Source organism: Saccoglossus kowalevskii, chromosome 11 (assembly GCF_978046115.1).
Source record: "Saccoglossus kowalevskii chromosome 11, keSacKowa6.1, whole genome shotgun sequence".
Taxonomy (NCBI): domain Eukaryota; kingdom Metazoa; phylum Hemichordata; class Enteropneusta; family Harrimaniidae; genus Saccoglossus; species Saccoglossus kowalevskii.
Genome location: NC_140651.1, coordinates 25,521,572 through 25,580,631, shown reverse-complemented (window position 1 = coordinate 25,580,631; position 59,060 = coordinate 25,521,572). Strand labels below are relative to the sequence as shown.

Genomic DNA, 59,060 nt, shown 5'->3' with positions numbered 1-59,060 from the left:
CAACTTGGATCCCACCATTAACAAAAAGCAATATTATAGTTATATAACTTTTCAGATGTTTTTAATTCAGTATTTTTTTCAATATTCTTCCAAACTTCAATCACTATATTTCCCTAAAAATCAAATAATACAGATTTTATGTATTTCCGTATTAAACCTGTAGTCAATTCATGTTCCAGGGTCACTTGGTTTAGCCGTGCATTATCAGCCAATATATCATGGATTGCATATGCAAATTTTGTGTTTGGACCAATCAAATCAATGGATTAACACCATCAATATACTGGTATAATATAATGTATAATTCACCTTGCTCCAACATCCGGGCAACGATAATTTAGTAAATCTCGGAATCCTAGAAACTTGGTTGAATTTCTTTTACACTCTTTTGTGATGAATTTGGGAAAGCCATCACGGAACACCATTTGATATGAACTGTCTGCTACCACTAGAGGGCGATCTAACTACAACTTGTACATGCATTCCGCCCACAATTACAGTAACAGACTTCATGTGTGTTGAGCTGGGATCCTCTACTTTAGTGGCAATCATTGGCAATTTGCTCCCAGCTCGGTGCTTTCCACTGGGTCAACACTATGCATGTACACCAAATTTCCAAAATTATTTCAACACTTATTTCATCAAGCATTCAAATGTTCACACATTTTGGGCCTTAAAGTCACGCACACATGCACATACAGACGGAAAGACGGACGCACGCACGCACGCACACACACAAACAGAGGTCAATCCATTTTCTTACTAAGTACTACAACAATTAGAAATTGGGTGCTCGTTCAGAAATTACAGGATTAGACATTTCTTTAGAACCGATATTGAACATTTCACAGAGAGTGGGTAACTTTCATAAACTGACATTCTCTCAAGTTTCCAGGTGAAAATCATTTCTACATGTGAGAAGGGGTGAGACAATGTTTCTGATATATTGTGGTTTAGTTTTTATAAGTCTGATTGAATCAGCAAATTCTGTAAAAGTGAGAGTTGCCATGGTTCCTATGCCTCAACAGCAAGGTGGTAATTTTAAAAATGAACTGTGTAATTTTTGCTTCTAGGAATTCTCACAATTTGACGATCTCATTGCATTTGTGAACACTAAATCTCCTGAAAGTCACAAATTCTGTCATAATTTCACTGCTAGGAAATGTCATGATTTTCACCAATTGATGAAATTCATGAATATTTCATGAAAATTCGTGAAATTAAAACGATTTACACTATTTTTACATTGAGTCAACTGACTTGTAGATGAATGACCAACGGAGGGTAAATAAAACAATGTAACAACGGAGGGTAAATAAAACAATGTAACAACAGAGGGTAAATAAAACAATGTAACAACGGAGGGTAAATAAAACAATGTAACAACGGAGGGTAAATAAAACAATGTAACAACGGAGGGTAAATAAAACAATGTAACAACGGAGGGTAAATAAAACAATGTAACAACAGAGGGTAAATAAAACAATGTAACAACAGAGGCTAATTAAAACAATGTAACAAAGGAGAACAATTGATGATTGGTTATATTGGTAATAATAACAAGACACTATTATACAGATGTAATTATTAATATAAGTAAATATACAACGTTGGAGTCAAATGGAAGACTTTGAGCAAGTATAACCACCTCCTCCTCTTTTAAGAATACTGAAGTCCAAAATGTGACGTTTGGTTGATACCATTTGGAATTATAGGGGTGGCCCCAAATTAGAACAAAGCTCATTTCCTGTTAAATCACAGTGCATTATTATATCTATAGCAAGTATTCTTCATTTTGATCTTGATCTTTTGATCAATTTTTGAAAAAAATGATTTTCACATAAAAAATATGTCTATGCAGTATTGACAAGCGCAATAGTTCCAATTTTTGTTCAGAGTGGCAGGAATTTTGCTATCAAAATGTGATTTTCATGCAGTATTTCATTACATTGGTATCAGTAACTGCTGTTACAAAGGCTCATGGGTAATTTGTTTGAAAGCAAAATGGCTGCCAAAGAATGAAGGGGCAGCCTGAAGTACTGTCATCTGCCGGCCCTAAAAAATTAAAGGGCAGTGGTCGCCGCGCCACACATACAGAGATTTTTGTTGATGAACAGATTGATTTTATCACAAATTACCGGCCTCAACTAATGATCCAATATAGTGGCAAGTAGATGTCAGATGCGGTCTTGGCAAGAGGAATGGCAGAAAGATCCAAATCCTTCAAATGACCTAGACTAACCTTTGTACTTGCTTCTGTGTATGTTTGTACATTGTATTATTTGCAAATGCTATCAACAATTGTTTGTATGGTACATGTGTGGCACGACAACCACTGCCCCTTTAGCATGACACTCGTATGGCATTAAGCACACACATGCCCAATATAAAAGCTAACAGGACTAGATAGAGGAAGTTTTAACTCCTCAGACACCATATTTGTTCCTGCTAAAAATTGGTAATGCATTTTCTGCACATTTTTATGTAAATTTTCTATAAATTTGTTATTAATTTTGGCCCAAATTTACCATTGACCAATATGGTTGAAAATTTAAAAAGGATTATGTCAATATATTTTGTTTAAGTCAACTTTGGTGTTCAAAGGGGTAAAAACAATTAAATTTGGCGGCAAAAGGTGTTAAGGAAAATCTAATTTACAGATTAAATAAAAAATATACATGTCCTGCTGCAAAGCTGTGTCTACCAATGTAGCATTTCAACTAACCATGATGCATTGCGGTTTTCACCAATAAACCTATTTATTTTCTAAAAGCTAATTTCATAATATTGGACCGAACCGAGAGCAACTGGCATTGTGTCGCTGTTCTTTATCAAAATGTATGAAGCATGGGATACAGTAACAAAAAAGCTAGGTTTGTCCCCAAAATGCACCATGGTGAGCAAAAAATCTGATTGCTTACAACACCTTCAAAATCTTCTAGTACAAAAATTCAAAAAATATTTCAAAAAACTTCACCAAACTAGTGATACTGGCATTTTGCACATTGCTATCTTCTCTAATGCGATACATACAGTACAGTAATAAATACTAGCCCTAATCGACCCCCTTTTTGCCACCCTGCTAATATGACCTTTCACCCCATCCCATAATGCAAAATTGCTTGTAATGATATACAGCAAAATATTTGCATTCAGTAAAACACAATGCACAGAAAATATCAGAATGTAGGTAAATATCACTCTTTTGCATATTATGGGATAGGAGATTATCATTGTATATCAACCTCTATAATATATAATATACACCCGATTATCTATATAAATTATTTCTGTCTTTGCTACCTATTTCAATATTTGACATATTTTGAAACAAGTGTCCCTTAATATACACCACCAGCCAATCAGAAATTTAAAAAAATTCTGGAAGCAGAAATATATCTTTATTTTTTTGGTCGTTCAGGTTTTATACATTTGTTGAGCTAAGTTTTTTTATTTTTCGTCGTTGAGCCAAGGTGGATGCAGTGACTGGTTCAAGAGCACGCTGCGGTGGTGATTGGTGAAGTGCTGTGTAGGTTGCCCTCATTGCTTCCTGTAGAAATTAAAACAAATGAGAAAACCTTTAATATAATTTCATGCATATTTGGATATTCATCCATGTTTGTCATTTGTGCTTATTTGGTATTCCCTTATTTCTATTGGTTACCAGAGGTGCTGAACATGTATACACTAAGCGTTATAGGTTCAGATTCAAAACAATGGCAGTTCATGTGGTCTATTGTCTAAGAGGCCCTGAACATGTATACACTAACCGTTAAAAATTCACGGATTCAAAACAATGGCAGTTCATGTGGTCTATTGCCTGCAAGAGGCCCTGAACATGTATACACTAAGCGTTATAGGTTCATGGATTCAAAACAATGGCAGTTCATGTGGTCTATTGTCTGCAAGAGGCCCTGAACATGTATACACTAAGCGTTATAGGTTCACAGATTCAAAACAATGGCAGTTCATGTGGTCTATTGTCTGCAAGAGGCCCTGAACATGTATATACTAAGCGTTATAGGTTCATGGATTCAAAACAATGGCAGTTCATGTGGTCTATTGTCTGCAAGAGGCACTGAACATGTATACACTAAGCGTTATAGGTTCATGGATTCAAAACAATGGCAGTTCATGTGGTCTATTGTCTGCAAGAGGCCCTGAACATGTATACACTAAGCGTTATAGGTTCACAGATTCAAAACAATGGCAGTTCATGTGGTCTATTGTCTACAAGAGGCCCTGAACATGTATACACTAAGCGTTATAGGTTCATGGATTCAAAACAATGGCAGTTCATGTGGTCTATTGTCTACAAGAGGCCCTGAACATGTATACACTAAACGTTATAGGTTCACAGATTCAAAACAATTTTTACTGTAAGATTATTTTATTTTCCAATCCTATAAGTACAAGTATATTTAGAAAATTGAATGGGCCTTTAATCCAGTTCGCATCAAATTCATATTTTGCACTACTGAGCATGTTCCTGCATATATATGCAATGCATTATGGGAGAGAACTTCCAATGTACAAGATGATCTTACTGAATTAATTGTATTTTTTTTAATATTAGGATTCACATTAAAGTGACAATAGCTGTCGATCTTTTTTTCTTTTCTTTTTCTTTTTAACAATACATTTCCTGTGGTTAATAGTACAAATTGCAAAAATGCAAGTTTATGCCATTTTACATGACATTTCAGAATTGTTTCTTGTACGATTGTGACCCAAAACACTATTTTCATTTTCTGTATCAGCATTCCCTTATAATAATGAAAGTATGGAGGGGACGTTATCAAATTTTTAATTTGGCTTGAACATCCTTGACACAAGAACATCCACAGAGTTAAGTATATTTAAAGCAGGAGGAGTTGTCACCTGCGCAAGATAACAACACATGCTAAGGCTCATGGGTAGACGCTCGTTTGTAAACAATGACACGCTATGGCCATCTGACGCATGCGCAGGTGACGACTCCCTCACTTTAAATGCATTGATGGTTAAATAAACAAAACTAACATGCCAGCGTGAGGAATGAACGTAATAAAACACTGTGATATAAAATACTGACACACACAGTGGAAATATACATACAATAATATGATTTACCTTAATTGCTTTTGCATCACTATTAATTGTTAATCTATTCAGGGGCAAATGGTCTTTATTAGCAAACCACGGATGAGTCATTAGTTGCGCTGCTGTAGGCCGCTGATGAGGATCCACGTGCAACATTCTACGCACCAGATCCTACAGAGATGAAGAAACAATGATGAAGTCAATACAGAACACCGATCACAGTGAGACAGATTTAGCTTGAATTGTAAGTTTTCTTTTATTTGCTTAACTGGGATTTTATCATTGGCAAGCAAAAATTATTCAAGCAACAACTTCTCTCATTGGTCAGGAGTGATCATGTGACAGAAGGGAAGAGGCAGCTTGCAATGGATTTTCTCATTGGTCAAAAGTCGTCATATGACAGAAGTAAAGAGGCAGCTTGCAATTTTCTCATTGACAAGCAAAAATTATTCAAGCAACAGCTTCTCTCATTGGTCAGGAGTGATCATGTGACAGAAGGGAAGAGGCAGCTTGCAATGGATTTTCTCATTGGTCAAAAGTCGTCATGTGACAGAAGTGAAGAGACTGCTTGCAATGGTACACAGTGCAGTGACATGTCATAATGTAACAATACTACAGACTCACCTTGGCCATCGGTGATATGGTATCCCAATTACCGCCAGTCAATGTGAATCTACCTTCTCCGATTCTGCCAAGGATATCTTTAGGAGTGTCTTCCGTTCCATGTGCAAAGGGAGTATACCTATCAAAAGACAAAACGCATATTTGGTGAGACAACATGTCACAAGTATTCATCATGCGCTAACACATTTTCTAAGTGAGACCTTTTCATAGATAATTTTTTTTTGTGAATACCTGATTTTTTTTTATTTCAAGTCAGTGTGTTAACTGTGTTAACAATTGTCACAGAAGTCATATCCATATTTTTAACCGATCACTGGTATCATAGTGGTCGTTGCATCAAAGTTAGGATTGGTAGACTTAAAGTTCAAATCTTTCCAAGGTTGAGAACGAGAAAAGCCCCCCCCCCCCCCAATTCCCTGGGTGGGTTGACAAATCATTTACAGTTTACAGAATTTTAGATACTTGTCAGATACGAAATGTTACAAAGTGCGGCCAATTCAAGGGTTGATGAGTGAAGGGCAATGACTCACCCTGCTAACATTGTATAAAGTAATACTCCCAAACTCCAGATGTCACATGCTGCATTGTAACCTTGCTTCTTCAGTACCTGAAAAATTTAAATTAAATAAATTCTTGAACACCAAAAATTGCATCTATTGTATGCTGGATTATAAAAGTACTTTATAGATATCATTTTGAACACCATCATTCACGTGACCACAGGAGCTACCAAAAGAGTGAATACTGTACCTACAAACAATCAACTGAACTGAAATAGTTTATGTTTTGCAACTCACCTCTGGAGCAACGAAATTAGCAGTATAACACGGTGTCATAAGCAAACCGTTATCTGCTCGTAGCTGCTTAGCGAATCCAAAGTCAGCTATCCTAAGCGATTCAGGTTTGCCAGATTGATCAGCATACAGAATATTGCTTGGTTTCAAATCTCTATGTACAACCTAGATTGGAAATAAAACACTCTTAAATTAACTCCTTGAATGCCATGATTTTCCCACCAGAATCTAGGTTAAGAATTTTCAGATTCTGATTTTTCTACAATTTCTTTACTTTTCTATCCCAAACTGAAATAATTTCCCCATTGTCTACATGTGTTACATGGAACTAGTGACAAGATGATTGGAAGGGCCCCGCTGCCCTATGAGAATCAGAGCAATAGGCTCAAAACAACAATATTTGCTAAAAATGAAGAATCAAATATACAACAGGAACAAATTTGAATCAAAGCAATCAGACTGTTAGTTTTAAAGAAGTCGAAAATATGATTAATTTTTTACCAAACATGAACTGACAAAATAAAATAAGTTCCTTTTTAGTGTGGGTGGCAGGATTCAAACTAATGCAAATAATAATGAAACCTTCATTTAGGCAGTATATCCTTACATAAACACTTTGTAGACATATAACCAAAATTGGGGTTAGGATGGATAATAAAAATAAAATGATACACACCCCTGATTGGTGAAGGTAATCGACTGTTTTTGTTATCGTTTGCATAACTGCACATGCTTCCCTTTCGGATAAAGATTTCTCTCGAAGTATTTTATCCAGTAGTTCGCCGCCTTTCATGAGATCTGTAACAAGATACACATTGCTTCCATCATCGTATACCTGAGAAGAAAGAAATAATTAATGACTTCACATGAATAGGTAATTGTATGGAATAAACCTTGATGCCAAGATGATCACAACTTCATTAGTTTACGTACACATGTGGTGAGAATGACAAAAAAAAGTATAAAAAAACATTTTCATAAACAATTTTTATTATATAAATACACTTTGAAAAGAAACATGATTCATAAACATAAATCTATTTGAATACATTCTCACTACAAATTACACAATTCTTATTTTTCAATGGCGTTTCTTCACAGTGCAAACTCTTGGAATCATGCACACGTGTGAGTACTTCGGTGACACATTTTATAGCTACGTCCAAAATAGTCCATTATTTATTGCGCAACTGTGACCACACGACATCATTCTGTTAACATCCACACATTTTCATAAAATCTCCATGCACTTTTTGACCAATCATGAGCAAAATACACTACAATTCACTCCAGAAAAACAATTTTCTTGGTACATTCCTGCATATTAAATGAGGGGTTCAGACACATTCCAAGCGGAACACTTTTCTTGGCCTAATAACAAAGCTGGTCAATCATTTCCCAGCAACAATGACACAAGGTTAAACTGATTAATATTGAAACATGTGCAGTTTTTTTTTTATGAGAAATAGAAATCAATCTGAACAATCTGAGTGTGTGTTTGACACGCTTACTACACAACAGCGATACAATCACAAGCATGAACAATAATGCATCGCAAAAACCTCAATGATTTAAACTTACATCTCGTAGTGATATGACGTTAGGATGATTCTGATATCGTAATAATATTTCGACTTCCTCCTGGACATCTCGTTTATTTTTATCTATCACTTTAACGGCAAATTCCTGACCAGTCGCTTTGTGTATACACCGTTTGCATACTGAGTACGAACCCTGACCGATCTCCTAGAGAAAGAAGATAAAGAAAAACATTGTGGTTATGCTTCAGAAGTCACAGAAAGCAACACTGTGGTCATCGTACACTACTCACAATTTACATTGACATTAAAGTAACTGTCTTTATATTTCTCAAAGGTCTGACTTTCAATTCCTGGGAGTGCACATGGTAAGAATTAGAACATCACATCGAATCATCAACAATCTTTTTTACAATGAGATTTAACATTGAAAAAAAATGATAAATTGAAATTTTGACTGAAAGCCAACAAAAAAATCTATAAAACAAAGTTCAGTTTCATTATTTAAAAGCACTCCTGAGGACTGTAACTTTGTTTGAAAGACCCAATTGCAGTTAGTATTTTTCAACTGTCGAAAATATGTCTTTTGCAAAATTTACAAATTAGCGACTGCAATGACACAGTGTTATAGGGTTATATTACAAGATCTGACTAACAATAGTACTGACATAATAAAACATAGGGTACATTGCATGAAACAGATCAAATAAGGATGCGTACAGGGAGAAACAACATTTTCAACCCAACCGTCATGACTTTTTTGTGATTTGACGGGAATCCCAAGAAAGATTATTGCCTGAACAAAATAAATTATTTCAACACCCCAACAACTTCTGTCGCTATTTTTAATAGTTCATTAGTTCGTCCACATTTCGTTTTGCACTAGCCCCACTTACAACAAATTTATCTCACTCATTTGTTCAAGAAATAATGTCAAATAAACCAGTTAGCAAGTTATGTTTATTTTGCCATGAAAAGCAGAACTTGAATGATTTTTATTGTTACCATTGTTAAGTTAAACTGTTTTTGCTCTTTGGCCCAATGGCCTTTTGCTTTGCAATAAATAAACAATAGAACATGGAATGACATCATGAATAATTAATGACATGACATTCTGTTTAGTGATGTCATTTTAAATAAATGATATTTACCTCCTTTATGTCATACTCATCAATAACTGATGTGGCTCTTTTTCCGGGAACAAACTTTGCCTGTCAAAAGGAGGTAAAAGAAAGTCATTGAGAAAAGTCAGCATATTGGATTTTTAAAAATATATTAATTGGTGTTAGAAAAAAAAAAAACTTGAAAAATTCACATAATTTTGATTTCAAAACAAAGTGAAAGAGTCACTGAAGGTATTTAGGTAAAGTTGAACACAAATTGATAAAATTTACTAGGATAAGAGGCTTCATTACTTTTGGAGCTTTCGGAGGACTTGTGTCCATTTTCTTCAGCCTTTCTTTTTCTTCTTGGAGCAAAGTTGTGTCTACAAAACTAAAACCTTTAAAGAGTTGATGAGCACCTGCACTAGCCGGAATACCAGGAGAATCTGTGAACAGGAAAACAATATGTTAATTTCCCGCCTAAATTTTGATGCAAAAATTTGCACATTTTTCTATTTTTTTTTTCTATTCTTTCTTAGTTTTGGACCAAAAAGACACAATTTGCCATCAAATATAAGATTTGAACAAAATTTTTGGAGAAAAGTGGAGAAAATATTCACATATTGGAGATGCACCTCTAATAAAGCAACCAGAATATATTACAAATTTTACGACATGTTTCTACTTACCCCTGGGGGTTTTTGAAGTAAATTCTGTGTCGAAATAAAAAGCATCGTCTTTTACACAGGCTGGTTTGAAAGGTGGTGGGATATCTCGCTTTAACAGTTTCTGAAATAAAAAGAGTACATTTTGAATTTCAATAAAATAGTAATACCGTGATTTTCATGAAGGCGTAAATGGTTTTTAATATAAAATATTTATAAACACTAATTTCAAAACAAATTGACCAATCACAATACATTATCTAAACACATAGCAGTAAACCAGCCAATAATTGAAAGAAATCTACAAGGACTTATGGGTAATGAAAGCATATTCTTTGCATTAGATTTATAAATTTATAAAATTCCATAAAATAATGCCTTCATAACATTTACTGTTTACCAGCACACACATCATTATTATATTATTTTATTACTTTTTGATTTTTTTTTTCTACTTTAATTTTTGTATCAGGTGATGTACATGACATACAAAGTATTCTAAATATTTGTGTATTAAAAGTTAAGAAACATTGACACAATTATCATCCTACTTTTTTATTTCATTTCTGAAAAGTAAATTTCATTTTACCAAATTACAAATTTTGCAACAATTAAAGATATTTTTTAAAATTACTATATAAATGCATACTAGACAATCTGTGTGTCATTAACGAGACATCATATCTTAGAAAGTACACTGGTGATGATTTCTTCTGTCTTACCTCCCAGTCTATTGTTGCAAAGAATGAATGTCTTTTGATCTCCTCAATGCCGTTAGAACCAGCTCCCAGTCGATTGGTTGGATTTCTCTTGAATAATTGCCGTAATAAACTCTGTGCTTCTGGACTTAGAAACTGAGGCATCCCTAACTTGGCTCTAAAAAAAAACAAATCGATAGTTAATAAGACATCCTTAACATAAATAAGAATGAATGCTGAATTTGTTCCAGAATTTTTTTCACGATTGGAAAAAGAACTTGTTTGTAAATCGCCAATTTATTGTTGTACTAAATTGTTGCTAAATTACCCATCAATATCTATCATATTTATTACAATACTTAAAGGTGATGAAAGTATTTTATTTATCTTGGTAAAAATATTCAAATGCTATACCCTTGTGAATCAACTTGTGGCATGGCACACAACATGCAACACTGACAAAATACCATCCAAGATGGCGGATGTATCCAGGCAACAGCATTAAATGTTCAAGTGAAAGTGGTACAACGGTTTCAGAGAATAAAAACTTACTTCAGAATCATAGTCATTGTTTCTTTTCTGTGTTGACCTTGGAATGGTAGTGTACCTGTTAACATTTCAAACTGAAAAAGAGAAAAAAATATAGATACATTTCACCAGTATGTAAATTTGTAAGAAGCACTGAATCAGTTACTGAACTACTAATGTTCATTGGATAACTTAATAGGTAACTTTTTGTAACACTGATGTTGATTGGATAACAAATACAGCGAGTCAAACAGTGTTGTTGATTGGTTATCTTACCATGAGGACGCCAAACGACCACCAATCAGCGGCCGTTGTGTGACCTCTTCTATTAACTACTTCTGGTGCCATATATTCTACTGTACCACAAAAAGAATATGCTTTTTTATCTTCTAATATGGCTTCTTTACTAAGACCAAAATCTGTGAGATTAATATGGCCATGGCTATCTAAAAGTATACTGTAGGAAAGACAAAGAAATAATATCCATATCAATAAGAATCTTGCACATCTTAGTTAGATGAAAATATATAAACTTAGGGAGACTATGATGTAAACAGACTCCCTAGTAAAATCCTCAAAACAGGTTAGTACATGTGAGCAGTACTGCACAGAACTGTACTCAAGAAACATGTCAGACACTCCTAAGTACTACAAGAGAGTTGTTCGACGTGCATTTCAATTCTCTGAAGCCTCCTGGCCACACCCTTTCTCCTGACATAAAATGTTACACAATTGTGTAGGCTCCTTGAGAAACATGAAGATGTACACTAGTTTATTTGTATTCCAAACTGATTCTTGATGAAATACATTCAATGTATTTTGTTTTCAATCTATTTGAGTCATTTCCATCATACTACATACAACACACACAATATACAACATATGCTGGAAAGAAAAACACACTGCTGCAGTGAGGTTGGGGAGCAGAATCAACATTGTTTACAAGTGGATGCAGTGAGCATTTTGGAATATGTTGCAAAGTGGGATGCAGTAAGAATTATGGGTAATGTTGCATTGTGGGATACAGTAAGCATTATGGGTAATGTTGCATTTTGGGATGCAGTAAGACGCATGGGTGATGTTGCATTGTGGGAAATAGTGCATTTGGATCATGAATAAATTTGCAGTGAGAGTAATACTAGTAATCTATAATATAACAGAGTAAAGAATACAAATGTTGGTAATGAATAAACTTACTTTTCTGGTTTAAGATCTCTATATATAATACCTAGGCTATGAAGGTGGTCTAATGCCAACGCCAACTCTGCAAGATAGAACTTCACATCTTCCTCTGTGAACATCACCTGCCATACAAACAAATTAAACAAATGAGAATACCAGGACGCAATGCATGATGGTATTAATATAATTAGTTTAATTTCCGAAAAGTTTAACATTTTATGTTAGACATGGTAAAGAATCCTTTGATGATACAAAGTCCCAGGTATGATATTCTTAAACAGATCAAAGAACTTCATAAAGAACGGTTTCAGTAACACTACTATGGTATATCAACTCAACTGTCAGAATTATCAAAACAAGTCAGGGCGCCCTCAACAGGTGAACAATTACTTACCTCTTTTGACAGTCTAGTAAATAAATCTCCGGCTCTCAGAAAATCTAGTATAAGGTATAATTTACCTTCCGTTTGAAATGCTGCCAACAAAATAAATAAATAAATAAATAAATAAATGCTATTATTGGCGTTATCTGTATCTTCACAGAGTGACATAATCCATCTTGAGTTCCACATGCGTCATTCGAAAAGCATTCTGACCATTAGCAAGGCAGCAACTATCGCAAAACTCTGACAAGATACATGCTGTTGTTGCCAGCTGTTCGTAAATATTCAGACCAAAATTACGCTTTCAATACTTTAATATGCAACCTTGAGTGAAATTATACAAGGATAGTTCGTCATCTTTTTATAATATTTGGCAATCCAAAAACATTGTGCAAAAAGTATTTGGAACCGAAAACAAAAGTGGAGGCCAGCGCACTCTGTCTGACTAGCATGTGTAATTGAAATGAGTAAGTGCTCGCTGTGCAAAGGTAAATACAGGGCAGATAAAAAGTCCCTATTACCACAGCATGATAGCACACATTACAAAATATTTTTACTGTAAGTGACAACACAGGATTGTTTAGCGATTCAGCTTTCAATTCAGTCTGATAACTACAAAGCATAGACAAATTATGTGTTCAATTTTTCCGAATAATTATTCATTCGCTTATAAAAAATGAGCTGACAATCTCGTCATGAATAACAGGAAATTTCAGCAAAATCAGCAAACATGGGAATCCAATTGGTTGTACCGCTCACATTGGAACTAATTCATGTAAACTAAAGTTGCATGCAAGGTGCTCGTGGTGATTTAATTTTATAGTTTTACATTCCAGTGCTTCATTTTTTTTAAACTTTAGAATAAGCACATAATAAAAATATAATCCCCTATTTTCTTTTTGTTGAAGTCAAACAGACACACCAGAATAGTGGAACTAATTTCAGACTACGGTTGTAATAGCTTATAAAGATTGCACAAATTCAAATATAGAGGAACTATTTGGCGGAAGGTTACAAACAATAATGGCAGTGAAAGAGTTTATCATGTGTTAAATTTGATACCATGGTTACTGTCCAGACACATCAAGAAGATGGTAAAAAAATGCTGTCAGCTAAGTGGTAACAATATTTCCAATTTGGTATGATATGACCAGTTACCATGGATACGGTAATTAACACCATTTGGATGGCATATGCAATCACTCACCATAATGAAGTTTAACTATAAACGGGTGATTCACTTCAACTAGAATGTCTCTTTCCATCTTGGTACGCACTCTGTCTCGTACTGTGAAATGGATACACAAGGTATTAAAATTGACAACACTGACAGCTTACAAACACAAGACAAATGGTAAAATATTATTGTGTCAGTTTTTACTTTGTGTAGATATTTTTATTATGACAGACAGTATTTAGTGACAAATACAGAAGTCATCTGGCTGAACCATTGCGACTGAAGCTACCTACTGAGAACGGCCTTATTTCTTAAGAATTTAGTTTCGCTGAAACAGTAAGTTGAGTTGACAGAAGTGAATTATTTTCCTCATTAGTCACAAATTTATGAAAATTAGTACATTCATTGATACTCCTTTTCATTAAAAATAACATGCATTACATTGCATAGGCCATTATGACGATAAGCCACCGAGGGCGCTCTTCAATTACCTTTTAACGTTGCTTTCCTTAATACTTTCATGGCATATAGAGTACCACTGTCTTTACCACAGATTTTACGAACCAGGAATACCTGCAAGTATTGACAAAAGAATTTCAGTTATTAGCGAACATAATTAGTAATATCACAACTATGTCATACTATCAGTAGGAATTCATAATACTACATACATTATAACAAAACTATGTAACAAGAGAAAAATTAAATCTCTCTACACAGGTGTCAGTTTCACAATAATAGTAATATATTGCCATTCATGGATATGAACACAATTGGTGAAGCACTGAGTAGAATTTTTGTGAATGTGAATTTGTTAAAAAAATAGAAAGAGTAAAAACAGTATGATCTAATATACGTATATGAAATGTGGGTCAGTCCATAGACCCTCTAAAAGACTGCCTTATGACTGCCCAATCGAATTTCGATTTTCTAGAGATGGAGGAAAGGGGGTGGCAAGTTGTAACTTTTTGCATAAGGTGTATATTGTCTTGCAGGAAGCATTGTACACATTGATTCAAACCTTTGAAATGAATGCTGTAAATTTTTCTGACCAAAGTTTCACTTTGCACATTGTTGTGTATTTTTTCTATAATTTCTTTTGTTAACTTTGGACTGAATGGACATGTTTTCTAAATGGCTCTAGATGTTTGTAATAAAATTTGCAAAACAGTCAGGAAAAATTGATGTAGCTTTATTTTGCTTTACTTTTATTTTCTGACACTGAGACATTCAGCAAGTTTAATTTTGTTTGACAGGGAACTCAGATTTGATGATTTGGGAAAGTTAATATAAAGCAAATACGACTATGGAATTTTGATGACTGTTTGAAGAAACTTCAATCGACATAAAATCAGATCCAGTTGTAATCAAATGAAAGAGACAAACCATTTGACAATGAGATATCGGTGACACAGACGGAAAAAAGATCTTGGCAGAAGATTAAAGACAATCAACTCATTTCATTGAGTGACATAAATGGGAGAAACAATAAATATGAATAATATTAACTTGCTAGCTTGCAAAGTGGACACTCACTCAATGCAAACCACTTGTGTATTATTTCGAATATTTCTGTTCAGCAGTTCAATAATGCCTGATAATGTCCACTTTTATAGCTGAATTTGTCTGTGCATTTTTTTTATAATTTCCTTATTATTTTTGAAGCAAATGGATGTAGTTTCCCATTACCCACTGATCAACATTTCTTAAAAAACAAAATGGAGCGAATAATTCTAATTTCCAACCTGGCTGATGGTACAGTGGTTGGCTCATTTGCCTTACATCAGAGAGGTTCTGGGTTTGGTCCACCAAGTCAACTGTTTACTCAACAGTATACATTGCCGGAAATAGACAATAGAATCTGGTCAAGTAGAGATTTCCTGTCTATCCCATTGCAGTGACTATAATTACATGCAAAATTATTCAAGACAACAGATGATGTCATAGACTTTTAAGGTCTATTGTTTAGCCTAATTGAGAGTATATTGTTATGTTAAGTAGTTCACAGCTTGGGGTTGGAAACAATAGTAAGTGAGGTAATCTTTTGTTTCCTTTGTTCTGTGTCCACTTGTATTTGTTAGCTGATCATATGAAGCCATGTAATAAATGGTGTTAGTTGCCAGAGGACAATATACCCTTAGGTACACTCTTAAGATGGCATTGAAGACAGCCACTCGTTATATACTTAAGGATGCGGTAGAGTTATTTTCGTGAATTTTGCTTTTTTTGTTATTACTTTTGTAAAGTTATTGGGCTCATAATTTTATCAAAATTAAAACTGAAACACATCTAGAATACCCTTTTTTTTTAAAAAAAAATAAGAAAAACTACTTGTATAACGGGATACTGTACAATTTGTTTTTGAGATAAAAGTCTGGACGCAAACAATAACATTGACTTATTGCGTAATTTGCATAATCCCTTCACGACAGAAACAGTGCACACTGAAGACGACGCGGTCATATCAACTCCGGCTCCTGATTATTGATCAATCACAAAAAAAGAGGCCCCAAGGAAAAACTCAAAACGCAGTTCAGAGGAAGCGAAACTTTACCTATAACAGAAATGCATTGCCGACAGTACAATGAGGTTCACACTTTGAGTATTCAAACCAAGAGGGTAAAATTTCGTCAGCAAACATGATCAATTTCCATCTTTTAAAAAGTCAGACAGAGAAGTTATGCAGGGCCGCCGTGTACTGTAACAACTTCGCTTCTTTTTGGAGGACGAATACGGACCCAACACTTTATAGTTTTGGATTTTATTACTGCAAGGTTACTAAGTGACTCCATGTTATGTGTTTTGTTGTAAAAATCAGTCCATCTGATGCTTTAAATGTCCAAAATTAGCGCAGCGCAACGTGACAAATGTTTTGTTTTTTGGCGTTTCCAGGCAGAAGAAATCTGACGCCATGGAGGTCATTCAAGTGAGTTGTGCGTCGTCAGAAATTGACCTACTTTCATGAAATTCACACACATTGATAACGTATTGGCGCAGAATAAAACCCTTGAAGCATTTTTTGAGAACTTCTCGCAATAAAAAATAAAAGGCTTTTAAATTCCTTGTCTATGGGTGAAATAACAGGAAAAATGTAAATTGGTCTCATTGTAAACAAATATGCAATCTATGTTCTAACACTCTCGAGGCATTGACGGGGCTGATGCTGTCTTGATTTTTCAGCTTTCTTTTTTTACAGAACCCCTACGGTTTTCATACAAAACTAATTTTTATTCAAAATAACACCTCTATGTTTACTTAGTAATCACGTGACTAATTCGTGGTACATGTCACAGATCATTTTTTTCAAAAAGCCAGGAACAAGGGCTTCAAGAAAATATATAATTTGCTACGCTTCAAAACACTTTTCCTCATGAAAACAGTTTTTACTTTTTAGAGCATGATAACTCTACCGCATCCTTAATACAAAAATATGTGGACAGACTAATCTTGTAAATATCATTGTGGCAGTCAACGGCGATTGGTATGCAAATTACGTTTGTCTGACGCATTACAAAACAAAAGTCTATACTGTCGTAGAATAATACACAACTCGCGGACAGACAGTGTGATGAAACCCCTTTTTTTACAAAGAGGAAAAACGCCGATACAATATATTGATCTTGTGGTCTGACCTTCAGCATCAAAAGCAGTATGGCGATAGTGCTTCGCGTTCGAAAAGTGGGATAATTTTTAACATGGAATAACGGACATAAACTAAATCTTGATTCAGGTTACTTCCTGTTGTTAATTGGATTAAAACAGTTATATTTGCTAACAACTGGATCGTACATCTGTGTAAAAAATGCATGAATTTTAGCTCTAATTTGGGCAGCGAATACTGCGTCTACAACTGCGTTGGCTGCGTCGCCGTGTTCATTGAACCAGAGAGTATCCAGAACGAAGCGAACAAACTTGAACAGTCACCTGCGTTACTGCATTTACCTATTTTTAAAAATAGAGTTTGGCACACAATTACATATCGTCCATTGGTAATGCACTGGGCCAGTGTAGGATATATCATCAAGTTTTACGGCAAGTTGGGCATTTAATGGTGGAGTTTTGATGGAAACATCTATAACATATCGAAAGCTTGGAACGTCACCTGTCTATTACGAAGCACACAAAAGTGAAAAAATGAAAAATATAAACTCAAAATTAAATTTTGTTTTAATAGATGTTTATGCAATGCATTCTCTATGGCACATCCTGTGATGCTTATTTGACTGGGGAACACTGGCCAGGGCGGAAGTCGGCCATCTTGTCCACTCATTTCTGGCAATGAATAGAAGTAGACTCCACCCTTTCTTAGTGCTACGTTTGTTGCCAATAAAACATTTATATTTTACAATAAATCATACACAAAACTGTGTATGAATAATTCAACCATACTACCATAAAAACTCGGCCCCTCTATAAAATTCGACCACCTGATTATTTGCTCGGTTTCGGTATTTAAATACTAAAATACTCAACAAGGTCATCCAGTAGCGGCACATGTTGTTGCAACATGGCTTCCGACTCCACAACAAAATAAATAGATTGGAAATCAAATTAAGCAGACATCCGCTACGTCAATACTGAACTATTACATTCCGCCTTTTCCAATCTTATATTGATTCCCAATCAAATCACAATAGTGAAAGACGACGTATGTCACTTCTCAGCGTTTGAACCTCGTGTGTAAGAACGTTCACAATGCTAATAACAGAGTAGTGGCAGATTTAAGATCTGTAATTTGGATAGCGAAAGGAAAAAAAAATCACTGAATTAATAGCCTTTTCTAACAAAGTACATTGCATATACAAATTATGGATTGGATTTGTACACATTTGATTCCCAGCTTTTAGCTCTGAATCATAGTAGAGCTTATTTCATTACAGTCGGTAATGACAACTTATAATGCTTTCAATGTGACAGACCCAAGCAGCCAAAAATCAGGATTTCCTATGAACAATATAGATGAATAGCCGGTAATATTAACACATGCTTGCAATGTGGACAAGATCTCTTACTCAATGCAAACCACTTATGTGTTATTTCAAATATTTTGATTATAAATGGTTCAAGCATTGATAATGTTGCTGAATTGTCAGGGCATATTTTTATAATTTCTTCAAGTTGGCCAAGACAAGTAAAAAAAAAACGGCAGGGCGCCGCAATCGACAAAGGGTCTGCATCGAAAGAGAGGCGGCGAATATGGTGTAGATAAATTTGGAATCAAAGAAATGCAACCAAACTCAAATTTTCAGTAATATCTACAACTAAAATGGTGTGTTTTCCTTATTTGTGAAATATAGAAATAATTGTCATTCATATATTTAAGGCATTTTACTGTATTGTCAGTGAAACTGTTAATGAAACGAGCGAGTAAACAGCAGCATTAGTTTTGATTGTCAGAAATGCACAATTGCAGCTATCTCTATGCCATTTTTCCCATCAACTCCCATGTCTATTTTCTTGTATAATTTCATCTAATTACTGATATTTTAATTAATGTTGTAAACCCACCATTCACAAAATTGAAAAAAAAATTCTATCTGACAAGATAATAAGGACATTTTTTTGTCACAGGCATGACATACTAATACCGGTAATAATAAAATAATGAATAACTCATCTCGTGTACGTTCAAATATTTGATGCGAAACATAAATCTCCTTTGTTTTCTAAAAGCTTTCATAAATTGACAGAACACAAAAATGGTGTGAAACAGAAATTAAAACAAGAAAAAACAGGTTTCAATTACCACTATGAATGCCAGAAATTTTCCCATCAACATTTTATAGCAAAATTCTGTACATTTCTCTACAATTTTCAATAATTTCTTTGTTAAGACTGAACCTCATAGACATAATTTTCCATAGTCAACAGATCGGGCAAAGTTGCGCAGGTTATTTTGTGAAATGTGGTAAACGTTGAAAAACAGCTATAAATATAATTTTACTCATCATTACATACTAATCATATTTCTTATACTGCAGGCATTTCCATCCAGATGTCAACATAACTTTATATCTTGATAAAGCTATACAAATCTGAATTGTTTTATTTGATCCAAACAAAAGTGGACGAGCAGTACAAATAGAGAGAACACATCACTAATGATATTAAGTTGAAGAAATCAATTGTTATCAACTCATCCAATTCCCCCCTTCCGAATTCTTTATTCTACAGTCTCGCCAATACTGTTCGTTGTGTGGTCAAAGAAATTTGCCAAGAGTTAGAAAGTTCCACTGAGTGAAGGTGGGTAAAGCTAGAATTAAGTGTTGTTTTTTTTATCTTATTTTGAAACAAACTCACTGATACAAAGATACATACATGTAGACAAATCAAAGAAAACCTTACTGGATGACAAAACCCGGCTTATAACTCTACACAGAATAACGGGACAGTAGTATGGTCTACACACTACATATCAACAATTTTCATAATAGAATAAATAAATTCAAAGAAGTTTAATAATAAGAATATCAAATAATTTTGAAGAGTTTCTGTCTTACTATATTTAACTTTTAAGAATAACTGATACATGTATTTATAACATTTGCATATCCTGAAAGGACAATGGTAGCTTGACTGATACCAAGGCAGCGTTTTAATTTGCTGCATCAGCAGGTTGTTTGATGAATAATAAACAAGAGGCAATACTAGTTTTCCTTTGATGTTTTATGAATAATAAACAAGATGCATTATTAGTTTTCATGAATGGGTACACCAAATATGTCTACGATTCCAGCCAATCCTACACTTCCCTACCCTAAGGCTTTACAATCAACAGCCACACAGCTAATAAAGCCCACAAATACAGGAAGCTTAAATGAGTCAGCAATATTGAAATAATTGCAAAACCTTTGACATTTAATTTAATACATGTTACCATGACAACAAGGGTGTGGTCACATTAGAGGGGGTGGTATCAGGTACTTACAGAAATGCCGGATACACAGTAATTGTGAGCAAACAGTTGTGATGACGACTGAAGAAAAGACAACATTCAGATTTTACAAAATGTGACACTGGATTGACACTTGACACATAATTTTTTTTCATTGATTTGTTATAAATCATGTACAAAGATTGCGAAAAATAGTACCCTTTGGTAAAAACGATGAAAATAAAGTATCTAACAGTATTTTCAAAAGTGATGATTCAGCAAAATACAATGAAAAACTTTTGTCTTCTTTTTATGAAAAAATAAACGCAGGAAAAGTGAACTCCATTTGTGTCAAACAATTGTATTTCTAACCACAGAATGCAGTGCCTGTTTGGAAATGTTCAGGCGCGCAAACAGAAATGAGCGCAAGTTTCGTCACAATTGAAAACACGAAATGTACACATTTTCTGATTAGAAATAAGCAAAGGCACTACCATAAACGGTCAGAGAAATAAACACCAATTATTTCATAGACTCACAAATTTACATTTCAAGAAATGTTAGTTTCTGTGATTGTGTAACCACTTCACAATTCACACGACTTCTTTAGATCACACACATCCTTACAAACCCTCATAAATTCCTGTTGAAAGCAATTTATCGACTAACTGTAGTGTTCCACTGAACCTTATCTCAATAGGGTGATGGTTTGTTTAAAATGTAGCGTAATGACAACCTGTTTTACATCGTCTGGTAACCGTGGGAACATTCTGACACGCTAACAATTCATGCATAAAAGCAGAATGGCATTACCACTGACAGAGCTCAGTGACGCCTATAAGAGCAGTCAGGAGATGTAGACGATGATAGAACGGATCTATTAGCAGACAGCTCTGAGTTAAGAGCCAATGGATTTGTGCAATACTACTAGTGAGGAAAGCAACCAATGAAAAGCAGTGGATCTGGGCAAGGGGCACAACAAACATATTAACATATCTTAAAGATGAGATGAAACTGAAGATTTAACCTAATTTTAATCAAAATTATTCAGGATGCATGTTGCTATGGTGAGCTTACATGTTGCTATAATGACTTGTATTGCTATAATGACCTGTATTGCTATAATGACCTGTATTGCTATAATGACCTGTATTGCTATAATGACCTTACAACTATTAATATAATAACCTCAGGCCTCATAAATGTTTTGGTATAATAACCTCATGGGTTACTCTGGCACCCTATTGATATTGTTGCTATAGAGACCACATGTGTTGCTATAGTGATCTCATGTTTTATTATAGTGACTTTTTATGTTGCTATAGTGACCTTATGTATTGCTTGAGTGACCTCACATGTTGCTATAGCGACCCCATGTGTCATTATAGTCAGAATCGTATAGTAAGCTCCATATTTGTTTCCGGGAAAATTACTGGTAGTGTAATACATACATACAGTAGAAACAGAGAATGATACTGTCAACTTTAAACTTAGTCCAAAACTGAAGAAGAAATATAAAGTAAAGTTGGAAACCTTAAAACTAAGTCGACTAACAAAGGGTTTAGCAGGATCAATTGGCCGAAATGGCGTTGGTGTTGAAAGCATGAGAGAATACAAGACAAGTCATTGAAAATGACACAGTCCCCGTTAAGTTCTCTTTGTGCTCGTCATATTAAAGCGGAAGGGTTGTCGCGAGCGTGTCCTTGAAACTTGAGTTCCAAGTGGCGTATACAACAGATTGTTTATTTACATCAAAACACTTGTTTCGTGTCATAGTAATATAGCCAAAATAAAAACAGCCGTTATTCAGCCATCTTTGATCTGATTATGAAACACACTGATATGTATGATGTATGTGCCAAATACGAATGAAAATGGTACATAAATTGTGGAAATATAGTAGTAAGGCCAAAAAGTCAGATGGCTGTCAATCGGCCATCCTTGACCAGATTTTGAAACAAATTGTCATGGACATGCATCCTAACATGTATAAAGTACATGTATGTGCCAAATTTGAATGAAAACTGACAGAGCATGTCCAAGATACCGCATAAAAAAACAAAAACAAGATGCCTGCCAGTCGACCATCTTTGATCCAATTGCGAAATAAATCGTCATGGACATGTATCCTAACATGTATAATCATGTACCAAGTTTGAATGACAACTGACAAAGCATGTCCAAAATACAACATTTTCAAAAAACAAGATGGCTGCCAGTCGGCCATTTTGAATGGAATCGCTAAACCACTGCATGTGCATATGTCCCACATAAGGTACTAGGCACATGCAAAGAATGAACGGAATCGGTCCACAGGATTCTGAAATATGACGTTGGATAGACTGACGCACAGACAGACGCACACACGGACGGACAGTCGGACGGACAGACTCAGGAACTCACAGACGGTCGGGGACATGTATCCTAACATGTATGATCTATGTACCAAATTTGAATGAAAACTGACAAAGCATGTCCAAAATACGACATTTTCAAAAAACAAGATGGCTGCCAGTCGGCCATTTTAAATCAAATCGCTAAACCACTGCATGTGCATATGTCCCACATAAAGTACTAGGCACATGCAAAGAATGAACGGAATCGGTCCAAGGGATTCTGAGATATGACTCCGGACGGACGCACGGACGGAGACCGAATTATAAGTCCCTGTTTTCGGACTTCGTCCGAACGGGGACTAATAAAGTACAGTTACTATTTTGTCTTCACAAACATTGAACCACTTGCCCTTTTTTAATAGAAACAAAACAGAATCCTCACTCATACTAACTGTAATAGGAGATGAGATATTACAAAAGTATTTTAAATCCCACTAGACGGTTCTCCCATGCCCCGAGGAGAGTTCCTTACATAGACGTCATATAAAGTAAAGTAATCCGAGCACGTGTGCATACAATACGATATAATATTATTTAACATTAATGACATGAACATGTACACGTAGCACAGAAACAGAGACAAGGCATAATTTTAGCCTCAAAAAATAAATAGAATTCATACAGAATTTTTTAAAAATATTAGTTTATCAACTACGACGAATGAAATTGGCACGCTGGCCAATAAATTAGAATCCTGATCAGAGTTTCTCAAAATTATATACAACTGAAAACTCCTGAAACAGATGTTTTGTTACTTATTTGGTGCAACTTCTGAGTTCAATCTGTAGTTATGTTAAACACATTTAATTTTTGATAAACTGGGATGACTTTTCAGAATGCCTTCAAATTACGAAATCACAGATAGCAGCGAAAATAAAACTGTTTACATTACACCATCAGTAATCAGTTATCAGATTACATCAAGGACACCTCAGATTGAGGCAATCTGCAAAATACAAGAACCCCTGAAAAGTGACATTTGTAGTTTGCAGAAGATCATGTAAATCTGTATTCGTAGCCATGGCTTCTAATAAAATGGTACAATGCAATAGAATGGATGTGGCTTCTATTAGTGCCTCTAAACATATGAGAAATTGTTAAATTTTGATTCTCAAATGATCAGAAAAAAAATATAGGTACAACTTCTATTAGGGATGCAACTTCTAATACAGATTATACAGTACATGCTGTACTTGTTATGTAACATTCCCACTTTTTACCATCTGTAGGATTCCTCTCACTGACCCCTGTAAGCATCATAGGGGCTTTGGATTTTGTACAGTTCATGAGAAATCTTATCCAGCAGAGTGAATTCTGAAATTAAATTTAGAAGTGTCACCTAAATTGAAGTAACATCATCAGGATTCGTTGCCATACCAACTGATTTTATCATTTTTCACACTGATCACAATAAAAAATAGGAGGTATTTGGCATACAAGACAAAGTAGAGAATGCAACTTGAAAAGTGACAGGTCTGTAGGTGATCACATTCAGATGTAGAACATCACGTGGATATCTACACATCTACTCATGTACTAAGATAAGACAGCACACTTGAATAATAGTGGGCGTCTGCACACACCGAATCCAGTTTAAACCAGAAAAAAACTTTCCCAGCTTCTTTTCCATTGACATGTTTGCAATAAATCCATTTATAAACGGAGCTCTATAGATCTGAATTATTTCTTTCAATTGGAACTCAGTTTTAACAACTTCTATTGTATTCGTACTAAAAGAATGAAGAGAAAACAAGTTTTCTCCTTAGTCAGTCAAAGCAATTCTGTCATAGAATATTTCTATTTTTTTGGATGTACGTATAATCAAATGCAGCTCACTCAAAACTGACTCAGTGTAGCTATACATATAGTCTGGCTTATACTGCACCATGCACACATGAATGCAACATATAAATTCTATCGTACAGAAGCAGACTGCACTATGTTGGACAGTACAACCTGGGCCATCAGTCAATTGATCAGAGCAAGGATTCTCACCAGAAGCAAACACCAGATACAAATACAGTTCCAGTTTGGTTTATGCATATGGCAGAGCACCAGTCGATATAAAGTACAGGCAGGTACATTGTACCAGACAAAAATCCAGAACAGTACAGTAACAGTCTGGTTTATCTATATATATATTGGAGCATCAATTCTATATAAAGTATAGGCAGGTAACAGACTACAGCACAGTACAGTAACAGTCTGGTTTAGTGCATGGATTCTGTACAATAGAGTCAAGTACCAGATCCCAATTCATCAACAGTAGAATTTAAACATAAAGAGCCAGACACAGATACAGACACAGGGGCAGGTTATTTGATGATTACTCAAGTACCAGCTTAGTTGTCACTAGCAACAAGAGCTAATTATCACTCTTCCAATTCATCTTGGATTGGAAGATACTATAAAAGCATAGTACTTGCACTACTGGGTTCAAGAGAGCTATTTTTAAGTAACACAGCCTGAGGGGCACCTTCCATTAACATCACATGCACAGCATTTCTTGATATTACCGTATTACCCCTGGGCAAGCGCCCACCCCCTGTTTTCACAAAAGTTACATGTTGGGGACATCCTCGATTAAACGCCCAGGGTGATTTTTTAGCCAAGAACGGGGTCAACAATAAAGTTTTATTTGTCAAAAACGAACGCGTTCGATTTATTTAAATAGTGTGTTTGTTACGGTAGTTCTCTTTTTGGAGTGTGTGGTGGCCCTGAAAAGGGCCACTTTGTTTGTGTTTTTACGTAAAAACTCATTGGAACTTAACGACGTAAGATGAACCACGCAGCATGTGGCGCACACGTTCTGCTTTCTCTTCATTCACGATGAATCCAATATTGCAACGATCCATACCTTGGTGAGTGGTTTGAAGCACTTAGCCTTGGTTTCAAAACGTAGTATTTCGCTGACTGTGAATCCATAACGGGAGCTAGCACTTTTGAGACATCACGTCGTAAACTTGCTACTTTCTTTCCATCCTTCATCACAGCTATGGCATTACAGTCATGTGGATTATTTTTCTGTCGTTGAAGAAAAAACATTTTGCGATAACCATAATGAGGCATGCCGACGATGGGAACTTGTTGCATCATCGTTATTTTTGTAATTTTGTCACGTGTGTGGGTGCGTGAATAAATCATGTTAATGAGGTCGACCAGAGTTTATTTTCAGTCTGTTTTTTATGTATCGCCATTTGGATATGTTTATGTATTCACAATAGTTTGTAAACATTTCACATCAGTAATAAAAGGTTTATTTGTTTCATAACCCTGTCTGCTATTCTTCAGTAATTACGATGCGATGTATCAATACGTGCGTGAACAAAATTATGCTAATGAGGTCATCGCCATCTTGGATTACAAACGGTAGTTTTTCCCGGCCGTTTCGACTTGCATGCACTGATCACGGTTACTAAAAAAGTAACCGTGCATTGATTACAATACTTACCATACTTTATAGCCAATTTCAGTGAGTAATACAACTTCATTCGCTGACATAAAACAAGTTTTATTCTTGAAATTCGACCCCGTGTCTTAGTGTTCCCACAGTTCTTGACCGAGCGCTCACGTTTATTGAAACCTCGCATAAATCAAGAAATAAGTACGTGTACAAAGTGTACGAAAGCATTCCTTTATTTGACCTTATCATACGATCACAAAAACAACTTTTTAAAATCTTTTTTGGGGTGGTCCTCGGGTAAGCGCCCACCCCCATTTTTTCCCGATTTTGTATGTTCAGGCCGCTGGGCGTGTGCCCGGGGTAATATGGTACACTGGAAAAACTGACAGTGGGAAGGTCAGCGTGTAACTTAGACCCCAGCTGTTCAATCATACAGCCCCATCATCAGGACAATCAACATAAATTTGGGTGATCTTTATGTTCATTACAAAATCATTGAGTACGGAATGCTGACCAGTATATCACTCCACGAGTATCATCACAGTAAAATCATCCTGACAAATATTAAATGACAGTCTCAAACATCTTCTTCTAGTTAGCTGACAACAATATAAAAGAACACTGCTATACTTTATTCTAGCTGAGAGTTTAAAAATAAATTTATATTACCCCGGTAGGAATTTCAAAAACAAGCTGAGGAGATGATCTCTCAGTGAGTTTACTTTTGATATTTCGAGATCTATATACTGATTTATAATTCCTCAGGGACTGGCATCACTGAGTAGTTCGTGAAAACACGATCAAGAGCAGTAATAAAACAGATTCCTTTAAATCCTTTGGGGGGAGGAGGTTTCTGTGCTTTTATGCGAGAAGTATCACTACTTACACAAACCATGAGAGTGTAAGAAAACCATTGTCAACATTGCACAGAGTAAACCTATTCTCATTAGATAAACACACAGAAATATAATTGCTTTTACTTTCTCCGTTGAAGCATTTGATTGTGGCTACAATCGGTCAATTGGGCACCTTACCTCCCCTGAGGCAAAAAAGTCTTCCGAAGTAATAAAAAGTCGCGATGTAAACCTGAATGGGAAAGTTCAACATACAACAATGATGGCTTTGATAATGACAGCTCTACACTGTGGATGTGTTTCTGTTTTACATTCACACGTGCATGCCTGGATTTGTGTGAAATCTACATGTATCAGTATCATTCTAGTAATCCAATCAATCAATGAGAAGGGGGACAGGTACAATGTAGACATTGAGCAAAATTTTGCCAAATCAGAAATTTTTGCTGTAAATGAGCAAAATCCCCTTTATTATCTACAATTATGACATGATAATTTATTCCTAATATTCTTATTTTACGAAGCAGAACATTTTTTTTTAATTACCCATATTTAGGATATGAGATAGTGGTTATCATAGCTATTTTCATCCCCCACCCCCGAATTATAAAATGGTATTATCCCTTAGCATCATAGATTTCTTATCTCAAAAACAGAGTTATTTCCGGTCTAATCAGGTCAGCTTAACTACCATGCAATGAACTTATTTATACACCTGGCAGTTAACACCAGTAAGCAATAACATACTTCACACTGTGTGATAACTAGTACATTCATTAATCAATTAAGAATGAAAAGCAACAGATAAGTTCATGTCTTGCAGTCCCATAAAAATTTCATTGTCATTCCAAGGATATCAAAGAAAGCAATGAAGATTTACTAAGTGATTACTTGGATTAATAAAAACTACTTGTTTATCAGTTTTGCCGGCCAATGAGAATGAAATAATTGAAATTTGTGAGCAAAAATCCCGAGATTTGTGATTCTGTCTGACTAGTCCAAAATTAACAATGGTAATTTGAAAAAAAATTGTGATGTAAATCACTACAGTAAATTACCATAAACACTGACTGCTTCAGGAAATAGCTGCGATTAAAGTGAAACAGATTTACAAGACCCCCCTGCCACCCCTCAATGCATCCACAAAATAGACTGACCCAATCTAATATGACTTGAGTAAGAAACCGTTCAATCCATAACAGGGGTGTTGGCTTTGATGAAAAGAGTAAATAACATTGCTTTACCTTTCCAAATGATCCCTGTCCGAGAACTTTTAATAGTTCAAAATGTGATGGGTCAGCTTTTTCTAATCCTTCTCGTGTGACATCTTTAACTTCAATTTCAGACATATTGTGGTCCCCTTCCTCCTAGAAGACAAAACAAAACTTGTTCAATTGATTAATAATATGTACCAGAACCTGATTCCACAATTGAAACCTTCATCTGGTAAAAACTTGTTTTTCGTGTGTTTTCATGGGAAGACACATACACATAGCCACAGCAACAATTAAGAAAACTGTTACTTGTTAAAAATAATGCTGGTTGATGTTTTCTGAGAAAGTGCTCGAGTTTTTTTAACCTTTTAACCACCAGCTCCCTCTTTTCATCACAAATTCACAAAAATAGTCCTGTTTATAGTCTGCAAGTTTGGCATTATAAAAGAAACTGGTCATTGTATTATTACCAGTTGGAGATGATAGAATATATCAGGACAAGATTTTTAAAACTCAATAAAGAATTGAGATTAAAAGAGAGCTACGCAATTTGCAAATGTAATCAATCTATAATCTGATAAGCTGTGATCAGTAATGGCCCAGGTACATGTAGTTCAGAACCCAACACAATGTGTACTGAAAAATAATTGTGATGAATTGAGTCTGATCATTTACCAGCGTAAGGAGTTGACAAGTAAAAACCCCATTTTATTTTCTGCAAAAATTTTTTTCAACTTATAAGATCAGTTTTCCTCTAATGTTTCCTGAGCCTCAGTCCCACCCTCCTTAATGATGGTCAAACTCTTTCAAATTGGAAGTTACGCAATTTTCTTGTTATACACGTGTTTGTCCATCACTGACTGCTCTTGACAGAAAATAACTTGATTCTATAAACTGCGGAAATATTTGACATTAAGTCAGGTCATGCATCTCTTATTTCACTCTATTCTAGTCTAACCTATTATTGATTACTTGAATAACATGATCAGCAGAGGGTCTGAAAACCTGTAACGTAACCAGTCATACATATATAAAATACAAAATCATGTTACCTAGAAACCTCATTTATTTGCACGTGTCAGTTTTCACAGAAATATACCAACATCAAAGACATGACGAAATGCTGTTATAAAATTTGTGTGTATTGTACCATTACACGTATTTGTACATTTTTTATTTTTGCTGAATCAGATTTATGCTTGAGGTTGCGTAAAGAAAATCTGAAAAGTGATAGAAAAGTGATATTAGCGCAACATTTCAGTCAAAACAAAATGCAGAAACAATTCTCCAGAATTTTACTCGAGTTACAACCAAAAGACATAACAGAATGAGAATCCAGGTAAAAATAACTCCCTCATGTTTTAACTACCATCTGCAGATGTAAATAGAAAAAACATTGTACAATAAGACGCCAGCAGCACACTTAAAGTAGGAATGGTAGACAAATCACTATAAATCTGCCAGCAGTGACGAACACCTTCTATAAATAGTATCACTTGAAAACCAATGTGTGTACATGAGTTATTCGTGTACAGTAGGGTATACTTAATATCCACTGTTGATAGTGTCCAGCAGGAACAGAACAGTCAGAATATGTATATAATAAACATCTTACAGATCAGGCCTGTGTAAATTGACTTTGAACCTGCATTAAAGGGGGGGTTGTTAGTAGTAAACATGTGTTGGCAATCTGTTGTTTCCCAACGGGTAAACTATAAAGGGACATGCACATGGTATTGTCATTTGCCTCAAATTATTTCGAGTAATCAAATGTCTGGTCAGTTGCGGGTGGCCTAATAATTTGGCTGTGGGGGCACTGCCCGCCCCCGTATTCATGAAGTATCAATGTACCAGTATGACCAGTACCGATATGGGTGGGAATATAAAGCTACGTCCGCATGCAGTATTGGAATTCAAATGGCTGCAATGTGTTTGTGTACATGTGATAATAAATCGGTCTCGAAAGAAGTTTTCACATACATGTACATGTTGTATTTCGTAAATCTCACTAAACACGATAGATCAATGTAGAACTTGAATAATTAAACTGAAAAATTAAAAACAAACAAAATAGCACAAAATTCAAATAATTTTAATCATGCATGTTTCATTTCTCAGTATGACGTAATAATAATAATAGGAGTGGCAAACCAAAAGAACCCGTTGGTCACAGTACCTGACCATGAGGTACAACCAACAAGACCTCACACCGATATCCTAGAATCCTTGTTCTACCATGTCACACACTTGAAACCACAACAAGGACATTAGAAACAAAGACGTTTATTGCCATGTTTTTCCAAATCAAAGTAACCTCTCTGAAGGCAAAACTTTTCATGACATAAGCCAAGGGTACGTAACCACTCAATCACTCACTGACCTCAAGTCACACCTGACCTCAATTTAGAAGACCCCAATTAATCAGAATCTTCCAAGGTTCAAGACTACAATTAGAGATAATTTTATGTAGCCTATCTATTTCAAAAAGGATGTGTTTTTTTTCTTTGTGATAAGTTTTTAAAGTTTATGAGGCGATGAAGCCTTGTAGCTGATACCTATTAAATCAAAAGAAGCAGCCTTGTAAAGCAGTCAGGCATGAAGACAATTGAATCAGTTCAGTAAGTTTTCGTTCAATTAAAGCTTCCATTTAAGAAGTTATTATCCAAGGATAAGATATATGGATAAGGTTGAGCAGCCTAGTGATTACAAAAGTGTGTCCACCTTGTTGTCTAAATTGCATGAACCGTATTTTCTTTATTAGGAGTGCATAAGCAGATACAATACATAAATAAACTGTTATTATACACAAGTACAAATAACACAGTGGAAGTCAGGGGAATTTAAAACTCAAAAACGTACATTTAGTACAGTACTGTTTGGTTCACTTAGTGGAAAAGTTGGATCACATGTACCTGCAGATGAGACAATATTTCACTTCTAAATTGTAATAAATGTTATTAACTTCATTCATTATGTTTTTAAACCACATCATAAACATAGTCATATAGTATCACATTCTGTTTTATGGAACTTTAAAATACCAATATGACAAGTCATTACACTTACACCTACTAAGTTAACTATAGAATGGCTGGACTCCATAATAAAACTAGGATACACTCAAAATGCAAAAAGTGTTTAATTGGGAGATTTTTTCTCCAGCGAAAAATCTAAAAGTCAGTCTGTCCGAACCACAGAAAAAAATACCAGAAATAACAGCGAACAGAGAAAAATTTCTAATAGCAAACCACTGAACAGAGCTGGGGAATACATGTTGGTTTGAGAAGACCATACTTACAAAACCCAGTCTGATCATTAGATCCATAATCCGCTGACCCTTCTTTTTACCACCGCGGTCGCTGCCAGAGCTGGAATTTTCTTTCCGAACCATTGCAATTGCGAACATATACGCTAGTTATTAAGTACGGTTTATCCACAAAACACAGAAAAACCCTGGGTCACCTGAGAGGCAATATAGACATGTGTGTGCTGGCAGCGATGTATACAACACTGTGCTCAGCCAAGTAATGCAGTTAGTGGTGACGGCACTGCCGATATATGAATGGAATGTCAAAGGTCGACCTCATCAGTACATCCCTTTTAAGGAACTTAGAGATCTTATAACAGTTTGAGTGGGCGGGGCAGCAAAGCTAGGATAATTACACAGATGAATTATCGACCTTCAAACAGTGACAGCACACACTAGTGGTAAACAAGCTGTTAGCAATAGAGGAAAAAAGTGGTAGCCTCTAGAACCACAGATATTGAAAGAATGTCAGAAAGCACAGGAAGTATTCTTTGAAAGCTGCTTGTGATGATGTCAGAAACAGGTGAATAAATAAATGGGATATTTTTAGAACTCAGCTGGTCTTTTGAAAAATGAAAACAAATGAAGAAGCAGACATCGTGACCAGAATAGACTAAAATTGACAATATTTATTTTAATCTACCCACATTTGGTATTTAACAAAAATCATTGTGAAATGATTGTACTTCACCAAAGTACATGAATGTAACTAAGTGATGTAGATATTGAATATAATGATTTTTTTTTGCTTTTAATAATTCATAATTTTTAGCAAATTTGTGTGGTGTGCCAAGAGGCCTCATCGATGTGCATGTCTTAGAAATCGGTACTCCGAAGAAATGCTGTCCATTGTGAAGAATATTGATTTTTGACGCTTGAGAATTGAACAAATGGTGCACTTAGAAATGAAAGTTAGCCGCCTGAATGACTACAGTGTTTTATTTTGTGTTTCCAAATACTTTTATAATCAATAGTCTGATTGCTTGTCACATTTTTTTCACTAAAACATTTATTTTTTATTTTTTTTCCATTAAAAGCAGACAAGACAGAATTAGCCAAGTTTGTCAAAAATCGGGGCTACAAAAATGTTAGAAAATCTTCCTTATTTGGAAATTGTGTGTCACTTTTACATCAAATTTAAACTCTTTCTTTTGTTTATTTCAGACACAGTGCAATGAGCATGCAATGAAAATAAAATCCAGTCACACAAACTTTGCACAGTGCGAAATAGAATCCTACTCTGAAGACAAATTTAGCACAGAGTGAAACGTTCTTTGTTGCCATTTCTGGTTGTTATCTCTCATCCAATTATTACTATAAGCAGGGGAAAGTTGTCTAATAATATGGTTATCACGAGAATACTGCAAAGTATGCACACAGGCAGTATGGGAATGCATCGACATCGGCTACGCAGCTTTCTCGAAATAACATCATAGTACCCAATTTTCTCATCTATTTAATATTTCCAGCAATCCGACTAAATACGAGTAGCAAAACAGTTTACAATTTCATTAACTACCATGAATCGTTTATTTTCCGCTGCTCAAAATTTCTACGATTTGTTGATTTTATGGCATCCACAAAAGACAAAATTTTGTGAAAGTCACTGTCATAGAACCTCAGAGAAATTTTCGCTGCTACAAAATAACATGATTCTTACTGGCTTGCATAATTTGCAAAAATGTGTCTTGCGCAAAAATGAAGTCTTTTACAGTTTTACAGCATATTTAGTTCAGTTATTTTGAAGTTAATTCAAAGAATTTAATCCAATTTTAGATCATAAGCTACTGTTTCCCTTCACTAAACTGACCTTAGAAGTAACACTCATTTAATCCTCACTCCCATCACCAAGTTGAAATTTTTTTCAATTCTATTATTCGTACGACAAAATAATGCATTATTTAAATTCATAGCAATAAGACGATAACTGACATTAAACTCCTTTTGAAAGTTGTGATTATTTAAATTTTTTCTTGATAGATGTTATATTACTGCTTGTGACATGAACAGAAAATGTCAAATGATGAGGAAAACGTTGAAATGCAATGGGATACAAATTGCTCCTCTTGCTCTCTCCTCCCACAAGATATGTTGGCACACATGTAAATTTCCTTTGTGAACAACGCTGATGCTATTTCCCCTTAACATTAGCTAATTTTACTAGAATAGAAAATTATTCCCAAAGCCAAAATATTTTATGTGAAACTTACATGACGTATAATGTACACCGTAACTTTAAAGCGTCATCTGCACATGAGTCTGATGGCCATAGCGCGTCATTGTTTACAAACAAACATCTATCCATAAGCCTTTGTGTTTTTAGCGTGTATTGCTATTGTCGCTTACCCTCTCGTTTTAAATAATTGATGAATAAACCCGCAAAAAAATAACTTTTGTATAAATTGAACACCACAAACTATAAACTTCTTCAATCTATTGATTGTATCCATATTATTGACTAAAACTTTTTCAGCAGCAGTAACCTTTGACAATTTATATCTAACCTTCCACAACAAAACTAAAAATAATTATTATCCAATTGATAATTATTATTTTAATGTGAAAATTTATTTCTTGGCAACACAAAAGCTTTTTGTAGCAGGCTTGTCATCGCATGTTCAAAAGTTTGACCGCTGTTTAAAATTTTGCGCATTCCCGAGAGCATTTCTTCTGATAATATACTGTATATTAATTGCAGACAAAACTGTAAATAACTTAAATACCTTGGAGATTTGCCAACAATTAATAAGAAAATCGTACAAGTTTGAAAAATTAGAAATGCACTCTTGTTTTTGAGTTTAGTCTGCCAATAGAACAGGCGTGACTACTTGCAATGCATCTAAACAGGAGAATGTGCCAATAATTATTCTCAACAAATCAAAGTAAATGGCTCGTAACTTGAGTAATTAAGATTAAAAAAACACTAAATATTTTGAAAATCCCCCCCCCCCGACAATTTAAGGCATCAGTGAATGCAAGTAAATTTTTTCTTTAATCTATTCCTGAATTTGCATTCTTGCATTTGAGGTTTAACCTTGTCCTTAAGAGGGTCGAACCAACAACATTTTTAGTGTAGATACCAGTATCTTTATTAGAACAGCATGTCCTCGATGAACTAAAACAAGGAGAAGGGGAGGGGGGCATTCAACAACAATCGAAGCATCGGATTATGTAGCCAATAACTTTAATAATTTTTTTTATAAAGCATGGACAGATGTGTACTCTATCAGTTGCCATAGTTTGGGATAATATTGCAAGCCAAGTAGATTAGAACAAACCAGTCATGCCCAAAATACAAGCTTGTTTCCACAGCTGACACAATATCCATTACACAAAAGCAGTATAAAGTTTGTCTAGTCAATTAAAAAAAAAACTGTTCCCAGGGCAGCTGCTACAAGGTACCATCAGGTTCATGGTATTTTTTTTATACAGCAAAATGAAATTTGTGAAGCTAAAATAAAATTTCAGCGAAAACTTGAGGGATGCTCAAATAAGGAAAATAAATTCATATGTGGTATTTTCATTTGTCAAATATGTGTACCTGTATAATTTGTCCTAAGGTATTGACCTGCATATATATATATTTATTTATAGAGTGAAAAAGCCAGCATAGTTGTCAGATTTGAGAATTAAAAATAGAGTGTCAAAACAACTCTGGTCAAGCTACAATGTACAAGGGTCAAGAACCCATATATTGATAAATGCACGGTCTCCTGCTGCGGTCATCTAAAGTACCTTGCATCTCAAATAGCACTTTTATTTGTAACAACCAATACAAATTACCAGCCATGGTGTCAGGGTAGTTTAAATATCTTATGGTGTAATAAAAACAAATATCCCACCAAAAATACTGTAGAATACTTTATTTTCGCTTGGAATTTATTTTCGCTATTTTCGCTGAAGGGATGATTCCGTGAAAATAAAATCCAGCGAATATACTTTTTTTCCTATATTCAACATTAAACTCATCAAAAATCAGTGAAAATAAATTCCATACAAAACGCCCAAAAAGCCTTTTCAGCGAAAATTAATTCCAGCGAAAATAAAGTATTCCACAGTACTAACATTTCCTCACATTTTTGTTATTTATTTTGGAACTTCAGGACCAGATGGACACTATTTTTCACTCAGTGTAATTTTTTGAAAAAAAAAAAAAATGATGCAGTAAATTTGGAATCTTTAAATAGTTTACAACATTTGGGGTTGTGAACATGTGTAATACAAGTAGCAATACATTTATACAATATACCACAATCACTTTGTGAGCAATAAAGACTACTGTAGAAAACTTTATTTTTGCTTGGAAATAATTTTTGCTATTTTTTTCGCTATTACCAGTAGCAATAATATAATGTTGGCAACAAATGTAATGAATACAAATATAGCTTACTCACCAGCAATTAAATACTGTTAAATGTCTAATTTTCACTGGGTTTAAATTTCGCTGATTTACCATTTCAGACATATTCAGTGGGATTTAAATTCATGGTTTTATCATTTAGATAATGTGTTCTATGCTAAATTTTACATATTTACTGGGTTTTAATTTAGCGCATTTTCCAGTCAGCGAAATGAGCAAAATTAAAACCCAGTGAATAATTAACCCTTCTACAGTATGTGGGGGTAGAATTGTTTCATCAGTTTAGAAAGTACAAGACAAGTACCCATCAATATGGAAAGTTCTACAAAGTAAAATATTTTGTATTTTTTTGATGTATTTTGTTCTCCTTATAAGTAGAAACTGAATTTATTCTAGAATTCTATGAATTGTCGCTTGTATTTTCTTTTTACATTTTTGTGAGACAATGTCAAGAGAGTAAGAAACCTAGAAGAAAAAAGTAAAACATGAGGCAAATGTTAAATTGTCATGTCTTGTGAAAACACTGCAGAGACGGATTTAAATTACAATTAATTGTAAACAGTGCCCATATACTACTAAATAATGGATTTCAGGAAATCAGACCCGACTAATGCCAACAAATTACACGACATCATGCAACACTGCAACATTGAACCAGTGATATACAGACTATCATTATATGTGTGACTGGCATTATGTTCCGATGACTGCGTACACTGTGTACACAGTGGTAGAAGAATCCGGCAGCACAGATCAGTAGTCATCCGGAACACAATACCAGATCATCCTGGATATTATTATAAATAGATAAATTGATTCCCATCCTTCCTGTGTTGTTGCCAACTGCGTAAATTGTAAATCAAAATATTGATTTGTTTTTCAAGATAGGATTAATCAGAGAGGATATCAGAATTCTCAGGTCATTATCCTTACAGTGGAGTAACAGGTGAGAGGTCAAACATGGAAGAAACTGTTGAAAGTTTGGGTTTCAATCGACACTTAACTGTGAATAACTATTTTGGTGAGACACTCAAGTTTCACCAGAAACTTAAATGTAAACAATAAAACAATGTTAACATGTCACTTCCATCGTGCATCATCTTTCATCGTTTTAATACAGACGATTTTCTTCCATAAATGCTGCATCATCTATATTCAGAAAGTGATAGTTACTTCTTCCTTCATTTGAAAAAAAAAAATCACAAATCACAAACTTTGATGGGGCAAATCCCCCGTATTATTTTGAATTCTGGCTGAGAGCAGCAGTCATGGTGTTGTTACCAACTGTAATCATTTTCCTATTATGCAACATACCAATACACTGTTTCCATGGCAACTCAGATGATAATTCATTAAACCAAGTTTCACATAGTACAGATTTGATACAGCTTCTCGATAATATCAATCTAGGTACTGTAGATGACTTTATATCACCTGGAATTTATTTTCATGTGTAAGACACTATTTACTGTGTTAGGAATGTTTCTTGTAAATCTTTGACGACTCGCATGATTTACAAGTACCCTCTGCAGTGACGATGTCATGAGAAAATTTCACTACACATGCCACGAGTTTTCCAGTTAAAATTTTGTTCTACAATTGTTTTTTTCTTCGGCTACAGGTCTACAAAATATTTTGTGCCACTAATGGTGCTCAAATGGGTAAAATTTATTAAAACAGTGTCTCTCAAGTATTCTCTCAAATTAGCAAACCATGTAAAAATTTCATCAACAATTTATCAGGTTAAAGTAATACAATTAAATTACAAGTGACAATAAATTCATCTACACTAGTTGTTACTGAGATGGGTTCATTGAATAAATGATCAGTGATTATCAAAGGGAATTCCTAGCATGTCGTTACTGGCTATCACAGTCACCCAATCTCTGACACAACAACCAACAATGCTTCCGCAATATATTCTCATGTCTACTTATTTGTAGGAATTGCAAATATTTTGAATAAAATGTTCACTACTTTGAATTTGATGGAAACCAGACAACATTGTTTTTTTTATCTGGTTTGCTAATTTTATTTGTGGGTTGTTTTCATTGAAAATCATCAAAATTCAACTACGGGTTGCCACATACTCCTGATTCTTTTTCTTCACAGAAAATAAGAATTTGTATGTGTCTTTCAAGAAAGCTTGCGTCATGACCTTGTTGCCATAGCAACAAGTATTTGCATAGATTTTTTTTTTAAGAGTTGTACCATAGACCTTAAGGTCTATGGTTGTACCATGTGTGGATAGGTTAGTGTAAAATGTCAACATCCCCCCCCCCGAGTCCTATTAATGTGAACTCATTAAACATAATACATAATCAGTCAATTTATTCGCTAATCAATATGTAAATGAAGCGAGAAGCAATTAGGCAAAACTGACTAAATTAGGATCACGTAATCTCATAAAATCTTGTAAACTTGCAAATGAGTATTTTAAATGTGATTAACAAATTGTACATTTATATCATCAACTACATTTACTGCTGCAATATGAGAATGTGAGCCTGACCGCAGGGGACCACAAACGGCCGTAATTGTGATGTAATAGTATTCAATGTACATGGCCCCTTTGGCTATTACCTTCAAAACAATCTTAGATGTCAAGCGTTAACAAGATCTAGCGAGAATGTGTCATCCGAACTATCTTTGCTGCGTGGTAACAATTCTTGAAACCAGTCAAGCAAGATAAACCCAAATTTTATTCCGAGTCAAATGTTGTATATGTTGATAAATCAAACTATTTTGCAAAAGATAACAGTGCTGTGAATATTTGTAATTTTTTTGACGTTGATTTTGAAGAAAACAGACAAAAGGCAAAATTTTTTAAGTTTACATTTTCTATATGATGGTTCAAAAGTTAGAAGAAAATATTTAAAAAAAATGTTAGCAAAAATCAAATGGTCCAAATAATAGAAGAATTATGGGAATCTGAATAACTTTGACATTGTGACTAAGCTTGAACTTAATTCGACAGTGGGAACAGAGACATAAAAATGTCACAGGAAATACTAGGATAAACACTGTAGACATTTAGTCAGGTTTTAGAGTTCACCAACATTGCTTAGAGTCTAAGGAACAGTACTGTAATGTGAAGAATTTTTATTGCTGGAAACATTCATGATTCAACGTCTTTAATGAAATTTCATTATTTGTACCGACAAGTCTCTTGTGAGTTAAAGTGGTTGACAGTATCAACACATCATAAGGTTGTTGATTAAATTCACCCATTTGCTAACATTGTTACATTTCATCAGCTTTCATTTAGCAGTCGAGATCGGCTTCTATCTTTTTTGGGGGGAATAAAAAAAACAATCAGGATATTGAACCTCAAATTCCTGCACCAAAGTTTAACATTTCTCAAAATCTTTTCTAAGCCGTAAAATCTATGCAATTTTCTCACTGGAAGCAGTGAAACTAGAAAACTGTTTCCCATAACTTTTTGTATCTTTTAGGTCAACATAAACAAAAAAGGTCCACCAGCATTTTTTCCATATTTTTCAAGTCTAGTAGCTAAAGGGAAATCTATTCCATCAAATATAACAAGTTGAAATATAGAAAAATGCATACAAATATTTAAAATACTATGTGCTAATGTCAGCGAGAGAAATTATAGCATTCTCACAAATACAAAGCTGTTTTTTGAGATGAAGTCACATGACTGGCAAATTACATGTATATATCAGTAGGGGGGGGGGGGAACTTCAACGACCGGCTTGTGAACAGTATTTTTATGTTCATGAAAGACTTTGATGAATAAGATTTATATCAAAACAATTTTCTGATCCACTTAAGAAACAGTATGATTGTGAATAAGAATTCTAGTCCACAATTCAAACTATGTTGAATTGTACTTAATTGCCATCCCATCTCAGTCACCGATAAAATATGACTGGATTTCATGCACACACAAACTTTCCTTTTGACCAGGCTCTAGAGGGCAGCCTGAAATGTGGATAAACACGGGCTAGTACAACGTCTAATGTGAATAAATCTAGTCTTCTCTCTAGGATACAAACAGTGTGGCGTTACTCCCCTAGTGTTTTTGGTTTACCACCATATTGGTCTGACTGTACCACAATCATCCTGACTGACACAGTGAGATTTATTTCCTCCGTGTCATTGCTGACTTTTCAAATCAAATTAATGAGTTGCTGAAAACTAAAAACTTGTGTGCATTGTGTAATTGAATGTTTAATAAGTTATTTATCACAATTTTTGTAAAACAGGTAAGTGATCGGTCAGGTGATCGGTCAGGTGATCGGTCAGGTGATCGATCGATCATAAAAGCTGGAGAATCTTTTTGGTTTTGCCTTACACATTGAAAAGACGCAAGTTTTGAGCATTATTATGCAAATTGATGCTTATTAGTAAATTCATTCACCAATTTCTAGGAAGAACACTGATATATAGTCAATTCTGCAGCGCTATTTTACTAGTAGTTCTAAACTCAGAAAAATCTTCAATAAGCATGTAATGATCCAAAGTTAACCTGTTCACCACCACTTGTCCTTTTCACCACCACTGGAAATTTTTTGTAATCATCCACAAAATAATCCCACTCAAAATTTGTTTCCTGAAATGTCATTGACAAATTGATGATTAAACCCAACCAATTTTGTTTTGCAACCAAGTCATGACATCTTATTAAAATCACTGCCATGTAATTTTGTGGTTTTAAGTGACTTTTTTGTGTAAGACATTCTTTACAGTACCCTTTGAAGACATAATACTGTATAATTAACATGAACATCAAAGAACATGATCAGGAATCCTAGCAACAAAGCTTCAAGAGAAAAAAAAAACGAGCATTATCATTTGTTACCTTAAATTATAAATATTTACGTTGAAATATTCCTATTGTATATAAAAGTAATAAAACATCATCTATTCAACTAAATCAACATCATATGGGGAAGATTTCCTCCACACATGATAACACTTGATAGGTTTCCTTATTTGCATATCAGTGTTTTCTTCAAAAATGTTAACCACTGAGGCAGTAAAAAATATACCGTTAAAGTCCTATTATAAACCGCGGTTTATATTACAATGTATCAATTTAAAAATTGGGATCAAAAGCTCAAGTTCGGGGTGCGGTTTCTATTACGTACATATTGCAATCACTAAATGGGCGTGGTCATTTTTTGTCCACAACACATGCACAAAACAAACAATACACCGTACAATCTCTTGAATAGGCGTCGGGGAAGAGTGAAAGGCCTTATTTTGGTTCTAAAATAGGCGTTACGAAATGTTGAAAAATTACAATAAAAAAAAAATTCTACATGATACAAAAAATACTCAGTATTTTTAATGTAATATGCATTTATTTTTTTTAATTTTCTTGGTAACGAAAAGTATATTCTAACAGAAGTTTCAAATAAAAACACGAATGCACTGCTTAGTAGCAAATGATCACATAACGGTAGCTCGATCCGGCCATGCTGCTGGTCTCAAGTGAATAACTTACTTGTTTTCGAAGTGTTGATATTGGTGATTATTATTTAGTAGTGATTACAATAACGCACGAAAAATAAATTCGTTGAATTGTTATAAAATGCAAGTAAAATTCAACTTAGTTTCCCCGTAAGCGAATGATTTCAGTCACATGTAAACAGCCGATACGATATCCGCCATGCTTTTGAATGCTCACGTGACGTATTATTGACCGGATAGGTCAAGTCGCTAATTAACCAATCAAAATGCTGGATGGTGCCCACGTGTCTAAATTACATAGCTCATTTAAATATGTTAATGACAGTTCAGCGACCTCATGGTGAACGCAACACGGAAGAGATTTACCGATAATGTAGTGCGATCTTTTTCCTTTGATTTCCATGGGAAAACGGCATGATTTTTTTTTTAAATCAAGAAATTATTTGTTTTCGAAAGATAAATTATTCTTCAATGCTCAGTTTAACACTTTTACGGTGATAAAAGCTCATTGTCTAAAACTTACGAAACACAGACGTATTCAGAAAGAGTATTGACAGAGGTCGCCGCCAGAACAAAAGCAGTTTCATTGCCTGTCTGACATCTTATCACCGCTGAACAATAAATAGGTGTGAATATTTTTAGGCATGTTGTCGAAACAAAGAATAGGATTAGGAACAATGCCGTTTTGGAACAGCTGGTTGAAACAATGAAGACAGTCACGGTCTTGTTGAATTGGGGGTGCGGTTAGTAATAGGTACTTTTCAAGTTTTCAATTTTTGTTAAGAACTCTTTAACCCCGAAGCCGGAATTGGGGGTGCGGTTACTATTACGTATGCGGTTTATATTAGGACTTTAACGGTACTAATTTTCCTTTGCATATTATTTGCATAATATTCTAAACAGAAATTGTGATGATTACCCTACTCAAATAACACAATGCACAACATTATTGATTTACAAACTATTATTAATTGTTCATCAACTTATCAATTTGATTTGCAAAGTCAGCAATGGTTATAGTGGAAATGACACTGTGGCAGTCAGAATAAACACTGGCAGATTCACCCCAGTGTGGTACTACAAATTTTATATGATCTGTACGAGTTATTTAAGCAAAAGAACAATTCTAAGGGACAATACAAGCATTATCTTTCTCTCCATGTGGAGAATACTGTACTTGAGATTTCCAACATATTATGGATTAGAGTTCCCCAAATACAATGTACAAACTTTATGCTGCAAAATGATGTCCCATCTTGAAATCCAACTTGAATCATGTGTATTTGAGTACAAAATGAAGATTGCACAGAGAAAGTAGAGCTTATCAGTAAAAAATGTTGTTAAAATACAACTCACAAAAAGAAATGCACAAACTGAATTGGATTTCAATGTACCATGACACATGTTTTTGTCAAGATTTCACCACACCAAAGATGTATCACTTTTTTTTTTAGATTTCAACATAGCAAAGATGCACAGATTTCAATGAATCAAGGATGCATGTATGGCTATTTAAGATTTGAATGTATCAGACACACAAAGTTTTCTAAATTTCAATGTAAAAAGGATGTGCAAGGTTTTTTTAGATTTCTAAGTATCACAAGCATCATTGAGTATCATTGAGACAATTCAAAACAGAGACCATCCATATATGGATATATCGGTCGATGGTAATAAATTCTTCATAAGGAGTAATATATGGATGTGACCTATATCCAAGTATGCATATATGCTGGTTGTAAGAATGAATGAATACATATAAAATACATATACATCATATTAGCATACAGAAATAATAAAGATATGCATACAGAAATTATTGGTAGAGTTAATAATAATTCTGAAGCCAAGTCAGTCAGGATGGTTTCCCTTATCACTCCACCAATTTCACAAAATTAATAGTTTCTCTACTTTATCACAATCCCGAACAAAAAAACATCCCATTCTGTCAGAGTCTGATGCATCCTCCAATTGATAAGCAAAAGCATGCTGATATTTTAGCATGTAAATAAGGGTAAGGATTGACAGCTAGCAAGCCAATCACAGAATGACTTGTGCTGTTCATTTTCACCAAAATCAAAAGGAGCAACTATATGTACTACTACTTTGTATGTTACATTAAAAAAAAAAATGGCCTTAAGTGCTAGTAAACTGTTTAATTTTATTGGGGCAAAGTTCAGAACAAAGAAACAGTTTAAACAATGAGTCACTGTGACCTTTGAAGACATTTTTGCATGGCAAGATATTGTTATGATTTGAATGTTTTTAAGAGAATATGAGAAGAGGCATTTTGTGAAAGTTGGAAATATGGGCTCTCTCTTGGCTATTGTTAACAAACGTTTGTTTCATCGTTAACAATTCCTGGAACAATGTTGGCTTTACACATGCTACAAACGGAGGTGTGTTTCAGTTTAAAAGACACCTAAGAATTTGGTACCGTAAAATCTGTATTAGAAGCTGCATCCCTAATAGAAGTCGCACCCACTCTTAAAATAATTGAGAACAAAAAATTCATCATTTCTCATATGTGTAGATGCTCTAATAAAAGCTGCATCCCCTCTGTTGCATTGTACCATTCTAATACAGATTTTACAGTACCGGTAATGGTCTATATGGAGTTCATTCCCAAAGATTTCACAATACATTCAGATTTAGCAGTAGCTGTAAATTGCATTCCTTTTTAAAAGCACTTTTGAGGAATCGGCATTAAAGTACCAATCTCAACCAACTCTTAATGTGACCTTGACATTTTGAAATGAAATGACTGCAAATTAATTTTTTTTTTTTCAGAGAAGAGGTCACTTTATGTTTAATGAATGGCAAAACTTGCAGACAATACTAAGCTTCAAAATTTGAAGAAAATAATTGGTACATTTATGGACTTTTTTATTTTATTTTTCACAATTCGTACACTTAAACCTTTTACCACCAGACTTCCTCGCCCAAATTATTCTACACTTTTTATTCTTCAATATTTCTTCAAATAACCCTAATTTTCAATTTTTACTAAAAAATCAGCTATTTTGTTCCAATCTTCTGAAGGAAAGTGCGGACTATAAATATGAATATTTTGTGAATTTGTGATAAAAAGCAGAGACTGGTGGTGAAAAAGTTAATGTATCACATACCCATTTATCTCAAATAAAAAAAATGTCATTTATATGGATGTCTGACCATTTTTGTGCAAAAAGTATGTTAGTGACCATATATTGTTATCCGAGTTTTGTGAAAAGCATCAAATGAATCCACATTGTAATATTCAAAGAAATATCATGATTTGTTTCAACCCTTTGAGTACAATTCAACTTTTGGCACCATCTATAAAACCATTTTGTACAGTCTTCTTCTCCCCACATGAAAAGTCAATAAAAATTGACAAACCTTTTGATCAAAAACTAAAATCAATATCTGAAACTGTCTTCATAGTTCAAAAAGATGTTGAAATTTATTTACAATTTTACAAAATATGAAAAACTTTGAACTGAATTTGGGGCTGGAAAAATATCATGCACTCAAAAGATTAATAATACCAAACTACCTAAGAAATTTATTAAATAAATTTAATATTTTTTACTATATTAAGTGTTTTATTACATGATTTAAATTTGGACATCTTCAGGCTTTCAATTGCTTTTAACCCTTTGAGCGTCAAAGTCAACTTTTGTCACCATGACAAGCATAATAAGACCTGCAGTCAGTAGGAAATTACACCCATTTGGTCCAAAATTATCAACAAAATTACCAAAATAAACCTTAAAATAATCACATTGAAATGACGTTTGAATGATTAAACTACCAGTTCTACTATATCACAAAAATAAATAGAAATAGTTTCATAAATATAAAATAGAAGATGCTTATTTATCTTCTGAAAGCTACTGTCACTACTGACTAATAGCTGAATGGTAGCAAGAAATTTATTTCAGAAAAGAAAGCAAATAATTATCCACAATAAAAATATTAAAATGAATAGAAACATACAAAACACACATGTGTAAACAGTATATGAGTAGGGTATTCTGTGAGATTGGCTACACGTGTACTAAACCTTATTTCTCAAATTATCATCTCAGACCTATCAGGTCAAACAAGTTTCCTGTTAACAGGGTTTCAGGTCAAACAAGTTTCCTTTTTGCTTGGGGTTTAGGTTCAGACAGGTTTCCAGTTTACACAGGGTTCAGACAGGTTTCTTGTTTGCTTGGGGTTTAGGTTCAGACAGGTTTCCAGTTTACACAGGGTTCAGACAGGTTTCTTGTTTGCTTGGGGTTTAGGTTCAGACAGGTTTCCAGTTTACACAGGGTTCAGACAGGTTTCTTGTTTGCTTGGGGTTTAGGTTCAGACAGGTTTCCAGTTTACACAGGGTTCAGACAGGTTTCTTGTTTGCTTGGGGTTTAGGTTCAGACAGGTTTCCAGTTTACACAGGGTTCAGACAGGTTTCTTGTTTGCTTGGGGTTTAGGTTCAGTCCAGTCCAGTCCAGTCCAGTCCAGTTTACAGAGATCAGACAGGTTTCTTGTTTGCTTGGGTTTTAGGTTCAGACAGGTTTCCAGTTTACACAGGCTTCAGACAAGTTTCTTGTTTGCTTGGGGCTAGCTTCAGGCAGGTTTCTTGTTTGCTTGGGTTTTAGGTTCAGACAGGTTTCCAGTTTACACAGGGTTTACACAGGGTTCAGACAGGTTTCTTGTTTGCTTGGGGTTTAGGTTCAGACCAGTTTTCACAGGGATCAGACAGGTTTCTTGTTTGCTTGGGTTTAGGTTCAGATAGGTTTTCAGTTTACACAAGGTTCAGACAAGTTTCTTGTTAAATGGGCTTTAGGTTCAAACAGATTTCTTGTTTACCTGGGATTTAGGTTCAGACAGGTTTCTTGTTTGCTTGGGTTTTAGGTTCAGACAGGTTTCTTGTTTGCTTGGGGTTTAGGTTCAGACAGGTTTCCAGTTTACACAGGGTTCAGACAGGTTTCTTGTTTGCTTGGGGTTTAGGTTCAGACAGGTTTCTTGTTTACTTGGGGTTTAGGTTCAGACATATTTATTGTTTACTTGGGATTAAGGTTCAGACAGGTTTCTTGTTTGCTTGGGGTTTAAGTTTAGACAGGTTTCCAGTTTACCAAAGGTTCAGACAAGTTTCTTATTTGTATGGGGTTTAGGTTCTCACAGGTTTCTTGTTTACTTGGGGTTTAGGTTCAGACAGGTTTCTTGTTTAATTGGGTTAAAGTTAAAGGGTGGTGGTCGATGTACCGCATTCTCATTTCTGTTAAACATGGGACTCATAGTGGTGTATTAAATACATTGTTTGTTTACATGAAATTCAAACAGGTGCTGTGCGATAACCACCACCCTTTAACACACCGTTTTGATTCAGACAGGTTTCAAATTTGGTTCCATTATTTTTCAAAAAATGTTCACAGTTCAAGGAAACAACCATACCCAAAAATATAATTATTGAATTAATTAAAAATAACCCAAGTCATTTGGCAATACTAAAAATTACAAAATTGAAAATTATTAAAAGATAGGTTATAAATAAATTATTTGTCAATCCTCAAAATAATGATTGTATCAGTAACAGACATTTAATCTCCATAGTAACATTAAAATGCAATTGATGATTAATTGTTTTTCAGCATATTTACTTCGTCTTGAATTGTATTTAAGTTGAAGCTTCTTATGCCAAATAGGGCGACATTTTCACAACCGACAGCGGGAGTGCCAGTCAGTGCCAAGAAAGCTATTGGCACATCACCAATTTATGTACAATACTGTGGAATACTTTATTTTCGCTGGAATTAATTTTTGCTGAAAAGGCTTTTTGGGCGTTCTTTATGAAATTTATTTTCACTGATTTTTGATGAGTTGAATGTGAAATATAGGAAAAAAAGTATATTCGCTGGATTTTATTTTCAAGGAATCATCCCTTCAGTGAAAATAGCAAAAATAAATTCAAAGTGAAAATAAAGTATTCTACAGTATATTGAATGCAGGAATGTAGTTTGCTGGGCGACAAGATTGTATTGATTGCAGGCGTATTATTTGGGTTAAACTCAGTGCCATAGTTTCCCCGCCCCCAAAGTATGATTAAAATTTGTATTACATTTTCAGTTATTTTCAAAAAAATTTTTTGCGTTTTTTGCGACTAACCCTCAAGAACTATCTACAGTTTTTGTCCAAAATTAAAAGGAAAAAAAGAATAAAAATTGGAATGCTGATTTTGTACAGGGCTTTTTTTATTTTAAATTTATGTTTTTTTTCAACACAAACACCAAGCATGGCTAAATAGGACACTTGAAATGCTCAAAACATATTGAGTTTAAAGTTAATTTCTTTGTGGAATATGATCATACATCCTATTTTTAATATCACTGTGCTGAATGGCAGATACTTTGTGACATCAAATCATATTACTATTGTAGTTCAACCTTTGAACAACACTTTGAATGAAACTGCAAATTAAATTTCTTCATTGAAAAAGCTTTAATAACAAAATCCTAAATTATGTCTGTTTTCGCATCAAAATGAAGAATTTTGAACAAATAATAGAAAAATTGTAAATATTTGCATAAAAGATTGTGGTGAGAAAAAATTTTGAATTTTTGCTAGCCTGAAATAAAAATTTTTGTAGCAATAAACATTTCACTGAGGTTCTTAAAATATGGAGGCACAGTGACTTTCGCAAAATTTCGTCAGCGTGAACGTCCTTTATTCATCAAAGCATAAAAGTGACCAGCGGCATAATTTAATGGTTTTGTTTCATGAATAGTTGACAGTGACAGCAGAAAAGTGAGAATGGCAGTAAAATGACTGAAGTGTCATTTATAAAGTGCTCATTAAATTCCCATGACAATTTACTATTTCAACTTTAATAAATATTCAGTCCAAATATACGTGACTGTTTCTATCGATAATTTTAATTTATATTCAGCATTTGGAGTTTTTGTCAAGGTCAACAATATTTCTAATATGAATTATTAATAAATTTAAATATTTTTTTTAAATATGCATATAAAAGTATCTTACCAACATGACTATCATTAAACCAATTTACATTGACTTAAGTGGCATGCCAACTGTGAACTTTAACCCCACAAGTTCATAATCATCATCACACAGCAAAATTTTGATGATGATTCATCACTTCTGTCAGTTTAGATTACTTCAGAATGCGCACTGCACCGTTCATGATCATATCTTTTTTGTATGTACACGATACAAAATGATGATAGATTTGCTGTTAGATAACCAATAACCAGAGAAGATGCCTTGAAGGCAATTGCCTTGGTGCACAAAAAGTTTGCTTCGGGGCTTTTCCAAAAATACAGATATTTCACATGTTATTCCTATACATAATTTTGACCTTGAAACTGGGTGTCCTCTCAACTTTGAAGTTCACGCTTTAAATAAATTATACAAGTTAGCATTCATATAAATTCAAATTTTAAATTCAAAATGGCCACCAGAAGAGATCACATTATCACTGTTACCATGGAAACAGGTTCGTTCGCCTTCTCTTTTTTATTTGCTCTGGAAATTTAATTGATGGAAGCTTTCTTTCAGAATATATCAAGATTTTGTAGTGCTTTTAATTTTTCCCCATTTTCACTGATAACTTGTATTCAGCCTGTAGCGTAAAGGGATAATATGACGTTATTATACAAGTATATCATTAAGTATGCAAACAGACAGACAGAACCGCGATTGTATAGGCTGATGTGCAGCAGAGGTTGATGCATTCCCGTACTGCCTTCATGCATACTTTGCAGTATTCTCGAGATAAACTCATTATTATACATCTTTTCCCTGATTTTAGTAATAATTTAAATGAGGGGTTACCCGGTAACAGCCTAAAATGGCAATGAAAAATGTGTTGTGCTGTGTAAATGTTCAATTACAATGACAGGATTTTAAGCTTTAGTGTTTCTGTGTTTGATGTAAACAGACAAATGTGACATCAACAATCATGAACGTGTCAAGGTTACCATAGTGATGTATTTTATCCTAAATGAGAGAAAATTGAAAGGTTCAAACAAATGCATTTAGTTTTTAAAAATGATGCATGAATGGCGTTTTACAGAACAGTCTATTATTTATGGTGCTAAATGTACAATAATGCTGTCTGATTTATTTGTGATATCTGTATGATATATAAATTCAAAATCAATTTTAATTAACACCAATGTTTACCAAAGTAAATGTTTCAGTTATTACATTCTGTTGCAGACTTTTGTTTAGAAACTTATATAAAAAAAAAAAATTAGCATTCTGTGACGAGTATACAAGAAAATGAGTCCCACCATCATCATTAATGTACCCCTTATATTTGGAAATTTCTTTTGTAATGAGCATAGATGGGTAGTAGGAACAAGCAGCCTCTCGGCTGAGATAGCTCCGCTGTTAGCAATGCACATTTCAATTAAAGAACAGAAGATATCATTAGAAAATGAACAATATGCATAGTATCAATGCAATGGGACTTGCTGTTTTCAACAAGAATTCAAAAATATCATTTTTCACCATAAATGATTGTGGTTTTTAACAAGAAGAAAATATCACTTTTTACCAAAAATGACAAAAATATTCACCAAAATTAGAGAATTAAAGATATCATTACAAAATGAATAAATCTGAGAGAGGTCCACTTGTAGTACCTATATATGTAATATCAAAGCAATTGGACTTGCGGTTTTTAACAAGTCGAAAATATCACTTTTTACCAAAAATGACAAAAATATTCACCTAAATTACAGAATTGACGAAATCATTACAAAATGAACAAATTTGAGAGTGGTCCACATGTAGTACCTATATATGTAATATCAAAGCAATTGGACTTGTGGTTTTTAACAAGAAGTCGAAAATATCACTTTTTACCAAAAATGACAAAAATATTCACCAAAGTTAGAGAATTAAAGATATCATTACAAAATGAACAAATCTGAGAGAGGTCCACATGTAGTACCTATATACGTAATATCAAAGCAATTGGACTTGCAGTTTTTAACAAGAAGTTGAAAATATCACTTTTTACTAAAAATGACAAAAATATTCATTAAAATTAGAGAACTAAAGATATCATTACAAAATGAACAAATCTGAGAGAGATCCACATGTAGTACCTATATATGTAATATCAAAGCAATTGGACTTGCGGTTTTTAACAAGAAGTCGAAAATATGACTTTTTACCAAAAATGACAAAAATATTCACCAAAATTAGAGAATTGAAGATATGATCATGAAATGAACAAATCTGAGAGAGGTCTACCCAAGGTACATATACACCAAGTATCAAAGCATTCAGGCTTGTAGTTTTCAAGAAGAAGTCGAAAAAGTAAAACATTGACACGGACGACGACGGACAATCACTCATATGATAAGCTCCGCTCGACAAAGTCGACAGCGGAGCTAAAAAAGGGTACCTCTACATCAAAGCGTATATGTACAAACTCATGTATAAACACTAGTCATCCTAGTACATTGCATTCGATATGGGTCCCATGCGACATAAACATACACAAAATACCTAAGTTGTTCGCACAAAATTTGAAGTAACATAGTTTTTTAAATAAAAGGAAAATCAAAGAAAGCTTAGAAAGAACTCCCGTGTGCTGAGAGTTTTGGAGACACATTAAAAATTAATTCAAAATTACTTATACTTGAGATATTGATGGAATAGCTGAAAACTAATTATGCAAATAAGGTAATTAATATGAACAGATTTAAGTGTAAAACTAATAATGTCTGCACAATGTACCAAGTTTCATTGAAATGTGATAAGAACCAAAAAAATATTAATTATTATGCTAATTAGAGAATTAATATGAACAGATTTTAACCCAAAATTAATCAGACTGTCTATTGTCCTAGAGCATTTATGTACCAAGTTTTATTCAAAAGTGATGATCAATACTTGAGATATCAGTATTAATTATGTTAATTAGATGATTAAGAAGCATAAATATTTACCAAAAACTAATATGGTGCATAGTCTTACGTTCATTGAAATGTGATGGGTACTCTTTAAAAGTTTCATTGAAATCCAATGAGTGGTTTTTAGACATCATAGAACAGCAAAAAATTAACTAATTATGCAAATTAGGTAATTAAAAGGCACAATTATTTATCCCAAAATTAATCAGGTCTCTGCATAGTCCTAGAATATCTATGTCGCAAGTCTCATTGAAATGTGATGATTAGTACTTGAGATATCAGGTGAAAAGCTGAAAATTAACTAATTATGCTAATAAGGTGATTAATATGCACAAATATTTATCCAAAAACTAATTAGATCTCTACACAGTCCTCAAGTAACTATGTACCAAGTTTCATTGAAACGTGATCATTACTACTCGAAATATCAAAAGCTGAAAATTAATTAATTATGCAAATTAGGTAATTAATATGTACTGATATTACCCTAAAAACTATCAGGTATGTGCAGTGTCATATGACACTTATGTACCAAGTTTTATTGAAATGTTATGATTAGTACTTGAGATATCAGTGGAAAAGCCGAAAATTGATTAATCATTATGTAAATTAGGTAATTAATAATATTAACAGATTTTTACCCAAAACTAATCAAATCTGCGCACTAGTTCAGAGCATTCATGTGCCAAATTTCATCAAAATCCAATGAGTGGTTCTTCAGATATCAGTGAAACAGTCTTGGAACAGCTAAAAATCAGCTAATTATCATGCAAATAAGGTAATTAATATTCATAGATTTTTACCAAAACCTAATCAACTCTGCGCATTATCCCAGAGCATCTATGTACCAAGTTTCACCAAAATTTGATTAGTGGTTCTTGAGATAACAGTGGAACAAAAAAAGTGACATACATACATACATACATACATACAGACATACAGACAGGGTAACTGCAAAGACTCCCTTTTGTGCTTCGCACACGGGAGTCAAAAAAACAGAAATGTAGGTGGTCCCTAAAAACTTGAAAAGCCACTATCTGTTTGTATGCATATATTGGTTTTGTTTTTCACTACTAAAAAGTCAACCCCTAGCTGTTTTTTTTTCAGGGGATTGTTTTGACCAGCTAGTTTTTACATCACAGCAACTGATGAAGTTTAAGACTTGATGGATTTCTTTACTCATAAAGAACAACCCAAGAGCCCTGGGAATACTAACAGCTTTTGTACTTTTCTATCATAAAATGGAACAGAAGAATAACGAGAAGAAGTGGGAGAGGGATTGACAAACATTGCATGATTTTGTTTGTGAGGGCCTGGGAGGGAGGTCAAATCAAGTTGTCAAGACACCTAATAATCCAGAAAATAAAATATTCAATACAAGTAAAGACTATATAAACAGACATTGAGAAAAATATAGTTGGAATTATGGGGTTTGAATATTTTATAAATGTAGGTCAAATTTTATTAGAATTATTATTTTATTAGAAACAAGAATGTGTGGTAGCCAAAAAATTAATATTAATGTTGGCCAAACTGGGAAGACTTACTATAAACATTATTTAACAGTTTTATTAAACATCTTGCTAGCACAAAAAAAAAATAAAATAAAAAATATTATCTTTTTTTTTTATGTATTTGATGGAGACATTTTCTAGTTTATACCATGTTTTGTTGATGCTTGTTTTACTGTGAACACATGGACAGTAGAAAGAGGTACTGACCTACTTTAGGATACTCCATATGACCTTTGACTTAACGCCACCATGTAACCAATCACTACACTGCCCAGCATGATTTACTTTATGTTATAAGAGAATGTATCCAATGCCATGCACTTATTGGAATTTATAGTGTGCCTTGTGTTTTAACAGAGACATGCATGGCTCTAAAGTAAGAATGTCTGGCCAGTTATATTTTCAATACTACGGTATACTATATTTGCGATCATATTCAAGAACGCTGATAAAACTGAAGAGGAATTGTGAAGCAAGACCATAGTGATAGTTGTAGAACAAAAGCTTTTTCCAGTCTTAGAAGAAAGATCCTTGGGGTGAGGGGACAACTTGTTGCTATTTTTGATTTTTTTTCTACGTGATTGGAAATTCAGCATGATAGTATTTCACTACTACAGTAATCTGTCATTATTAAAACACTAGTCTTAGTCCAGCTGCAGGCTTTAAATATAGTGTAAACAACAATGCATTTTTACATGTAGAGACCCAGATATTGAGTACAGCGAGTCACGACTACTGGGTCATTTTAATTTACAGAACCTGCACAAACGTGTCATTTGAGATAATGGAAGCTTGTTAGCGAATGAAATGTTTAGGAATTTTTACCTGACCTAAGGTTAGATATTTTGACTGTATATTACTACACAACTATGCACTTATTTTGAAAAAGCCTACAAAGAATTCATCTGGAATTGTTGCGTTAGTGAAGAGGAAAGCTGGTTTGTGTGCGGGGAAAGTAGGAAGAGATAAATCCCAAAAACCTTTGCGTGATTTTGCCTGTGATTGGTGCTGACAATGTTTGGGAAATAGTGTCATAACTTCACCTTTGGGAATAGACTGTCAAGTTGACAAACAAATGCACACAAAATTTTTGCACAAAAGTATGATGCAGAAAAACAAATGATAAATCACTGGATGAGATTTTACTGTAATCCGGATTTATATTTAATTTTGAAACTTTTCAGTTAGTTATTAATACAATCAAGTTGATGATAATTACAAATATATTAGTGAGGACAATAACCCCCTGCTTCATTATGACTACTAGTCTGTAAGACTAATAAATTAATACCTACATTCAAAGAGTAAAAACTTTAAAATATATCATTGCATTAATATGTATGTGCGAACTCTGCAACATTTTATTTGACAGTTGTGATCATCCAATAATTGCAGTTTATTGTGAATTGTCCGTCGTTTAATAGGAACTTACGCTTACGCCATAATTTATAAAGAGAAACGCCCTTGAATGGACGTGCAATTCGCACTCCACTTTCTTGAGTTGAGTGCGTTACAGCTGTTCAAATCGAGGGGAGGGGTCCACTGCTTCTCGGATTCATTCCAAGAAACATGATTCTCGACAGATCGGTTCACACCAACAATCGACATAACAACTACATGATCCATCGAGACCGGAAGCACAAACCGGTGTCATGTCGAATAAAACAACCCAATGAATGCGGATTTTCAGTAAGCAAAAATAGATCAACTTACGTCATTCGATTGAGTTTCGGCATCGTCCACCAGCATATCGTCAGTGCTACCGACCTGAAATCAGAAATATGTCTGTAAGATCGCGATTTTAATTACACGATAAGTGTGGTATATTCAATATTGAAAACAATTTCGACTCGAGCCACTGTTACCCGAGAGAAAATTCCACGAACGAAGGGTGTCAACCAAATTAACTTTACCTCCCTGCCTCTGGCCACACTCATCTTTTGCCAGGGATCTGCAAGCTGTGCCAACGGCATTGTGAAAGGGTTGTAAGAAGCCACCGCCAGAGTACTGATTTTGAAAGAATTCGTCTGAAAATCCTCGGGATTTTGCCGACAGTTTACTACTACTTCGCTCCTCTGCACTCAGCGGCGAATCCAATATGGCGTGAACTCTATACCACAACGAGGCTCATTATTAACTGGTGACATTAGCATCTAATTTACATGTCTAAATATCGACAAACTCTTCAAATGTTACGTTTTCGTCAATGCGAGTTGATGTAAATTATTGCAAGCTCCAACCGAGTTGCTATGGAAATACTTCCGATTGTATTCCACGTGCCATTGAATATGTCAATGAAATAGTAAGGTATATGTTTAAATAAACAGAAAAGAAATGAACCGAATCAGGTCTGTTTCCAAGGATGTCATGATAGTATCATGATCGATGCTATATACATAGAGAAGGCACTTGTGCGAATTTAATATTTCATATGAAATTTAATTAAAAAGCTATAGGTCATAATTGGCGGTTCACTAGTACTGCCTCAAACATCCAGATAACTTTAGACGGGAAATACGTTATTAAAAAGAAAACTATCAATAACGTGAAGCTCAAATTTCATAACTGAATTTTTGGGAATCGAATCTCGCGAGAATATTTAAGGCAGATGTACAATTGAAGGCGACAAAATTGATGGATATGTAGAGGGACTTTCAGCTATGGCTACGCTAGGGTAATATTCGCTGACAAAAATGGTTGACTAGTCCATTTTTTACTTGTTCACGTATTCAAAGCAAGCCACCGTGACAGGAAGGTGCGCTGACCCCCCCCCCCCAATACACAATACCAAGGATATTATTTATTATCACTTTCGTTTCTTTTTGTCACCGTTCCACACTACACTAAGAACGTGATTTAATCTCCACACCACAATGTACATTGTACTACACTACACTACACTACACTACACTACACTACACTACACTACACTACACTACACTACACTACACTACACTACACTACACTACACTACACTACACTACACTACACTACACTACATTACACTACACTACATTACACTACACTACACTACACTACACTACACTACACTACACTACACCTACACCTACACTACACTACACTACACCTACACCTACACCTACACCTACACCTACACTACACTACACCTACACGAACATCCGCCTCTCTTGACAATATTACAATCCACACTCAATGACAATGCTTCTGCTGCCAGGTAAATTAAATGTTAATTGTTTTCGTGTACGTCATTTTGAAATGTATCTGTTCCGGTACTCCATGGTTCGTGGCGGAAACTAAGTAGGATCGGTTTATGAAAACGTGACTGAATGTCTGCACGCGCACTGCGGACTTGTTAGACACGCCACTGTCAGTTCAAAAATAGTACTCGTCCTAGAAACCACAGTTTTGAAACCGGAGTAATTTTATGAATAGCTTTTCGAGGATAGATATTATTTATTGGTTGTGCAGGACAAGTGGTTATCGGAAAAGACGTCACACCTCACGTGTGATGGTCACATGCTAACATACTCAAAATATAATTTGATAAATCATACAAGGATCTCAAAATGTCATGAACTTTAAATATACAAATGTATGTAGATTTATTGTAGGATCTATGATTAGTTAATCCCTAAGACGGTAACCCCATGGCGCATCTCAGTATTCGAGTATTGTTTAGCTGACCGGGCGTTCGAAAAGTTTCTAAAGTGCTTACACATGCACGCATACCGGGGACAATAACACATCCGTCCCATACCAATATATCAAGCTATTGGTATAAGCACGTACGCACCATCGGTCGAATGTAAACAAACAGTTTATATTACCCCCTTTTCTGACGGGACACGTTTTTAAATTCACCGATTTGAGGAATAGGTGACAATGACTTCGTTCAAAACTCTGAAAGGAATTTGCATACCACGTAAGTTTATTAATTTATTTATAAATGACAGACCGATAATACACAATGTATGTATGCACCGTTAGGCCAAAAAAATTGTTTGTTGCCCTCAGCGACCGACCAAAAAATATGAAATATCGGGTCGCGTTTTTTTCCCATATACCTCGGCTATTTACGATACCCTTAGTTTTCACGAGTTTAAAAAAAAAAAAAAAAAAATCCGACCAACCGACCCAATTTTTCAGTTTTCCGACTTGAGGGCAACATAAGTTTTTTTTTTTTTTTTTTTGTTTTTTTTTGGCCTTATATCAAGACACGCCCCTAACGTGGGTATGCTATGCTATACGCGGTGGTGCACAGTCTCGCTATCAGCCACAGTTACAGAGACTGTGGTGAGTCTTAGGAACCTATCCAAAGCTTCGAATACTCATATTACCTGTAAGGAGTCAAACATTAAAAATCATGGTGGGGGGGGGGGGGGTGACCAAGGCGATATATTGTTTATACATTTCTTGAATTTCGCCAACATTTTGTCCATGCAACACCTTGCATGTAATTTATTTCTCTCGGTGTCATTTTTATTTTTCAACAAATCTTTCAGCCACCCAAAGATTTCCAATGGTAGACCATTAAATGTTGTGACTGTTATACCAAGCGTGTGTTTCGTACACAAAGCCATCACGTTTATTACAGAATTCCCATTCTGTACAATAACATTGTCAGCGAAAAAAAATATGTATACATATATAAAAGAAATTTGTTGCTGTAGACATCGTAGGTTTCAGTCAAACCCGAGATTGAAGATGGTATGACAACATGCAATCATATACGCATCACACTAGCTGGTGTATGCTACAATTGGCCACCAGTGAGTCTACTTACATACTAGTAAATAGTAGATAATCAGAAACGCATATACTATTTCCGTATCACTCAAAGCGTCAACATTGTTTGGCTGCGTAGTCATTCGTCGTTTACAAGATAAAAGGTCTCTCTCTAAAAAAAAAACGTCATATTTTCAATATTTCGTAGGTCACGGAAGCGCTTCGTCGCAGGGGGCGCAATTTTGGGGCAACTGTGTTCCAGCATGGAGGTAATTATTATGGTTCCAGTTAGTACTTCACGTCTGCTTTGGGCGTACCTGAATGTTCATACAATAGCTTGGGTCATATAGGTTTAGACAATTATCCTGGAAAATACACAGAAAGTAATGAATCTTCACAATTAATGTTTTCAAATATTAGTAAAATGTTGAAACAAACGGATTTTCATTTCATTTGATCATTTGTTTAGCACACTAGGTAGGATTATCAAACTTCAGGCTCAACAAGACGAATTAATGTTCACAAATCTAATCGTCTATCTCCATGTTAGAGTTTAATCAGTTTGAGTCACGTGGTGTTGCATTGTGGCCCTGTCCATATAAGGAAGTTGGGTAAAAAGTGCAGTCTTTCTACTTTTCTTTATACCACCGTTTTTTAATTGAGTATTATCTTATTTGGTCTATCGAAAAATTGTACAAAAGTCTATACATTCTGTATAGAAATGAATACAGTCTGCACAACTGTCAATATTTCAAAATGGCGATGAGACCCTAATGTATTTATATGCAGCCTGAGTTAGGCTCTTAGCAGTATTTGTGGTTTCGCGATATTCGAAATTTCATTTTTTAATTCTAATGGAGTCTAAATATACACATGCATTGCATGATTTAGACATATTTTATCCATTCGAAGATGTAAATTCATTTTCGCCACCGAGAAGCTACACTACAATCGACCACAGTCCCTCTATCTATCGTGATAGAGGGACTGTGCTACAACAAAGTACTGTAGTTCACAAAAATAAGACATTTGGAAAGAGGAGAAATAGCAGAAATATCGGATGTAGGTTTTTTGTGTTCTGATTGAACTAAAAAAACAGCACCCCTTCTCCATACAAGACAGAATTTGATAATACTGCTCTCTGTTTGGTCAGCCTGGATTGCTGTTCTGTTCGGGTTTGCTAACCAACCAGACACAATAATGTATATATAGATAGCTTCGAAGTCAGCCATTAATAAGTATCTTTCATCGTCTTTCGATTTAAGTATTAATATGTCGTTGTTTTATAATTAAGGCGGGAGG

At 34.5% G+C, this 59,060-nt stretch overlaps 1 protein-coding gene across 2 annotated transcripts; it reads right to left on the bottom strand.

The window, feature by feature from the left end:
* Positions 1 to 1,280: 1,280 nt before the first annotated feature.
* On the bottom strand, positions 1,281 to 55,177 carry LOC100377947 (ribosomal protein S6 kinase alpha-3-like). 2 transcript variants are annotated; one of them, XM_085505064.1, is made up of 20 exons: positions 54,965 to 55,177; positions 54,765 to 54,818; positions 28,545 to 28,667; positions 14,265 to 14,346; positions 13,804 to 13,884; positions 12,609 to 12,688; positions 12,230 to 12,336; positions 11,309 to 11,489; positions 11,057 to 11,127; positions 10,529 to 10,682; positions 9,831 to 9,930; positions 9,454 to 9,587; positions 9,190 to 9,249; positions 8,082 to 8,246; positions 7,177 to 7,335; positions 6,504 to 6,665; positions 6,237 to 6,313; positions 5,707 to 5,824; positions 5,113 to 5,253; positions 1,281 to 3,550 (listed from the first exon to the last, which is right to left on the bottom strand). In XM_085505064.1, the coding sequence occupies exons 1-20, from the start codon at positions 55,022 to 55,024 to the stop codon at positions 3,425 to 3,427; spliced, it is 2,235 nt and encodes a 744-aa protein (XP_085361190.1). In that variant the 5' UTR covers positions 55,025 to 55,177; the 3' UTR covers positions 1,281 to 3,424. The 2 variants fall into 2 exon arrangements, with proteins under 2 accessions (XP_085361190.1, XP_085361191.1); XM_085505065.1 differs by lacking the exons at positions 54,765 to 54,818; positions 54,965 to 55,177 and adding an exon at positions 31,813 to 32,035.
* Positions 55,178 to 59,060: the final 3,883 nt, after the last annotated feature.

Coding starts and splice junctions, on each gene's coding strand:
- LOC100377947 (XM_085505064.1), bottom strand. CDS start 55,024: ATGCCGTTGGCACAGCTTGCAGATCCCTGGCAAAAGATGAGTGTGGCC. Junction 9,931..10,528: donor TTGCAACAATAGACTGGGAG/GTAAGACAGAAG, acceptor TTTTTATTTCAG/AAACTGTTAAAGCGAGATAT. Junction 5,825..6,236: donor CTTTATACAATGTTAGCAGG/GTGAGTCATTGC, acceptor GTCTTTTGATAG/GTATACTCCCTTTGCACATG.